This window comes from Enhydra lutris, unplaced genomic scaffold (genome assembly GCF_002288905.1).
Source record: "Enhydra lutris kenyoni isolate GAN:26980312 unplaced genomic scaffold, ASM228890v2 scaffoldscaffold18, whole genome shotgun sequence".
NCBI classification, from domain to species: Eukaryota; Metazoa; Chordata; class Mammalia; order Carnivora; family Mustelidae; genus Enhydra; species Enhydra lutris.
In genome coordinates this window covers 32,858,869-32,930,683 of record NW_019154102.1, presented here as the reverse complement: position 1 = coordinate 32,930,683, position 71,815 = coordinate 32,858,869, and the positions used below count along the sequence as shown (strand labels likewise).

At 42.6% G+C, this 71,815-nt stretch overlaps 1 protein-coding gene across 2 annotated transcripts; it reads left to right on the top strand.

Annotated features, from left to right (window-relative positions):
* Positions 1-31,535: 31,535 nt before the first annotated feature.
* Positions 31,536-64,533, top strand: LOC111148033 (succinate-CoA ligase alpha subunit). 2 transcript variants are annotated; one of them, XM_022504391.1, is made up of 10 exons: positions 31,595-31,643; positions 40,107-40,191; positions 41,734-41,837; positions 47,364-47,480; positions 51,625-51,837; positions 52,011-52,068; positions 55,259-55,342; positions 56,882-57,033; positions 62,540-62,728; positions 64,291-64,533. In XM_022504391.1, exons 2-10 carry the CDS (start codon positions 40,107-40,109, stop codon positions 64,315-64,317), a joined length of 1,029 nt encoding a protein of 342 aa, XP_022360099.1. In that variant the 5' UTR covers positions 31,595-31,643; the 3' UTR covers positions 64,318-64,533. The 2 variants fall into 2 exon arrangements, with proteins under 2 accessions (XP_022360098.1, XP_022360099.1); XM_022504390.1 differs by lacking the exon at positions 40,107-40,191 and having other exon boundaries at positions 31,536-31,643.
* Positions 64,534-71,815: the final 7,282 nt, after the last annotated feature.

Sequence of the window (71,815 nt, the reverse complement as noted above, 5' to 3'; positions counted from 1 at the left end):
TGGGGAGTGCAGAATGCAGCATAGAGGATCTGGACAAGTTGTTTTATTCATTTGAGGACCTGATTGGTGGTCCTGTCCAAGTTCAGATACAAACATCTACCCGGTATAAAGGAACATTGCTGCACACAGCAAACACAGCCTGGAGTTCACAGTGAGAAACAGCAGGCCTAGAAAGAAACAGGCTTTATTATAGGGAGGTGGAGAGAGTTTGAAAGCCAGGGGCCATGTGGCTTTCCAAGGATTCATCATTGGGTCTGTGAGCACAATTCTAATGCCACATTCTACTAGTTTCCCCAGATAGCCTTATCATCCCTAACTGATCCCTCCTTGTTTATTTGTAACCTAATATTAGACTTCTAGTTATTCAATAATGCTTTTATTGCTAAATTATAGTTATAGTAGACACTCATAAAAACATCTTACTGTCTTAATTTTCGGAGCTTATAAAAAGCCAGCTTGCCATCTTGCTTTTATTGTTCCAAATATTCCCTAATAGCCTGTGATAGAGAATCCTGGGCTTAAAATTCTGAGTTGATAATCCCATTTACAACTAAGTTTCAGAGAAGTAAAGTTACTCTCCCAAGGGCATACAGCCAATAAATTGCCAAATAAATGGGACTACAGTCTCCACATGACCCAGGCATCAATTCCCAAGTATTTCCCAAGAGAAATGAAAGACTTGTATGTGAATGTTCCTAGCAACTTTATCTGTAATAGCCAAAGCCTAGAAAACAATCCAAATGTCTACCAGCAGCTGAGTAGATAGGCAAATTTTGATATGTCCATACCTTGGAATACTACCCAGCAATAGAAAGGAACAAACTGATGCAGTCAAAACTCATTGAGTTGAAAAACATTATACTGAGCAAAATAAGCCAGACACAAAAGAGTACCTATTGTCTTACAATTACATGAATCTCCAGGAAAGATTAATTTATGGTGACAGGAAATAGATCAGTTGTTGCCTGGAGTTAGGACTGGGGTATAGGATTGGCAAGGGGGACAAAGAAATTTTTTGGAGTGATGGAAATGTTTTATATCTTGGTTATTTGGGAGGTTGCAGGGGTGTATAAGCTTGTCAAAACTCACAGAACTGTAAATCTTAGAATATGTGCATTTTATTGTATGTAAATTATAAGTCAATAAAATTGAATTACAAATTATATGCTAGTGTTACACTTCAAAAGCACAAGTAAGGCTTTCTAGATACACAGATTTCCAGGCTTCACACCAGACCTGGTTTATAAGAATCTTAGTAATCGGCATCCAAATGCTTAAAAATCCCTATAGATGAATCAAATGAATGTGTTTGGTTAAGAATCATATCTGCCAGTGAAAATGTATGAAGATTAAAAGATGTTCAATTACATTAAATTAAATAGTCAGGTCTTAAACAGTTTGCATAACATGATCATATTTCTATAAGCACAGAATGTATATCAGCAACTATCCAGAATCTAGACATAAATGTTTATGAGATTCACAGGGTATTTTCTGTTATGCCCTTTGCTTTTCTGTATATTTAAAAATAAAAAACACACTGCGTTTGTATTTTTATTTTATTTTATTTATTTTGTATTTTTAAAATTTGCACAAGAAAATATAAGCACTTGGCGGGGTGGGGGGGGCGGCGTGCGGGGGCATGAACCTACCTGGAGGCCAGGGCAAGGGGATCAGGAACACTCCTGGAGGCTTTAGCTTTCGGCAAAAAGACAAGGTACCCTATTCCATGCAGATGGAAGGAACGTGGGTGGGGGGAGTGCGTTAGGTAAATTGGCCTGTTTGGGTTCGATTTCTTCTCTTTCTCTCTGAAGCAGGAGGTAGGTCAGCTACTGAGATGGATGGAGGTGGGAGTGCTAGAGGCTCCATATAATTTATATGGGGAGATGGGATGGGAGGGAGTAACTCATCTTTAGCCTTGGCTGAAGTTTAACTTCAAGGTCTGTGAACTGCTTAAACCTGTATTCACATTGGGTGGGTGTATGTTTGTCGATAGCTGTCAGATTCTCAAAGGAGACTGTGACCAGTGGTCAGTCTGAGCTGGAAACTATATGCTTTGCAAGCCTAGGTCACGGGCAGCCCAGTTTCTTGGAGGTTTGTTGTATCATATTTTGTTACTTTATCACCATCTTGTGGTCAAATGAATGTACTGCCAAAGGAGGTTTCCAACCAGAGATTATGAATCAGCGCAGTCGTTTATCTTAGATCTAGAAGGGACTTGAGGCATTCTGTGATCTAATGTTCCACAAATTATGAGAACTAATAATTACTACACAGCCTTCCTCCAAAATGTTGAACCTGGGTTAACTATGCACGAGTAAGAAGACCTCGCTAACCCCAGATCACATTTCAATTAAAGATCTTTACGGAAGTAATCTCTGAGCCAGTGTTGAATGCTTTTGAAAGGCCAAGAGCAGTGGTCCTTAAACATAGCTGTGTATTAGGACCACTGGGAGAGCTTTGAAAACGGCTGATGCCCAGGCCACACTCATGCTAACTGAACTCTCTGAGAGACCCAGGCATCATTACCTTTTTTCCCCTTAGTGCCCCTTCCCCAGGTGATTTCAATGTACACTAAGTCTGGGAGCCTCAGCCATTGCTTGAAATTGCCTTGAATAGCTTGAAATAGCCTTGCGATTTCAAAGTGTGATCCAAAAACCCACAGCCTTGGTGGCATCACCTGGGAGCTTGTAAGATATTCAGAATCTCAGGTTCTGCCCCAGACCTCCAGAATCGGACTGCGTTTTAATAATTCGTGCAATGGTTCGTTGCATAGTAAATCTGAGTAGTGCTGTTAGAACAGAATGGGTGTCCGGTAGCCCCACTGGATACACAAGGCAGTAATGGTGTCAGAAAGGCAGGTTTGTCACTTTTTATCAGTTCCAGTTACCGGAAATGTACGACTTCTATGCCATGGTTGGAAAGTTCTAATTGTCCAAAAATTCTTTTCTAAGTAGATGACAAAATCTACCTTCTTGCCTGTTTTGCAAACTGCTCCTATGATCTCTTCAAATACTTGAAGGCAGAAATGTTCTTGCTTCAATCTTCCTTCTTTGAATCCCTCCCTCCCAATCTTCCAGTCTCCTTAGTCTATGTAGGATATGTTTACAGGACTCCTAGTAATTCTACCCAAAAAATGGCTCTCAGAACTGCAGGTGAGTTTCTAGATGTGGTGTGACACAATGAGCATAGCAGGAAAATGACATTCCTCTATCTAGAAATTCTATTAATGCCTCCTTTTTCTTCCTGGAAATCAGACATTAGTCAGGATCTTGGTTAAATGGTGAATGATAGAGAAGCTATATTCAGCAAACAAATCAATGCCGTTGGTCCCAGAGCCTCAGGTCATTCACATGTGACTGTTGACAGTGTCCTGAGCTCAGAGAGACCACCATGGGAGTCCGAGGCTGAGGGGGTTGGGGCCTGTACTCCCACTTCCCCTAGGATCACATCCTTCAGCAGAGACAGCTCTACCCTCAGTGTGGCTGTGGGGGGACTGTGGGGGGCGGGAATGTGGGGGACATACCAAACCCCTCCTGCTGCCTCTGATCTCAGTACTATAACTGTGAAAAATCAATGTCTACTGCTCAATAAGATTATGGTATTTTGTTACAGCAGCCTGGGCTCACTAATCTACCCCTTTATCCATCTTTGGGCCTGAAGCTGTTGTGTCTACCAAGGCTATCCCGTGTCAACTTCTTCTTGGACCATTTGTCTCACTTGTATAGTAGATCTTCTGGTATTTATAACGATGACATTAACTTTTTTTTAAGTTTTTTGTTGTTGTTTTTCTTTTTAACTTCTTTTAAAGTTTTTTTTAAGTTTTTTTTTTTTTTGGTGTTTTTGTTTTGTTTTGTTTTTTCAATCTCTACACCCAACATCCAACGTGAAGCTTGAACTCACATCCCGAAGTTCAAAAGTCAGCACGTTCCACAGACTGAGTCAGTCAGGGGCCCCACCCCTTAACTCTACAATGCTAACTCCAGGAATTTAAATCACCTGGGCCTGGCCAATGTTCTTATCAGAGAGTTCAAACTGGCACAATATTTCGAAGAAAATCTTTGCAGACTTTCTTGATTTTTTTAAAGTTATGCATACCCTTTGGAGATGATTTCTCTTTCAGAAATCTACCTTAAAAATATTTGATCAATGGCACACAGATTTGTATTAAAGCCACATTTAAATTTAATACTGAAACTATGGTACACATTAAATTGGCGTAGCCACTAAAACAATGAAACAAAGCTATATGTATGACATGGGGAAATGTACTCAAAATATCATATTAAGTAAAAATATGAGTTTCAGAATATTATGCACAGTGTTATCCCATTTTGTTAAAAAAGGCATATGGCATGCAGTCCATACATACAGTATAAAATCTGTATATGTATATTGTCTCTCTGTAGTTGTGATATTGTGATTTATAATAAGAATTTATATATTTATATATAAGTGTTTTATAATAAGAAATATATATATTTAATAGATAGATAGATATTTGGTCTTCATCCACTCTGTCACAGAGCTCCTCAAACCTTTACAATTTCCTAAGTGATGAGACCGCTAAAGGTGTCTTTTGTTAGGTTAATGAGTGACTTTTTTTTTTAAGATTTTATTTATTTACTTGACAGAGCGAGACATCACAACTAGGCAGAGAGGCAGGCAAAGAGAGAGAGGGGGAAAGCAGGCTCCCCGCTGAGCAGAGAACCCAATGTGGGGCTTGATCCCAGGACCCTGAGATCATGACCTGAGCCAAAGGCAGAGGTTTAACCCACTGAACCACTCAGGTGCCCCATGAGTGACATTTCAAATGTGCCCAGTTGGGGTCTGGTTGCCAGGAGAACCAGTCATGTGATTGAGGATTGGAACTTCTAAGTTTCACCTCCCCCCACCCACTTACCCTCCCCACCCTAACCAACTCCCCCTCCCCCCCAACACCTGGGGAAGGTGGGAGGGGCTGGAGGTTGAATCAGTTGCCAATGGCCAATAATTTATTCAATCACGCCTATGTAGTAAAACCTCCTATGTAGTAAAACCTTCAAAACCTGAAAGGACAGGGTTTAGAGAGCTCCCTGGTTAGCAAACACTTGGAGATTTGGAGAGGGTGGCATGCTTAGAGAGAGAACAAGGAAGCTCTGCATGCTTTCTCCCTTCCTTGCCCTGGGCATCTCTTCCATCTGGTTATTCCTGAGGTGCATCCTTTTATAATAAACTAGTAGTCTAATAAGTAAAATGTTTCTCTGAGTTATGTGAGCTGCTTTAGCAATCTAATTGAACTGCAGGAAGGGGTCATTGTGTAAGGGCCTACTTAGCCAGAGGGAGCCATTTTGTTGTTTATGCAGTAAACTTAGATTGACCTTGCCCCTCCCAGAGGAACTTACTTAAAAGCAAGTCTGGGAAACAAGTCCCAGGTAGCAAAGCCCAGATACAAGGGCGGGTCAGGCCAGGTGGAGACATCCAATCAGTGGGGTGTGCATACTGTCTCCCTAGCTACGAAGGAGAGTGGGCCCCGCCTTTTGGGTGCCAATTCTGACCAAGGTGATAGGCTAATTCAAATATCTACTAGGGTAAATTGAAATTCAATTGGGCACCTGTGTGTGACCTAGCATGACTGTGCAATTTTCTCTGTGTTGCAATCTCATTGGCCACCTGTGTGTGGCCAGGCTCAACCACATGGCCTTTGCTCTGTAAAAGTTAGTCTGTGAGGCTGGGAGGGGTCACCTCTTTGTAAGAGACGGCTCCGACCAGTCGGTTTGATTCTCGATGCTTGGCACGAAATAAAGATTTGCTAGACCTTCGCTTTGTATCAGTCTTGCTCCTTTGATCACCGACCCATTTTGGGGGGACCTATCAATTGGTACCTCCAGGGTATAGCTGTTCCATCAAGGGCACAGTGATAACGTGGGCCTGTGGCTAGAGCCCAGGTGGGGATTGAGCTGTCTTGTGGGACTGAGTCCTTAACCTGTGGGATCTGTCACATTGACAAGTAAATAGTGTCAGAATTGCAATGAATCATGGGACACCCATGGATGTCCCAGAATTCTGTGTTGGTGTGGGATTCCTCCCCACAAATCCATACACACTGGAATTGGGACCAGAATCTTGAGAGTGTAGAAGAGAGGTTAGCAAACACTGTCTGATGGGTAAAATCCAGATGGCTGCCTATTTTTAAAAATAAAGTGCTATTGGCCCATAGCCACACTCATTTATTTACATATTTTCTATGGCTGTTTTTGTGCTATAAGCATTAAGTAGGATAAGTCTTCAGGGAACTTCTCGGTGCTGTCAACTTTTGCCTCTATTGAGATTTTATAGTCTGTATCTTTTTTTTTATTATTGTGTTAAGACAGGATGGAAATCAGTAAGCTATTATCAGAAAGAGTCTGTGAGTTGTACTTTCAAATGGTAGAAGATAGTGACTGGCAGTGTGATAACAGCAGGGAGCTCTGAGACCTACATTCCCCAAGGCACTGAGATATTTGGATAAAAGGTGTTTAAAAAAATTATTTTTGTAGACTGGAAGGCAAATGTGGCATTTTGACTATACCTAATTGTTTTCATTCCCCCTTAAAGCCCTACTAAAAGGATTTTTTCAACTTATAAACTCAGAGAAATTAGGAGAATGGGAGATGGGACAATAGCTATAAAAATCTAGACTCTGGAGGGGCACCTGGGTGGCTCAGTCATTTAACATCTGTCTTCAGCTCAGGTCATGAACCTAGGGTCCTGGGTTCAAGCCCCACATCTGGCTCCCTGCTCCACGGGAACCTGCTTCTCTCTCTCTCCCACTTCCCCTGCTTGTGTTCCCTCTCTTGCTGTGTCTTTCATCTAAAGAAAACTAAAATCTTAAAAAAAAAAATTGGACTCTGGAAAGTAGGATATGAATGATAAGTGATTAAACAAACACAAAAAGGGTAGATTCTAAACAATGGTGGGGAAAGATAATATCCAACTCGACACACATTATGGAAGCCCAGAGGACTCTGGAATTGGTGGTACCAGATGTTTCTGGAAATAGGGACTTGAATAAGGAGATTGGTTGACAGTCTTTTCAGAGAGTGGTCAGTTCTTTAGGTCTGTTCTACCTTCCCCAATCCCAGAAGAAGACTGGAAATTTATTCTCTGGAGTGGGTCAAACAGAAGGTCTCTAGACTAAGGGGCACTAGGTGCCTATGGGGGTGTGGTACCATAATGAAAATAGTGGATTACCTGAATGTGTACATGCAAGATGATGAGATCACCCAACCCTCTTTCACTACTCAACTCCCAGAATAATGGCGTAGCCTGTGCAACCATCTCAATTTTCCTGGCACTGCAGATGTTCCCAGAATAGGGACTTTCAGTTTTGGGTTTTGTTTTTTTTTTTTAAGATTTTATTTATTTGACAGAGAGAGAGAGCTCACAAATAGGTAGAGAGGCAGGCAAAGAGAGAGGGGGGAAGCAGGCTCTCCACTGAGCAGAGCCCAACATGGGGCTCGATCCCAGGACCCTGAGACCATGACCCGAGCCGAAGGCAGAGGCTTAACCCACTGAGCCCACCCAGGCGCCCCAGGGACTTTCAGTTGTTGTTGTTGTTGTTTATAAACATATAATGTATTTTGGGACTTTCAGTTTTAAAACCAGGACAGTCCTGAACAAACCAGGATGAGTTAGTTACCCTAGTTTCAAAACACTGGCAGTCAGACACTTCCAGGCAGGAAACCAGGAGAATCATCTCTGAAGAATCTGACCAGCCCAAGGGGAAAGACCTGAATACATGGAGAGGGGAGCTTCTTCCACTAAGTGGTCCAATCAAGTCAACTTTGAGGTGAAGTTCACAGTGAATAAATTCCACCTGGGTGTGTGAAGGTTTCAGTCATGTTTTTAGACCCTCCCTTTAAGCAGACAACTAAGGATTACTAGACAAATCATGGAAGATCTCTCACACAACAGACAGAAAGGAAAACATTCAAATAGGAAAATCAACTTGAGAGGTAAGCATATGAGTTAAGTTGGGATGATCAGAGTCTTTCTCTTGGATTGCAAAGACTGGATCTGAGTGAGAGAATCCTCTCTTCCTCTCTAGCTGTGGTGCTGAGCCTAGAGCTCCTGGAGGCCATATTCCCTTCTGGAAAGGGAGGGCCAAAGTTGACCACATAGAGATGGAAAATGGACTCTAAGTCTGGAGTCCCAGTGGCTTTTCATGCCAAGATCCGTTATCTCTAAAATTACTTTTGTGTTTTCCAAAGTTTGGTTGTATGAGTCAATAAACTCCAACACTTTTTTAAAAAGCATAAGTTTGAATAGATTTTCGTCACTTGCAATCAACTGGTGGGCCTCATGAATGGTATTGCCTTTTCTATAGGTTTACTTTTTTAATCTGTACTCTATATCCAGAGAGTTTCCAAGTCAACTTGAGTTTCCCTGTTTAACATAAGGATTGCACAACTCATGAAGGTAAAAATACATGAAATTTCATTGAATGTGACGGACCCAGAATACGCTTACTTTTCATTATCTCTCCCAACAGGATCCTCCAGAAAATAAACTTTAGAGCAATTTGTCTGAAAGACAGATTATGTGAGCCACAAAACAAAGATGAAGGTAAAAGAAAATGCTGTGCATTGACAATGTTTGCCTTCCACATATTAGTGAAGGGAAGAGGCTATATCCGTTAGGATTGTGTTTAATAGCAGGTAACAGAAAACCACATCAACAGTTGCTTAATTAAACAGGGTGATTGGGGTGGGGTCATGGATAGTAGGTGTTTCTATGATTCTCTTGGCCTTTTCATTATGACGGCAATAGGGTTGCTGCAGTCCCAGCCATCATGTCCACTTTTAAGACAGAAATAAGGAAGTAAAGTCAAAGGATAGATAGATATAGATATAAATATAGATAGACATACCTATATTTATCTATATCTATACCTATATCTACATAGATATACATATATATATATAGGTCTCCTTATAGTAGGAAAGCAAAAGCTTTCCCAGAGGGTTCTTTATTAGATAATACCTCTCCTTACATTTCATTGGCCAGAACTAGGGCCAAAGATTACATCTCACTTAAATGGAGGCTGAGTGGGTAGGGAACAGGATTGTCATCGGTGACTTGGAACGATCATGATCCATTACCTTGGGCTAGACCTACCCTGCCTCCCCCCCCAGCCCCCAGAGAGTTCTACTGACAGCAAAGAAAAGGTAGAAAGATGCCATGTGGGAAAGTGCGCCTGACCTCCAGAACAGTCAGAGAATAAACTTGTGTTGTTTTTTGGCCACTAAGTTGGAGATAATGTGTTCCTGCCACCACAGGTAACGAGTATACCTGCCTGGTATTCCTACCTTTGGGCATCTAGACCAGTTCTTGTGTTTCTGTGCCCATCTTTATAAAGATGTCTGCATTGTTCTTCTTTTAAAGTAACACATTTGTTGATGTATAATCAGTCCCTTACAGTGAATAATTCAATGGTTCTTAGTACATTCACGGAATTGTGTGACAATTACCAGTCCATCCTAGAACCTTTACAAACACCTCAAAAAGAAACCCTATGTCCTTTACTACTCATCCCCTATTCGACCCGTTGCCTCCAGCTATAGGCATCTACCCATCTAGTTCTGTCTCTATAGATAGGCCTATTCTGGACATCTCATATAAAAGGGATCATATACAGCATGCAGTCTTTAGGGACTGGCTTATTTCACTCTGCATGGTGTTTTCAAGGCTCACCCATGATGCAGCATGTACTTCACTTCTTTTTATTGCTGAATAATATTCCATTGTATGGATATACCACATTTTATTTGTCTATTCATCAGTTGATAGACATGCGGGTTGTCTCCACTTTCTTGGCTATTATAAACATTCATGTTTTTATCTGGAAGAATAGGACATTCAGTTATTAACAAGCATTTATTGGGGTGCCTGGGTGGTTCGGTCAGTTGGGCATCTGCCTTCAGCTCAGGTCACGATCCCAGGGTCCTGGGATTGAGCCCCATGTTGGGCTCCCTGATCAGGAGGAGTCTGCTTGTCCCTCTCCCTCTGCCCCTCACCTGACTCGTGCTCCATCTCTCTCTCCCAAATAAATAAATAATATATTTTTTAAAAATACAAGCTTTTATTGACTGCTTGTTGTGTACATACCACAGAGGTAGGAGTGGGGGTTTGGGAGGAGGGGGAGATGTTAGGATTTGAAGCCGATGGCCAAGAAAGAATTCTTGAGATGCTGTTGGTGCAAAAGGGTGGTTTTGTTAAAGCACGGGGACAGCATCCAGGGGCAGCACTGGGATTAGGAGAAGTAGCCCATTATATACTTTCGAGCTGGGAGGAGGTTAGGGACAGCACAAGACTCCCAGGTATTTTGGTAACAAGGTTTCCAGGACCCTGAGGGGGCTAGCTATTGTTAGGAAACAGTCATTTATTACTGTTTAGTAAGCCCTCAGTCAGGAGACCTTTCCGATGTATATCTGTATATCGGTGGGTTATATGCTTGGAGGATAATTGCCAGCATGTAACTTGGGGGGTAAAGATGAAGGAAGTTTCCAAAGAATTTTTATACGTTAAAGTAGATTTACAAGATCCTGGGTTGGGGAGGCTAAGATGGCCTTTTGCCCTTGGCAAAGTATTAACATCCAGTCTGTAAAGGAATGTCACTCTGCCTGTTTCAAGGATTTGTCAATGGGCTGTAGGCCGTGAGGAAATTTAATAGTTTTTCTTCTGCCTTTGTTTCCCACATTACCCTGACACCCCATAGTAAATGCCTAAGGCTACCCCTTTCCAGCTATCCCCATTCCTCAGTCCGTAGACTGCCTGCCCTCGGTCACTTCCTACACCTTAAGCAGCCTGCTGCCTATTGTAACTCGCTGCCACTGAGTGCCATTGAGGGGAGGGAAGGAGGGGAAGAGCACACTGTAATTGCCCAAGACCTTAATCTGCCTCACCACTTTGAGCTGGAAAAAGTCAGGAATGGGCCTTCAAAGGGAGGTGCCTATAGTTTGATAACTAGCTAAATTATCTTGTCTGCTGGTTAATAGCTAACCGGGTTGCCTACTTTATTGCCCTGCAGACTTGGCTATCTTCCAGGTTTGCGTGGCTGTTTGCCTTTCCCATGGCAAGAAGGGAGTTTTCTTTCACTGCCAATGCAATACGAGAACAAAACATTGAGCAGACAAAGGGCAAAGATACCGAAGGAAACCTGTTCCACTAAACTATCTGGATTCAGTGTCCGAGAAGGAATTTAATGATTAGAACCAATTATCACTCGTTCGCTCAACAAATATTTATTCCGGATCGCCTCCGGGTCTGGACCAAGGCAGGGTGCTGAGTTCAACAGTGAGCAAGGAGGCTTTCTGGAAAGGCTCCAGCGGGGGGAGCCAGAGGAGCCAACACAGCCTGACCGCAGGTGGGACCTTTACCATAGCTTCCCACGGGTTTTCATTTCTCTTTTTTTTTACTCATTCACCGCGGACAGCAGTAGCAGATACGGCCTGGGGGTTAGGAGACCTGGGATTTGGGTCCTGGTACGGATGAAGACTCTTAAAGGGTTAGCTTTCTGTATACATGAAACTTCCCCATCTGTCAAATGGTAACGTGCATTTCTGCCTCGCCTATATTGTTCAGCACTATTTTGAGGATCAAATGTGGACAATAATAGAAGATGCTAAGTAAATGGATATTATCACATTAGCTAAATCTCTCCATTCAGGCACCCCAGTTGTATGTGGCCCTGCCTATGCCGTATAATGAATGAATGAGAAAACCCAGCTCATCCCTGACAGCTTGAGAAACAGCCATGTTATTCACGCCTCACAGCCACATGGAGTCTGGTTCATATTGTATCCCTGGGTGACAAAAAGCAATTCTTGCAGAGCCAATGAGCCATTGCCTCTGATCTTTGGATGGTGCAGACAGAACCCAAATTTATTTCCTGCATTAAAGCCATAGACAACGCCGGAAAGATTTGTTGCTAATTCCCAAGCACTTGCAGACACTCAACAAATGATGCTAATGATAACTGGCTATGAATTAGGGGCCTGAAGTCTGCCCTTGATGAAATCCTGCCAGACTTTCACAAATGGGATTTGGGTCCGTTGAAAGCAGCAGCCAGGGAGCAAAGAATACCCACCTTTCCCAGGTCAGCAAGGAGAGCTGAGGTCAGCCTGACACTGAGCTCTTTGGACCTGGCACCAAGTCCCTATTGATGACGAAAACTGCAGAGAGGAAAGTACGTCTCTGGGGACAAACATTCTATTCTAGGACATCATTACCCTCTGGGATATTTATATGGGTCAAACTTGTCTTTTTAAAGGGGTTCTGTTTCTTGTTTTCTTCGTTGACTGATACCCTCTAAAGACCCCAGCCCACTTTCATACTCAGTTTGGAGAAAAGACATGAAAAGAAAATTGTCCCAAGAAAATAATTCACATGATTATCATTAGTTATTTAAATATTACTTGAATTCTTAGTCTGTCTTCTCCCACTAGTAAGAGGACAGGAGCTACATTTTATATTTACATTTCTTCCAGGTATCCGCCATCTTACATCTCCCCCTCCTCCCAAACCCCCACTCCTACCTCTGTGGTATGTACACAACAAGCAGTCAATAAAAGCTTGTATTTTTAAAAAATATATTATTTATTTATTTGGGAGAGAGAGATGGAGCACGAGTCAGGTGAGGGGCAGAGGGAGAGGGACAAGCAGACTCCTCCTGATCAGGGAGCCCAACATGGGGCTCAATCCCAGGACCCTGGGATCGTGACCTGAGCTGAAGGCAGATGCCCAACTGACCGAACCACCCAGGCACCCCAATAAATGCTTGTTAATAACTGAATGTCCTATTCTTCCAGATAAAAACATGAATGTTTATAATAGCCAAGAAAGTGGAGACAACCCGCATGTCTATCAACTGATGAATAGACAAATAAAATGTGGTATATCCATACAATGGAATATTATTCAGCAATAAAAAGAAGTGAAGTACATGCTGCATCATGGGTGAGCCTTGAAAACACCATGCAGAGTGAAATAAGCCAGTCCCTAAAGACTGCATGCTGTATATGATCCCTTTTATATGAGATGTCCAGAATAGGCCTATCTATAGAGACAGAACTAGATGGGTAGATGCCTATAGCTGGAGGCAACGGGTCGAATAGGGGATGAGTAGTAAAGGACATAGGGTTTCTTTTTGAGGTGTTTGTAAAGGTTCTAGGATGGACTGGTAATTGTCACACAATTCCGTGAATGTACTAAGAACCATTGAATTATTCACTGTAAGGGACTGATTATACATCAATAAATGTGTTACTTTAAAAGAAGAACAATGCAGACATCTTTATAAAGATGGGCACAGAAACACAAGAACTGGTCTAGATGCCCAAAGGTAGGAATACCAGGCAGGTATACTTGTTACCTGTGGTGGCAGGGACACATTATCTCCAACTTAGTGGCCAAAAAACAATGCAAGTTTATTCTCTGACTGTTCTGGAGGTCAGCAGTCTAAAATCAGGGTGTTGGCAGCACTGTATCCCCCACAGAGCCTTGGAGAGAGAACCCTTTTCTTTTCTGGCTTCCACAGGTCACTTCCACAGGTCCTTGGCTTGTGACCCTTTCTCTCATCTTCCAAGTGTACCATATCCTACCTCCGCCTTCTTATCACTTCTTTTTCCAACTCTGGCCCTCCTGCCTCTCTTATAAGGACCCCTGTGATGGGCCCACCCCGATGATCCAGGATGCTTCTTCCCCTGGCAAGATCCTTAACCACATCTGTGAAGGATGCTTAGACTTGTAAAAAGTCACCAAACTGCTTCCCGAAGTGACTCCCTTTTTGGATTCCCACCAGCCATGTGAGAGCATTGCGGTTCCAGCCATGTTTTCAGTGTTTTACTCGGCTCACTCGGGTTCCTGTGGCAGGCGCACTTTCCCACGTGGCATCTTTCTACCTTTTCTTTGCTGTCAGTAGAACTCTCTGGGGTCTGGGGGGGAGGCAGGGTAGGTCTAGCCCAAGGTAATGGATCATGATCGTTCCAAGTCACCGATGACAATCCTGTTCCCTACCCACTCAGCCTCCATTTAAGCGAGATGTAATCTTTGGCCCTAGTTCTGGCCAATGAATTCTTTCAAAATAAAAGCTAATAAAAACAAAACCCCAGAGACTTTGCTGTCCTCTTTCTAGTCCTCTCATGATCATGCCAGATGACTGTATATGGGAGTCGGGGGGAGGGCAGTAGAGAGAGAGAGAGAGAGAACAACCCAACATGAGCAAATTTCTAATTGTTTCCCAATTGGTAAATACTTTGAAACACTGTTTCTCTTTGCAACATTCTGTTGTCCTCAGTACCTGCTGGCCTTCCTGATGTGTGTGGCATAAAGAGTATAAACAAGATTTTAAGTATGAACTCCTAAGAACTACTGGTCCAAAGCAGGGAGCTCCCATATGCCCCAAGCTACATGAGGATCATCGAGGGAGCTTTATAAAAATATAAATTCCTGAGATGCCTCACATGTGAGATTCTGATAGCTCCAATCTTGAAGAAGCATCCCTGAGCCAATGCCCCTGTGGTTCCTGTTGGCTGCAGCGGTTGCTCTGACTCAGAGAGGACAAGGTGAAGAGATGTGGGTGATACTCCTTGATTTGTTCCATTCTAAATCTATGACTTAGGGCATGTCACTTCTCTTCACTCTCCTTCACATATTGTTTTTGATGACAGAGGTTTTGCTTTCCCAATTCTGATTAATTTTCAGAATCAAAGGGAATGTGAGAAGAACCCAGAGTTAGATAAAACCTGTTGCCCTCACTGCTTTGTGTTCTCTGCCCCCCACCCCCTCTTCCAGTCTGACACCTGCATTCTTAACTGCTTCCTCCTGGGGGCTGAATGCTTATTTCAGGGAAACAGCGGTGGAGGGTGGTACGGAAGTCCTCCCAGGCCTCTACACGGAAGCCAGAAGCTGTGCTTTTGGAACACTGTGATTCCCTCTGACAATGAGAACAAATTGACTGCAAAACCTTGAGTGCCATTCAGCCACATCTGCCAGACCCTGAGAAGTGACACTCAGGTCTGCCCCAGGAGCTGCATCCATACACTAGCTGTTGGAAAAAAAACAGGGCTGTGACTCTGGGGTTGTTGCTTCCTGTCATGAGTGAAGACAACGGGGGGGCTGGACAGATTCCCCAGGTGGCTTCAGGCTCCAGGAAGACAACCCACGTCAGCTTCCTCAGGAGGCAACAGATTGCACTCTCTCTTATTTATTTTCTTTAAAGATTTTATTTTTAAGTAATCTCTATGCCCAACGTGGGGCTCAAAACCTACAACCCTGAGATCAAGAGTTACATCTCTCCCAACTGAGTCAGCCAGGCACCCCATCTTTTTTTAAAAATGAGTGGATCATATTCAATAGCTTGATAACATTAAGCACCTGTCCGGTTTTATGTCACTTTCAGGACGATCCAAAACTTTTGGTCATCTATTTTATCCAGAGGCATTACTTAAATATCAGCTCCAATACCACCATAAAAACAAGTAACTGGGTCAGAAGGAAGGTCAACTAACACTACCAGGGAGCTCGTATGTGTCAGGAAGGGTGCCATGTGCTTTTTGTACATACTGTTTCTTCTATTCCTTATAATAACCCTGGGAGGTAAGTGTTATCTATATTTTATATAAAAAACATATGGTTTGTGGAAGCTGTACAAGAGGGGTACTCCCCAGAGATTAAATATATGGAGGTGTGTGTGTGTGGGTGTGTGTGCGTGTGTGTATGGGGGAGGGGCAGTATTCACCTCTTCTTTATCTAGAGAAATTGCCACCTTTGTCATGTGAAAGGCAGATGCAAGAAATCACCTGGGAATTTTTGAAAACAGCTTCCCTTAGGTGGGTAGGGTGGATCTCCCTGGGATCACAGCAAGGAGGGAACAGAGGCTGGCTGAGGACAAAGCAGAAGCTGACACCCTGCAATCCTCACTCCTGGGTGGGACACCTGTGACATCTTCCAGGAATCTCTCCACGGTCTTACTGTTAATGCCTTGCTACAGGGGAAAAACCACCTTGACAATGGTAAGGCCATTATAGTTGCTCTTTAGCAAATGAAAGTTCTTTTAAAACCTCCCTTTTTCCTTACCTCCTCCAACCCCATAGTATATAATCAGCCACCCCTCACAGCCCTGGTGCCCCTCCCTCTGCCCATGGTTTCTGTCCCCGTGCTTTGCTTTAATTAAGCCACCGTTTTTGCACCAATGACATCTCAAGAACTCTTTCTTGGACTCTTAATCTCACAAAACAAACTGAGGGTTGCTGGGGGATGGAGGGAGTAGGGATAGGGCGGTTGGGTTATGGACACTGGGGAGGGTATGTGCTATGATGAGTGCTGTGAAATGTGTAAGCCTGATGATTCACAGACCTGTACCCCTGGGGCAAATAGTACATTAGATGTTAATAAAAATAATTTTAAAAAATAAAATAAAATAAAAATTCTTTCTTGGCTGTTGGCTTCAAACCATCATGTCGTCTTTCCCAGATCATTTGGCGTCTTAACGTGGGGCTTTGAGTCTTTGTATCTGAACCCAGTTTCGGTGCAAAATTGGTGAGTGCTTTCTCTCCTTTTCCTTTACTCTCATTTCAGGGGCTGTTCAAGGAGCACGGTCTTATTGGAACACTTTCATTACCAGTTGATCAGGCTGCAATCTCTAGCCCCTGGCTACTCCATGGGGAGGGGAAAGTCTGACTTTTGTTACTCCCCTGTTACTCCCCTGACCAGGATGGTAGTAAGACCCAGAAACTTGATGCCTCTCATACATAAAATCATCTTATCTTGGGCATGGGACAGCCACCTAAGTGACTAGCACGGCTGCCGATCTTAAGACTCCTGTGTGAGGTTTTCTCCTGACTGATCTAACATGATTCCCTTCATATCCCCCATCTAGCCACTTCCAGCCTCAGGACCTCCATTGGGAGCCAGCTGAAACCAGTACCCGATGGAATTAAAACCCAACCAGGAGGGGCGCCTGGGTGGCTCAGTGGGTTAAAACCTCTTCAGCTTGGTTGTGATCTCAGGGTCCTGGGATCAAGCCCCACGTCAGGCTCTCTGCTCAGCAGGGAGCCTGCTTCCCTCTCTCTCTCTGCCTGCCTCTCTGCCTACTTATGATCTGTCTGTCAAATAAAGAAATAAAATATTAAAAAAAAAACAACAACCCAACCGGGAACTGTTTCCTAGGGAAGTTGTCTATAAGGCCCACATGTATTGGGATGTCTCTTAGAACCATGATGGATTTCTACCTTTACTGTTTTCTGTCAATGTCCTATACTATTTAGATTACAAAATTGGTTAATTCCCCCTTGTAAAACTTTTCTAGTGTTCTCCATGGGCTTAAAATAGCAGGTTCTTTAAGGCAAGGTATTTCGGTCCATTCGCCAGCACCCATTGTAGTCTAGAATGCGATGGGAAAGCTGGGGGAGGGTGCCCTCCGTCTTACAGGGGCCTTCAACAGTGCCAGTGATCATAGAGATTTTGTTAAGGGATGCCTTGGATCGCTTTGACACCAGGAACCTCTGACATATCTTGCATGTGGGATGCCACTTAGGAGTTAGGAGGGGATTTTCTTTGGTAACAGACCCCCTCTAGCACCCTCATGGGAGTTTTTTCAGTCCCCAAGGATTCTCCCTTGGGATGCCTTGTAACCCACCTGAAACAATTCAGATTGCAATATTTAGGAAAGTACTGATCTCCTGTAACACCACAATACCTCAGTGGGATCTATCAGTTAGATCTCTTCTGCAGGAAACCGGGCAAATGGACCTGGGGTACCTTCATTGCTTGTACCTAGGCCATTGTTGCTCTACACCAGCACCCCAATGGCCTCTTGGAGAACATATTTGGCTAGTAAACTCTCTCCTGACATTGGATGATAATTACCTAAATAAGCCTCCAACCAAACCCAGGTTGTGGGAGGAAATATAGGCCATTCCTAGCAAAGGGGACTCTGTCTCTCTTTCTCTCTTCACTGTTCCCCCTAAGAGATGTGGAGGCTTCTCCCTTTCTCGTTTCCTGGGCTAATGGCTGTAACTGGAGCCAACTGTGGTTAGTCTACCTTGGGACAGGGACCTTAAAGAATATTCCCAAGCAGCTGCCAAAACTCCTTTGTTTGGGGGAAATGCCCTGTCTTCTCTGGCCCAATATGGATTGTCTATCCTACCTTGTTGGCAGGAAAACATGGCATCTGCTCTTCTGTTGGAGCTGATGAGCTCTAGAACTGGGAAATCTTTCTCTGCCTTCTGGCAGCACGTGGCCTCTCTGAGTCCCCTTTCCCTTCTCCCATTTCTGCACCACCTTGGGGGAGTCCTGCCTAACCGGCTTCTGTACCATCCTCGGTGCCACAGGCACCATGCTCCCCCTCTTCCCCACACCATCACCAAAACCGCCCACTCCAGATTTCCCCACCAGTGTCTCAGGTAAAACGGGGAGGATCCAGGTAGAACATCATTCAATATTTAAACGAAGTTAAGTTTGTTGGTTTAATTAAAATAGACATGTTCTTAAAGTTACCAGCACTAAATGTGGAAATTTTATTCTGTCGAGGTTTACGGAAGGTCAAATAAGCTCATGTTATCTCTGTTGCAATTTGTTAGTAAAAAGTTGACTAAAATGATTGTCTCATCAAAGTTTTTGTAGGTAATTGTTAAAATAGCTTTCAGAATCTTTGGTAACCTGAAACTTTACAGTTCTTATTGGATAAGAAATGGGATTAAATTCATTGGACATCTAGGTCTTTTCCAAATAGGGTAAAGTGCTAAAGCACTGAGTACTGAATGTAGATAAGTGCTTTTGATTTATTGCAAAGAACTAAGGATATTTGAGTCTGTTGGTTAAACATGTTTTGCTCAACTGATATGCAAGTCTGCTGTCTAAAAGTTTTGGTGTAGCAGTTCACAAAGGGTCACTACTTAGTCTTCACTGGAGACTAAGGTTTCTAAAGAATACAAAATTCTACTAAATATAATTGAAGCTGATGGAAATAAGGGAAGCAACTCTATATAGAAAAGTAGGAGGTATCTAAGAAAGATAAAAGGAATGGGAATGCATTTTTGAAAGTAAAGAAAGTAATTTTGTCCTAAATAAGATGGTTGTTTGGAAAAGAAGGTAATTTTGTCCTAAATAAGATGGTTGTTTGGCATGGGACAAAAATCTGAATGTAAAAGAAAATTGTACAACGTTTGTGAAGGGAAATATTTGGAAAATAATTTTACGTGTGATCATAATGGACTAAGATTGAAATGAATGGGTTTTAAAGGTACACTGGTGGGACGCCTGGGTGGCTCAGTTGGTTAAGCGGCTGCCTTCAGCTCAGGTCATGATCCCAGCGTCTTGGGATCGAGTCCCGCATTGGGCTCCTTGCTCAGCAGGGAACCTGCTTCTCCCTCTGCCTCTGCCTGCCTCTCGGCCTACTTGTGATCTCTCTCTCTCTCTCTCTCTGACAAATAAATAAATAAAATCTTAAAAAAAAAATAAAAAAAAAATAAAGGTACACTGGTATAAAATTGAAATTCTCTCTGTTCAAAAGACAAGTTTTCCTGAATTATTCATCTGCTCTGGATAAGAAAATGGGAAACTGGGGCACCTGGGTGGCTCAGTGGGTTAAAGCCTCTGCCTTCGGCTCAGGTCATGATCCCAGAGTCCTGGGATCGAGCCCCGCATCGGGCTCTCTGCTCTGCAGGGAGCCTGCTTCCTCCTCTCTCTCTCTCTGCCTGCCTCTCTGCCTACTTGTGATCTCTGTCTGTCAAATAAATAAATAAAATCTTTTTAAAAAAAAAGAAAGAAAATGGGAAACCAAGTTGTTTGTTTTTTTCTCTTTTGTCTGCCCAGAAAACCAGTTTCTATGTTTTGTTTTTTATCAGGTCTTCCATTACTTGATTAAAACTTCTTAATATTAAAGGAGCTAAGTTTTGCTAACAACTATAGAGCCCTACGTATTTGCCTTTCAAATCTCTTACTGTCACTTTGATTAAATAAAAATGTTTTGTAATTATCTGTAATCCTATTCAGGCATGTACTATATAACTTAAAGGTTTCAAACTTTCCCAAGATTGGAATTGTAAATGAAGTCTCTCTAACTCATTAGGCCTTTTTATTTGCTTTGCTAAGTTACTCTGTAAGTACTGTTAAACAAAGGATAAATAAGCCTTAGGAGGTTAACTTGGGGTAAGTGCTATAACTATCCTAAAAATGGCAATTCCTAAAGTTTCAGTGTAAGGTCATCACTTCATATTTTGATTATTGAAGTGTTAGGCATCACAGAAATAATCACATTTCCTTGCCAGCTATACTGTAAACTCTAATGTCATCAGATCTTTAACTAAGTCCATTCTGATCTTTCTGTCATTTATAATTGTTCGAATTCTCTTTTAAAATGAGATTCATCTTCAAGGAGTTTCATAAAAAAGGATTCAAGGAAAATACAGGTTCTTTAAATTACCTTTTTAATAAAACTGAAATGGCTTAGAATTTCCAGAACTAAAACTGCATTCAAACTAAACAAGAAACAGTAACACAGGACTAACTGAATTGGAAAAAATTGAGTTTTTTGTGACTCTCGTTTAAAACATTGCTGGTTCTCTAGTGTTTGCTCCTCTAGGCTAAGGAACCTTTAAGATCTGTGACTTACAGAAATGTGAAAATACTCATTTGTAAACAGATCAAAGCATTCAACCTTTCTGTCTACCTGAACTCTCTGAAATTCAAAAGATCTCAGTTAGTGTGCTTCCGTGGCAGTCATAGCCATTTGCATAAGTTCAATAAGAATCTATTCTCCTTATAACAGGACACCATTGGAAACATTGGTTATTTTAACAAGGCTTTGACAGGAATGTCATACTTCAGAGACATGCATAGACTCAGATATGACCAAACAGCTTTAAGGAACTAAGGTTGACTTTATGAAACTTGAAGCCATAAAGCCCCTTGGAAATGTTGGCCTGATACCTGGCCTACAGAGTTCCCAGCAGTCTCACCAGCTGAGTAAAGAATGTCACTTCCTGGCAGGTGCAGGAAACTTAAGATGCTTTGGGAATCTCAGTAAAGAGAAATCTGCCCAACTCTACAGGGATTGCAGGCAAGTACCTGCTTGGCTTCTGGCCTGGAGAGGCTACTAAAAGTTCAACCTAGAGATTCCTTATAAAAAGTTCCAGTAAAGCAGATTCTAAAAGATCTATATGATCAATCACTATTTTGCTAAGCTTATGTAAATAATTATGCCAAGTTTGTTAAAATTGTGCTTGTTTGACAAACAAATTAGTCTTGATTTGGCTATCTCTGGAAATGAAGGATTAGAGAGAAAAAAATTCTTTCAATAACACACTTTGTGGATGTTAAATTCTAGTTCTGATTGTCTTTAAATGTTTATTGTTTACCTAAAGCTAGACAACTTGAGGTAAACTTCAGAGAAATTGCCACGATAGCTCATAGACCATCTTTGTGCTTTACATTCTGTGGGGATAATAACAGCACCCCATGGGCATATGATTATTTGAATAACTCGAAATGGGATTGATTCCCCAAAAATTGTATAACTCCACTAGCACCTTGACCAATTCTATGTGGCTGGAATGACAAAAATCCTTCCCTTAAAGCCAGAGCATACCCCACTCCAAAGGGTTAAGTATGGGTTTGTGGAGATAATAGAATGGATGACCCCACTTTCCTGGTGATTGGACTGGATGGTGACTTGGGGATGCTCTTATCTCTTGACAAGTCTTCCCCCATTTGCCAGTGATTCCTCCTTAATTAAGACTAGTGGCAGTAGTTTCATGGAAAGGGGTAAGAAAAGCTGGGTATGTTATGGTCTAATAGTCTAATAGGCCAAAGCCCTGTTGGCAAATATGTCTGCCCCAAGAGTAGAGTTAATAATGCCCAGCTGTGCTTTGCAATTGGCAAGAGCCTTAAATATTTATACTGACTCCAACTATGGGACTATTATCAAGCCACAACTCCCCAATCAAATATGGGCCTAAAATTATTGCACGTTCAAAGAACAGCCCTCCAAAACTGAGTAGCCCTTGAAATCCTGACTACACTTCAAAGAGCCCCAGTATTATATGGCTGGTTCCTGGCTGGGACCTAATGGCTATGGCACTCTAACTTGAGGCCATGGCTTCCCCCAGCCTGGACAGGCCACTGTACTCTGGGTTTTGCCTGGATGCACAGGCACTTTATTAAAACCATTACCAACCCAGCTAACCTTCCAAATTTAAAAGAGTGGTGGGCACAGTTTGTGTTACATTGGTGTAATCACCTAGCATCCATCTCTGTTACCTCTTTGAAACTGGAGAATGTTGTTTGACACATAGAAACTCTTAATTACATGGTCAAAGCCCTAAATGACACTCAGAGCATCTCTCCACTAAATAATGAAGTAACACAAATGTGTGAAATGGTTCTACATAATAGAATGGCATTAAATGTTTTAATTGTTTCACAAGGTGAAACTTGGGCTAGCATAAAAACAGGATGCTGTGCATACAGTCAGGTTACTACAAAATACTTCTAGGTTTCTGACTGACATGAATACTCAAAATGGCGCTTTAAATGATATTTTCCCTTCAGGGATTGCTCTAAACTCCTGGACTGGAGGAAAATTATCAAAGATCAACTATCAGAGCTCTCTCTTATTCAGACTTCTCTTTTCTCAGTTACAATATTAACCTTACTCTGTTATTTCCATTGTCTCCCTAGTGCTAAGACTCCTTCACTGACCTAACTTCCAGCTAATGGATGATCCTTTCTGCTCAAGGAGGTTCAGACGTTGACAGCATCGGATTCAGCTGCCTCACCCTTTTGTAACCCCGGTATTGACCCATAGGTAGGGACATCTCTATGCCCTATTTCAGCAGGAAGACATTACAGAAGATGAGACCTTCCACCTTCAACAGCCTTAAAGATTTCAGGGTCAAAATTGTTCAGGGGGTTAATGAGCTAGCTAACAGAAGGCTGGCTGAAGACAAAGCAGAAGCTGACACACTGTAACCCCCACTCCTCAGTGGGACTCCTGTGACATCTTCCAGGAATCTCCCCACTGTCTTAATGTTAATGCCTTGCTACAGGGGGAAAACAACCTTGACAATGGCAAGGCCATTGTAGGTGTTCTTTAGCAAATGAAAGTGCCTCCCCCAACCCCATTGTATATATCAGCCACCCTGCACAACCCAGGTGCAGCTCTTTCTACCCATGGGTCCTGTCTCTGTGCTTTAATAAGCCATTTTGCACCAAGGATCTCAGCCGTTGACTTTGAACTCTAAGTAAGTCATCTTTCTCTACATCAACAGGATGTGACCTCTCTTAAGAGGAAGGTGTAGAGGAGGGACAACTGGGAATTGTGGGTGACCAGAAGCAGAGGATGGTGGATCTGCAAGGTGGGCTAGTTTTAAACCAGTACTCCAGCATCACTGGGACACTGCTTGATAGGAGAAGGAGGCTTAGCAGTCAGTGTTGAAAACATGGACTGCAGCAGCCTGGACAGCTGTCACCTAGTTCTGTCAGAAACAGCCAGCTGGGTCATTTCCTGCTCCCTTCAGACTGTCACAAGCATCAAGAGGAACAGAATATCAGATCTCCTTGCTGTTTTCTGCATATGGGGAGTGAAGCAGAGCATACGAGGCGCTCCTTGAACTTCATTAAAAATAAGTGAGGAATCTGAGATTCAGAGAGCAATGAGGTGGTAATTCCAGGCTGATACTGGTGTGTGTGCCACGGCAGAGATCTGAGCTCTGGACGGGGATGGTGAAGCCCGTGTATATTCTGTTCCATGTTTGTGAGCTGTTCCCCTTCACCAGAACTAGGTGGACATGAGTAATGAACTCTGAGGGTTGAGTTTTCTGCCGGATAGAAACTATATCTCTACCAGACAAAAATCTTAAAGTTAACGGAGAGCTTCGCATAGTCTGTCCTAATCACATTTCATCCATAAAAAACCAAAACTCAATTTTTTTTTCTGGTTATAAAAATGTTAACCTTGGAGAACACTTGAAAGATACTGAAAAGAATAAATCCCAAAGTAGAAATTATCTGCAAAATTTATAATGAACAAGTATATTGTTTTTGCTTTAACCGTGAAAGAAGTTAAATAAAGGTTCATCTTTCTAGAGAATGAAGTAATAATTTGGAGGGCATGTTAGACAATGTTCTAGAGTGGATTGGAAGGTGTGCGTCCTTGTGGGTCCATGTAGATCCTTTAAACTTCTGTCAGGATATCAGACTTGAAAGCCCAACACTTTTTTTTTTTTTTTTAAGATTTTATTTATTTATTTGACAGACAGAGATCAAAAGTAGGCAGAGAGGCAGGCAGAGAGAAGACGAAGCAGGCTCCCCGCTGAGCCCCAATGTGGGGCTGGATCTCAGGACCCTGGGATCATGACCTGAGCGGAAGGCAGAGGCTTTAACCCACTGAGCTACCAGGTGCCCCAAAGCCCAACACTCTTACTCACTGCACAAATCTATGAAGCCCCAGTGAAAAAGGTAACCTTCAAAGCCCCAGGTGATTTAAATGTTGACCAGAGATGAGTGTTGAAGCCTGAGCCAGAGTTGCCTAACTTGGTAGCTGTTATTTTTTTTGTGGAGTGCTTGGTCTTCTGGGAACATGGGTCACTCTCTCCCACCTTACAGTCCTTTCTCAGGCAACAAAAAGCTTCCCAAGAATCCTCTCCTCTCCTTTCCTTTCCATAGGCCTCAGTCTTCTTTCCTTTTAGTACCAATTCCTGGGATTCCTTGCCCCTTTACCAGGCTGCAGAGTGGGACACACGTCACAACATCTTCAGCTACATACCAGAGTCTCAGGGAATCTTGTTCTCTCCTGGTATCTTGGATTTTCATCTGCTACCAAAAAAAAAAAAAAAAAAAAAAAAAAATTAAACAGTACACACACAGAGAACTTCCAGAAGATGTACTTGAAGAAGGAAAGTTATTCTAGAAGGATCAGAGGGTGGTGGAAAAAGAGCTTTCCTGACTATAATTCCAGAAATTCTCAATGCGAATCACTCATTCATGTGAAGACACTGGCAGTCTCTGTTAAAATGTACAACAAACATGTAATTTTGGGAGGGACTATCAAACTCGGCCAAAGTCCTAGTGTATTTCATCCCTAGGAGACAGCATGACTCTGAGAAACAGGGCACTGTTTGCGCAAGTTCTTAGAGGTGGTGAGAGAATGGCTGGATCCAGCACTGGGATTGGGAGAGCACTGGCTTTCTAGGGAAAAGGAGAGGAGTCAGCCTTGGAAAGAAGGGGAAAAGAGGGACACTCAAACCAAGCTGTTTTCTTCATGGTTTTGCTGAGGACTGACCCTTGATTGCTTATCAGACTTTCTCCTGGGAAGGGGCATCTGGTAGACACTATGATGCACCATCCAGATGCCCCTTTAGTGAAAGACACGCTGCCCTCCCAACAGGGAGTGCTGTTGGTAGTCTTCAGCTGCCTCCAGCTCCCCACAACCCTTTCAGGAATTTCCTGAACACAGGCGAGTGCCTCAACCTACCCTATGATCATACCTTTCCCAGGGCTGTTCACACCTTGGTGACAATCCATGCAGGGGTATAGAACCCTGACCATCTTGTCCAATTCAGGGCAATTTTGAAGGTCACTGGCCAAGATGTCATTGAACCTGCACAAAGCTCAACCAATCTTGCCAACCTTGCTCTCTTCCCTTCTGCAGGAGTTGGACCCCAGGATACTCTTGCACAGGGTGTTCAGGCTCTGCAACAGGGCTCAAGTATGGGGAAAAGAAATTATATTTGGAAACCATTCCCTCTAAAGGGGAGGTCAAAGCTCTTGACACTCCTGAAACGATCCAATGCAGATGAAACCTCCCCTTTGCAGGTGCTGAGAGGAATAGTCATTCAAAAAAGTGTAAGAAGCGGGGCGTCTGGGTGGCTCAGTGGGTTAAAGCCTCTGCTTTCGGCTCAGGTCATGATCCCAGGGTCCTGGGATCGAGCCCCACATCGGGCTCTCTGCTCAGCGGGGAGCCTGCTTCCTCCTCTCTCTCTGCCTGCCTCTCTGCCTACTTGTGATCTCTGTCTGTCAAATAAATAAAAAATCTTAAAAAAAAAAAAAAGTGTAAGAAGCTTTCAGAAGGGCCCTGCAAGTGCAATTCAGAAAGTTCTTTGTCCCCAAGACAGCTGAGGTGGCAGTGCCCACCCTGTATAAGGGAAAGAGCCTTTGCTCAAATCAGCTGGTGGTGCTAGTTAGCTGGTTCGTTCTTAGAACTGTGCTGTGTGATTCTGCCTCTCTTTGAAGTTGCACTTGAGATGAAAATAATCCCGTCTTTTTCACTGATTTTTTGTAGTCCTCCAAGAGCTGAAGCTCTGTCTGAGGTCAAATGTTTCTGATTTGTGTTGTACCATCTTCCATAAGTAAGGCCAAGGATACAAGCTCCCATTCACTGCATTTGTTTTATGAAGGGATTAGTCATACCTATAGTGTTGCCTGAGAGCTCAGCCTGGCTCTTCAGCGTCTCTTGGCTACAATATGTTTCTCTGGAAGTGTGCCTGTATCACCAAGGATGAAGCAGCTTTTCTCCTTTTGGAAGGTGGCTGGAAGTTTTGTTTTTCCCCAGAAAGATGTTGGCAGAACTAGGTCAAGACCTCCATTTCTATGTTGAGACCTGCTCCCCAATGTGAAGGTATGAGGAGGTGGGGCTTTTGGGAGATAATTAGGTCATGAGGGCGGAACCCTATGACTGGGATCAGGGTCCTTATAAAAGGGGCCTCAGAGCACTGTCTTGCCCCCCTTTCTGCCTGGTGAGGCTCTGAAGAGGACAGCCCAGAAGAAGGTCCTCACCAGAACCTGACCATGCAGGCACCCTGATTGATCTTGGACGTCCAGCCTCCAGAACTGTGAGAAATAAATTCCTGTTGTTTATAAACTACCCGGTCTGTGGTACTTTATCACAGCACCCTGAGCTAAGGCCCTAGAGAAGGTTCCTTTTATTCGTTTCCACATGGCAGAGTCAGACTGCCTAGGTGAATACACACAAAGCTTTGGCATATCCACCTTATAGCAGGAAGGTAATGTGTGATATTAATGCTTTTCCTTCCAGTATCTCCTTCTATTCATTGACCCTTTTCTCCCTGGTATTTCTAATCCTTCCCCTCACCAATTTCTTTTTGGCCTTCTCAGTCCATTGCCCCAGGAAAGGAATGTGTACCTAACACCCCCCGAGAATGACAGAAACAACTTAGATTTAGGCCAAAAAGTGTGAATTAATGTTTCCAAGACCAGAAAAGGATCCCAGGCTAGGAAAGAGGCAAGGAGCAGGAGAGCTTAGGTGTTGATTCCCCCTTGCCTCCCCGCTTGAAGGTGAAGAGAGAATCCCAAAATGGTTATGTGAAGCAAGATGTATTAGTGTGTCCAAGTTGCTATAAAGAAATATTATAGACTGGGTGGTTTAAACAACAGAAATTTCTTTCTCAGGGTTCTGAGTTCTGAAAGTCCAAGATCAAGGTGCCGGCTAATTTGTTTCCTGGTAAGAGTTCTGCTGGCTTGCAGATGTCTGCTTTCTCACTATGTCCTCACATGGTGGAAAGAAAGAACTCTTTGGTATTTCTTTTTAGAAGAACACTAATAATATTGGTGTAACTTACTTGATTTAATCCTAATTACTTCCTTACTCTAAATATAGTCAAACTGGGGGTTAGGACTGCAAAATATGAATTTGGGGGGTGGGGAGATAATTTGGTCCATAACTCAGGAACTTGCTGCCCCAACAAAGAGAGAAAGAGATAGATGGAGAGGCAGAGAGAGAAAGCAAGCCGACTGGTTATAAAATTCTGCTAAATAGTGTGTCCAGGCAAGCACGGATATTTGCTGTGGTTCCACATGGAACAAGAGGGGCTGAGTGGTTCTCATGTATCTGAGAAGAGCCCATAGACGGCTGATAGAGCCAGACCAAAAGGAATGCTGCAAGTAGGGGGAAGGCATGATATAGCAGTAGCGGAGAACAAGATAGAAGGATGCACATATTAGGGGCTACCTGTGTAGATGGAGGATCAAATGCTTCTTCTACTTCATTCACCCCAGCAGAAATCCAAATTTAGGTAAAACTCTGGTGAAAGGAGATGGATTTGAAATCCTGGCAGAATGGGGGCTCAGAATAAAATGAAGGTAAAATACAGAACTATAACTCCTCTTGTACATAGATATTAAAAAAAAAACACAAACGTATTTTGTTTATCAGGTAGAGAATCTACCAGAGTCTTGGTCAGATTCTCTTTCTGGTCTGATTGGATTATAAACATCAGTGACTATAGCTGATTTATTTCCTTAAAAACAATGCAAAGGAGAGACTTTGTTCCAGTAGATAGAACCTCTTTCCTTAGCTCAGATCTGTCAAGATTCTTGGTTGCAAAGAGCGGAGACCACTTCAGGTTAAGTTAAGCAGAAAAAAACACTGCCCTGGGGTAGTAAGCATAGACACTAACTGTCCTGACTGCTGGTCTCCTCACTCCCCCACCAGCCTTGTTCTTGAGTCCCAATTGTCCTCTTTTCCTCCCACATTAGTAGCAACATAGAAGGGTGAAGTGGGGGAGTGAGAGGATGGATGTATGCGTGCATATGTGCAAAATAGATCTGGAAGTTACACAAGAAATTGGGTAATATGGATTTCACCCATGGAGAACTGGATGGTGGGGAAACAGGTAGAAGGAAGACTTTTTACTATATAAATTTTTTGTAACTTTTGATTTTTTATTCATTGGAAAATAGCCCACTTTAAAAATTAATATTTCTAAGTCCTTGCTCAGTCCAATTCAAAATCTAAATCTTATACCTATTTCAAAGCTCCTTACACGTTCTGAAGACTGGCATGGCTCCACAACCTGCAGCTGGGAAGGAGTCAAGGTCTGTTTTCTCCTTTTACTCTTCCTCATCTTCACTTCCCTTGCTCTTGGCTCCAGCAGTGGACGGGTAAGCTTTGGATAAAATCTCTTAAATGGGTGCAATCGGAGGTTCCCATTTCAGAGTCCTTACACTCTGAAATGCTGGCTCTTTGTGGGTATTTCAGTGGCTCCTCACCTCCCCACCCTGTGTAGGAAATTCCATTTGCATAGTATCCTGATGAGGTATGTGCTCTTTGGCTGATCTCTTATAAACCCTCCCCCACCATTGTCTCCCTCCTGTCCCTGAGGGATCTTTCATGGTCTTTTATGCTATAGTCCCTTGCTGCAGCAGAGGATCCTTAGAGGGAAGCTCAGCTTTCTTTCTTTGGAATCAATTTTACCCATGGGATTATTACACATCTTGCCATACCAAACAATGCCCTTCCTACAAACAAGGGTTGCTTCAGCCAGCCTCCTGCCTTGAGTTCTCCAGGCAGGAGACAGGCATTAGTCTTTACGTGTAGGTCTGAAATCCAAACTCAGGTTTTCCTGAGCGCTCTGACTATATCTGCTCTGGGACACTGAGGTAGGCTCATGGATTTCTGGGGTTCTGCGGGGATTTAGCCCAGATTTAATGCCAGTCCTTTTTGTCAGGAGCCTCTGCCACCAACTTTTCTGGGAGTGAGGGGAGAGGGGAACATTCGGGGACAACTCATGACTCAGCATTCCCTTGTTCAATGACTTCCAGTCATTTGCTTATTTGAGCTGTTAGAGTATGAGTGTGAGAATTCAAAGAGAAGTTTGACCTGCTCTTATTAAAATCTGGAGGGGGCTAGCTCCTAGGCTGCCCACCTTACAATGTAGAGTTCTAATGGCCTGTTGCCCTCAGCTTTGGGGCCTTAGCCAAAGTTTTGTTACAAATGGAAATGTCCTAGTTCACATCTGGTTACTCATATCGCTAAAAACTTCAAAATAACATCCTGCCACATAAAGAAAGTTCTTATCTTTAATAACTACCATTTTACTGAACATTTATAAGATACAAAGAATTTTACATATTAATGCATTAACTACTCACAACACTATTATGATATAGGGATTTTCATGCCCATCTCAGTGAGAAAACCTGAGACCCATAGGTCCCATAGGCCGACATCAGAATTGGAATTTGAATCCAGATCTGTTTGACTTCAAAATCAACCTGCATATAAAAATGAGTAGTACAATTAGCATCTACTGCAATTGTCTCCCACCAACGAGCTACAGAATTACGGTGGAAGTATAGTTATTGTGAGTAATCGAAATACCCTTAGGCCCATCAAACATCGTGTGTGGATTCAATAAACAGATGTATATACTATTTCTTATCTATCACTTCAACAAATAATGCTCAACAAAGGAGTTCTCTTTTTGTACCAGGTGGGGATACATCAGTGTACCAAACAAGCTAAAATTCCTGTTCTTGTGGAAATAAAAATGTGTTAAAATCATACCAGAAATTACATTTTTTGTCATCACACATTTTACCAATTAACTAAAACTGAAAATATGACTTATCATGTGAAGGCTCAGGAAGAACTTTGCTATTGAAAATGAGTCTTCATACTGGGCCCATGTGGAAGCCACTGATAGTATTTAAATAAATAAATGCAAGGACACAATACATTAGATGAAAGAGGTATTTGTGAGTAGTCAAGTCCAAGCCGGCGCTGACAATATCTGGGTCATAGAAGAAATATTGGGCAATCTCCATTGGGTAATCCCATTCATACATCAAACAGCTAAGTGTAAATTATAATTACTACTTCAGTCAATTAGAATCATTATTCCACTGATGAAAATGATGAGGAATCTCAGGAACATGGTTGGAGGCAGGGAGATGGATTACTTTACCTCGTGTTTACCCTTTGACTCTGGGACTCTGAGGCTCCTTCTAAAGCTCTTACAGCAGTGACCATTGGTTTAAACAGGGAGCAGTCATATTTGATCTGTAACTTCAGTCCTCCAAAATCCCAGGAAAAAGTCACTCATTCATTTAGTGCTACTTAAAAGCTGTATCATAGCTTGTTTAACCAAAAGATCCGTATTCCAAGAAGTTAAGTGTCAGTAAGGTTGCTTTTGGTCTTTCTCATCACTTCTTACCTTCGCCGGGATAATAGCATGAACGTACTGTTACCGTCGGTATAGTTCTTCCAGGTCCTCACAGCGGGGGCCGGTAAGCAGTATTAGCCTCTCCACATGCCAGCCGAGCTAAATGGAAGAGCAGATTGGTTTAGAAACACGGAGAGTTCTGCACTGCTCTTCCCATCTCGCCGCGACTTCCTAATTCCTCTTGCCACCCCATCCCCGCGGCATGAGTACCCGCTTGCGGCTCGCTCCGCCTCCCGCAAGCCTCCACTTAAACTACAACCAGGTGGAAGCCACCAACCTACATTTCCCATAATGCTTAAGCGCTGACGGGCCTCGCGTGGGGTTTTCCCTAAGCTGCCGTTGTAATTAATGTTAGATCATAGCCACATTTCCGGGGAACGGCCGAGTTATCGTCCACTTCGTCGTTCAGATACCTTTCCCCCCCCTCCACGTGCGATCTCTAATGTTCGGCGAAGAGGTCTCTGTGGCGGGAAATTCATTCAGGCGACTGCTATGGCCACCCACTTCCTCTTGGAGCCTCGGCCCCTGCCAGGTCCTCGGGGGCTTGGGAGTGTCATTGGTGGATGACCGCAGCTCCTGCTGCTGTCGCTGTCACCGCGACCATGGCTTCTGGCAGCAGCGGCATGGCTGCCGCCCGCCTTCTGTCGCGCTCCTTCCTCCGTGAGTCCAGCCGAGACTCTCTCTTCCAGGCCTCCGCGAGTTCCTGGCCTCGCCGGGCCCAACATCCTGGTCCAGGCCGCGGCTGGGCCCTCTGGGGCCGAACCTCGGTGGGGGCCTGGGAGGCGCGAGAGTGCGGCCCCAAGCCGGGGACCACCTGGGGTGGAAGTGGCTTTGCTGGATTTGTAGGGTGGAACATGACCTGGGCAGCTGGGTTAAGTGGCGTGGCCGAGCCAAGATTCGGGTGTGGGCGCCCTGTAGACTTGGGGGCATGCTTTGTCCCCCGCGATGATGAACGGCCGGATGGGGGCGGCGTCTAGACTGTCCCTGTTTGGGAGTGAGAGGTGAGGTGGTCCAGGATTAACTCAGCTGGGAGAGTGAGTGTCTGGATTGAGGGGTAGGAGGAGGAATGTCTTAGTAGCACATTGGGAGAAGAGGTTGAGGCTGTCCCTTAGTTTCTGTTTTTGTTTTTCCCTGCAAATTGTAGACTAAGCAGAAAGGTGGGTTCTGCACCCCAGAGTGAGCATAGCCCAGAATACTCCTAGAAGTTTAGGGTTGGCTGGGACTTTAACCAACTGTTTGCAGTGTCTCCACCAGGCGGTGTGAACCCCTCACTCCCTGAAAACTTAATATCCAAAGTTGCTAATTTTTGAATAACGCTGACTGTTAAAAATTCTTGCTATGTTCAAAGTCTCTGTGTTAGGTAAGCTGTATAGAAAGAGACTTTGGAATCAAACCAAATCACATTTGAAGTCTGGCTAACCCCTTACAGTCTGTGTAATAACCCTGGGACTTTTCTTAATCGTGACCAGCCATTAGTTGTCAGATGCTTCCAGATTTAAGAGATGTTAAAAAGTGAAAAAATGCACATCTTAGAAAGGGTGCAGTACAGGATAATCTGGGTTCACTGTACAGAATAGTTGAAACAATTTACATAAGGCACATGGAATGTAATACACACTCAACTAAAGTTAGTTTTCTTTCTTCCTTTCTTACACTTTAGTCCTAATTCTGTTTGTACTGAATATTGGACAGATTTAATTCATTTCTTGAGAAGATCACATTCCAAAAGTGTGCCAGGATAAGTATGCACTCAGTAGTTGCACTTACTTAACTCAACAACATGAGGACAGACCTCTGGCTAGATAACGTTGGCAAGTAGGAAAAATTGGGTTTATTTGGGAAAGTTTTCTCAAGATTCTTAATTGTATAATTAAAGGACTGTTGAAGGTGTCCTAGGCAGAAGGGGAAAAGGGATTAGTTACAGCCAGGTCATTCTCGCCTGGGGTCCTGCTTATCAGATTTTCTGAAGAATCCTAGCCTCAGATAGATCTGCTGTCTTAGTAGGAGGAGAGTCTAGCAAAGTGTCTAAAGAATCAGGATCTTTAATCTGCCCTTAGCGGTCCTTTTCTCACAGAGCTGGAAGTTCTTTTTTCCTAGACTGTCAGGACCACGAGACCTTAAAGGATCATCTAGTTTAGCTTTCTGTTGCTGGAGTGTATCCTAGTCATGTGATTAATCTGTTATTAAGGGTTGGAGAGGTCTGAGATCTGAACCAAGTTATCTCCTGTATTTATGCAAGACTATAGTGTTTAATGCAGAAAAACCTAAATCCTGGAAATCTTCTGTTTCTCATGCCACATGTTTAAGCCCATTTCCACTCCCACTAGAAAAACAGCCACAACAATATCACCTTATAAACTTTTTTAAAGGGTGGTCACAAATTATTTAGGCTCTAAGATTAGTAATAGACCTGAAGATGGCTAGCAAATTTTGTTTCCTCTGTTTTCTTAAGTTTCAGTTGATGGTACATTTGTGCTAAAGGTCACAAGTGTTGCAATATTGATTTGAGTTAGGGAAAACGAAAAACAAGAACAAAGCTCAAACATCTGTAGATGTCTTATAGAGCCCTGTTGGAATGTTTAGAAATTTTGGAGCCAAAATTTGGCTTGGTTTTATAGTTTACGAAACCAGTTTTATAGTTTCTGAAAACCAAACCAAACCAAACCAGTTTTATAGGTTATGAAAAAAGGGAGAGTCCAGTTGAAGTAGGGAGAGAAAATAAAATGAAAAATAAGGAAGATTTCTTCCATGAGAAAGTTTAAGGATTTTATAAGCACACTTAAAGTTGAGATAGTAAAGCTTTTCAAGAAATATAAAGCTAGGCAAGCTCATTTCAAACAAGCTGGGGACAGAGGATAAAAAACTAAAACCTAAAAAAAAAAAAATTAATAATAAACATAAGCCAGGAATTCCTATAAATTAGGTCTTGTAAGTGGGAAATAAGAGCCAGTATTTTTGAGCCTCCAAGTTATGTTTTGTTGTTTTTTTTTTTTTTTATAGATTTTATTTATTTATTTGAGGGAGAATGAGTGAGAGAGAGCATGAGAGAGGAGAAGGTCAGAGGGAGAAGCAGACTCCCCAAGGAGCTGGGAGCCCGATGCGGGACTCGATCCTGGAAGTCCGGGATCATGACCTGAGCTGAAGGCAGTTGCTGAACCAACTGAGCCACCCAGGCGCCCCAAGTTATGGTGTTTTAATGTCAGAAAGTGAACCTTACAATCCAGCTGGTCTCATCTGCAGGTCTCATATCTGTTTGGCAAATGAGGAAATAAACCCAGAAAGTTTCCTGGCCAATATCAGAATGGGTATTAGAGCTCTGGTCTTCTGACTCTGCAGTGTCCTTTCTACTAGTATGTGTTGTGTGATACTGTGAGTCTCTTTTTCTGAAGTTCTGGTCTTTCTTTTTCTTTTTAGTTCTTTTTTTCCTTTTTGGCCACCTTGTTTTGTTGAGGTGACTACCCTGCTCAAAGTTACCACCTGCCTTTTCCGTGTGTTTGTCAAGCTGTGTAGGCCACTTTTGAAATCAGGCATTTAGAAGTGTAGTTGGGCAAAAGGGCTCAACGGTGATGTTTCTGGTACTACTGTCTGTTGCTGTTGCATCTAAGGGCCAAATCTCTGTTTCAGAAATACAAAATAGTCTTGATCTGAATGTTCCAGTGGAACCATGAGAAAGCAATTTGACTTTCTCACCTCAAACTCATTCTTCTGTAGAAACATAATTGGGGGTGTTCAAAATAATTTTTGTAAGCATAGGAGAACAATTTCATTTTACCAGAGGACAGGAATGTTGCTATTGACCCATTTTTTTTTCTTTGTAACATTTTTAAAATTGGATATTTCTTTTTTTTTTTTTTTTTAAGATTTATTTGTTTATTTATTTGACAGACAGAGATTATAAGTAGGCAGAGAGGCAGACAGAGAGAGAGAGGAGGAAGCAGGCTCCTTGCTAAGCAGAGAGCCCGACGTGGGGCTTGATCCCAGGACCCTGGGATCATGACCTGAGCCGAAGGCAGAGGCTTTAACCCACTGAGCCACCCAGGCGCCCCTAAAATTGGATATTTCTTATAATTGATGGTTTCTACAGTAAATTGGCAGCATTTTTTCTTTCTTGCTAGTATTTATTATTACTTAAGTGGTATTTTAGATTTGATGAAATATGGCACTTTTGGCCAACTTAGCTTAATTTGTAAGTAAATATTAAATGAATATATAATTTTGCATTTGAACAGTGAATTGTCTGGGGTTTGGGAGTAAGTGGCTGCTGAGTTACTCTGCTATAAGGTTCTATAGGTAAGAACCGCGATGGCCTATATATATTATGTATATATAATATATGTAATTAATGAATAACCATTTATTGATGCATGCGTGCAGGGACACAAGGACACAGTTTGCGAGGTGACTTTGGAAGAGGAGTATTTTCATGAACAGAGATTCAGATTATTGGTTGGGAGCATGGTCCTGATCATACAAGGCTATGGTTTGAGTCACATCTGCGCATGTGCTCTCTGGCCCGACCTCCCGTCATGCATCCCACAGCCATCTTCTAAATGCTGTGGTTGCTCTCTTTGGGGAAGAGGACTCAGCATGTGGCTAACGGATACAGATTTATCACCCTTCTTGAAGGCACATGTCTCTCACATTACTCAGCCTGTTTCTCTCATAGCCTTTGTTACAGTTTGCAACTTCTGTAGTTTTGTGTTTCTTTGTTTACTGTTTAACTGTCTTACAGGGTAGGATGCTTCATGTGGGTAGGACCTGAGTCCATCTCATTTGCTCCTGAATTCCTAGTACCGGGCAGATAGCTTGGCACAAAGAACACCTCGAAGCAGTATGGTCTTTTCATTCTGCATTGGTAATCATAATGATAATAGAGAGCTAATAATGAAATAGCACTCCCCGTACCCTAGGCATTGTTCTATGTGCTTTTTATATTATAAACTCATTTAATTCTCCTATTGCCTATGAGGTACATAGTATTACTATCCCCATTTTTTTTTTACAGTGAAGCTGCTCCTTTAAAAATGTTTGTTATGGTAAAAATTTACAAGTATGTCTGTACACACTACATGTAGACATGGATTAATATAGTTATTGATAAACATAGGATATGCATGAGGAGATATATAGAATAAATCATTGGATTTTTTTTTTTTTTTTTAGAGGGAGAGGGTGAGAGAGAGAAGGAGGGGAGGAGCAAAGGGAAAAGGAGAAGGAATTTTAAGCAGGCTCCATGCTCAGCGCAGAGCCGGACATGGGACTCCATCTCACAACCCTGAGATTTGATTGAATGGAAATCAAGAGTTGGATGCTTAACTGACTGAACCACCCAGGTGCCCCAGCGTTGGACTTATTTTAAAATATGAATCATATGTTCTCTCTTTTTAGGAAACGGTTTACCTTTGTGTTCATGTAGAATGTGCATCCAATATTGGGAGCATACCAGCTACTTTGCTACCCAGTTTACCCAATCATCATCTCATACCAATCACAGAATAGTGGTGCTGTTATGGGCAGCTACTCCATTTATAGATGGGAAAACTGAGGTTAAGGGAGATCAAAAGATCTGTCTCAGGTCAGTGGTTGGTGAGGAGCAGAGTAAAAACTCAGGCCCAGGCCTGTCTGATTCTTCAGAGCAGTTCTCAGATGCTCCCGGATACAGTCCCAGGGTTAGGCCTTGATTTGTAAGAACTTGAAGAGAAGGTGACACCACCACATTCCCTGGAGGTGACCCAAGGTGTGGCAGCTACAGCCTTCATCACTGGGAAATTCTTCCTGGTGTCCAGCCTCAGGCCTTCCTGCTGCCCTAATATTTAATTTAAAATGCTCATTTTCTTAACAATAGTTAAGTTAGAGATCTCATTGCCTGTTGATTTATCATTTGTCTGTGTTTAGTTTTGTTTCTTGTTCATGACCTTTATTCTGTTTTTCTGTAAGGCTTTGGGCTCTACCTTGGTGGTGCTTCCTGTTGCCCAAGTTATTTCCTTGTCTGTTATATATTATGAAAAGACTCTTCCTGGTCTGTTACTGCCTTAACTCTCCTATTGTGAAATAGTCCAGTTGTGTTACATAAGTGCTTCTGGATTTTATTTGTTTTTTTAAAAAAATGTTAGTATGGAGTTTGTACTGGATTAAGCTAAGAGCTTTGAGGACTGCTAATAGCATTTAGGGCTGGACTTCTATACAATCTTCACAATAATTTCAGGGAAGCCTATGATCCAAAAATGGATGTAGGTTTTTCTCCTAAGTGGGGAAAAAAGAGATGGAACTTATGACATTCTGCTCTTATAAGTGTGTTTTTTATAGACTGTCCTGAGATTCAGTGAATCATTTCTTGTACTCTAACTCTGTAAGTCACTGTACCATATGGGAGACACCATGGTGTTCAAGACATGGGCCTTATAGTCATGCCATTTACAGTTAGAAGTTCTAGAGTATATAGATGATACTTGAAATAATCGTGAACTAAATTTAACCTTAAATAATTTTCTTAGAAGTTATGCAGTAAAGGGAGTAACAAAATGTGTGCATCCCCCCACTTACGGTGTGTGGCATAAGTGCTGTATACCACATGGAAGTGTTTGCAGGTTCCATTCTTCTTAATCTCAGATCCCTTAAACACCCCTCATTATATTCACAAGTCAGGAATGTCATGTGAAGATTTAAGGATTCCTCACTGTTCAGTTTTTTTTTTTTTTTCAGTGTTTTATTTAAATGTGAACTTATATGAATTAACGCCAGTGAGATCTCAGGGAGATGTGAGATCTCAGGGAGATGTTGAGTACATTGACTCTGTCATTGAAATATGAGAGATAATTGCAAGATGGTTTGACCACTATTGTATGCCCTATGTTCTTGATTTTAACTTTATGGAATAATTTATTGTAGATACTTGGTAGTTTGAGCATCTTTTAGCGGTAGACAGACGATTGAAGATTTGCACTGTAAATCAGTTTGCATTCTTCAGTAGAAGTGGAAGAGGCTATTTTTCATTACTTAGGGCATTTGGTTTGGGTGGGGAGGAAATCAAGTGGGGAAAGAAAATGCAAAGAGCTGGTCTGACAGATTTAATGTTTACAGCAGCTAGGAGCTTGTGCTCTACCAGCCCACTTGAAAGAAAGCTGGGCGGGGCACCTGGGTGGCTCAGTGGGTTAAAGCCTTTGCCTTCGCTAGCAGGGTTCAGCGTTCAGGGCCCGAGCCCTGCATCAGGCTTTCTGCTCAGCAGGGAGCCTGCCTCCCTCCCCCGCCCCTCTCTCTGCCTTCCTCTGCCTACTTCTGATCTCTGTTTGTCAAATAAATAAATAAAATCTTAAAAAAAAAAAAAGAGAACGGGGTGGGGGGGATTGTGGGAGGGAAGGTGAAGAGGTGCAGGGGTGGGGTTGAGGACAGGTTGCTTTCATGGGGAGCCTGCAACCTGTGATTCTGGATCTTGGATATTATAAAGTAGGGAAGAATGAGGAGAATGATGCAAGTAACTTAGAATTTGGTGGCTTCGACTTGGAATGTGAGCATATTTTGCATTATTTCTATCTCAGAGCTGTAGAGGCGCAGAAATTAAGGTGAGGAGAATTACAGTGTACTACAGCCAGTCTTTGGGGGTTAGGTCTTCCTTCCTCACAGTCGTGGTAGCTGGGAGAGTGCGCTTGGTTTAAGATTCAGGGCTGGGGCGCCTGGGTGGCTCAGTGGGTTAAGCCTCTGCCTTCGGCTCAGGTCATGATCTCAGGGTCCTGGAATCGAGTCCTGCATCAGGCTCTCTGCTCAGTGGGGAGCCTGCTTCCTCCTCTCTCTCTCTGTCTGCCTCTCTGCTTACTTATGATCTCTCTCTGTCAAATAAATAAATAAATTCTTAAAAAAAAAAAAGAACAAAACAAAACCCACAAAGTGCCATTTAAAAAAAAAAAAGATTCAGGGCTAAGGCACGTTCATCATGTGTGGGGCAAGTTTCTGGGATTAAAAGAGCATTTGTGATTATAGAGGACCATCATGGCTTGCTGGGGGCGCCTCAGGTTTTCCTTTGGGTTTCAGAGGACATTTTTTTCTTAAAGATTTTATTTATTTATTAGAAGAGAGAGAGAATGCACAGGAGTGGGGGAGGGACAAAGAAAGAGGGGGATGGAGAAGCAAACACTCCACTGGGCAGGGAGCCCGATGAGGGGCTTGATTCCAGGACCCTGAGATCATGACCTGAGCTGAAGGCAGATGCTACACTGACTGAGCCACCCAGGTGTCCCAGAGTATATATGCCCCAAATGTCCAAGGCTTATTCTTACCACAGTACTTTTCATACTGTGCGCTTATGGCCTGTTTTATATCAGTTCAGGTAGATTGTGAGTTCCTTGAGGGCTGAGACTCTCTTATTCAGCACTTTATCCTTGATACTTGGCTTTGTGGTTTGGCATAGGTGTTCCCCGATGGCTGATTGAATAAATGACTGATGACAACTCCAGAAACTGGAATATGTGCTTGACTATTCTAGCAACCTCTCATTTCAGTACCAGTGATACCTGGTCTGGCCACATATAGATCTCTTGTCAGGCCCAAATATGATCAGGAATTTCTTATGTTTGAATATAGATTTTGGGTTTGGCCCAAAGTAATGAGAGGGTATTAGATGGGAGATCACATGCACATGCGCACACACATGCACACGGCAAGTCTCCCTAGTCGGCTTCCCAAAGGTTTAGAATGTCAGGGACACTGCACAGTCTGAGCGGTACCAAAGGGCTAGGAAACTGGAAGGTGAATTGCTAGTCATCACACTTCCTGATGCAGTTTTTATGGGCACTAGACATCTTGGGTTGTGAAGCCCTGAGCTCCACGGGGTTGATCCAGTAGGTCTGGAGTAGGGGTAGGAGAAGAGAGTGATCTTAGTTCTGCTATTGAGTCATGCTTTGTGGATGTGGGCAGACCTGCTTTTTCTTAGGGTGACCAGGCCACCCCTGCCTCTGTGGAAGGAGAGGTGAACTGATTGATCCTTTCTTAAGACTGAGTATAAGAATACTTGTGGAGGCCCAACTTTACCTTCAAAAAGCAAGGGTTTCCTTTTAGCAAGTGTGGGCTCCAGATATCTTAAAATTGGATCTTATAATCAAATCTGCTATCCTGTCCAAAAACTTCTGATAGATGGACCATGTGTTGAAGATTCCAGGAATAGGAAGGACTGGTGGAACAGATTCTGCCAGGAATAGCGGCAGAAATACTTCCACAGGTATAGTGATTGTGGGTCTCTAGCTGGGAGAAGTGGGAGCCAAAGGCAAGAATGAGCCTTAAGTGACAGCACTGGCTGGGGTGGGCCCTGACACCATAAATTCCCTTTGTAGTGTCTGCTGTGCCAGGGTTCAGATGCTTAGCTGTGCCTACTGTGGCAGGACTTGACCATCAGTGCCCTCTCATGGCTCCCTGTTCAGCATAATCTAGTCTGAGAAGGCAGTTGTCTGTTACCTAGCAGATCCGTATGCACACAGAACACTCCTCTTCCCCTTGGTAAGGGCAAAATCATGGCCTGTCTCTTTCCTAGAGGTACAGGACATTCCAAAATTCAGAGTTAGAAGCTGACATTAACATGGGAGTTGAAGACAACTCAAGAGATGCCTGGAGGGCCAGATACAATCAATTATTGAACCTAAGTTCTGAGGATTTAGGAGGGCATGAGGCAGCGATTCAAGATAGAAAGCTTGAATGGACCCCGGACAAATACGTGATGAGACGTTCTTTTCTGGAGCTACCTCAGTGGTAGGAGGAAGGCCTGACACTTTGAAAGGGTCGGGGATGGGCCACACAGACAGCAAGTTGGAGCTGAAATGAAGGTTTAAAAGTAGTCAGAAAGTAGCCCACAATTTTAATTCATCTATGCCCTACTTTCTACTGACTGTTGAAATACTGTGAGCTGGTATGAATACATACATAGATTTCTCAGTTTTTGTTGAGGTAAGTTGCTGAAGATAGGTTAGATGTTTATTACATGTTTTTCCCCTCATCTATTTATTTTATTTTCCCTATCTCATCTTTATGTAAGGTCTGGTGTCTTACATCAGAAGATATCAAATTAAGTAACTTTGGATTATATATTAGACAAGCTTTATCTTTGACTTAAGGTTTAATCTTAATACTTAATGTTAACATTTAATATTGTTTTGGGGAATGAGTTGCAGAATAGTTCCTACAAGTTCTCCCAACAAAGTGTACCTCTTAGCTTACGTATTATATACAGATGTTGAGCTTAAACAGGTTGGGTAAAGGGTGCCTGGTGGGCTTAGTTAGAAGAGCATGTAGCTCTTGATCTTGGGGTAGCGAGTACACCCACATTGGGTGTAGAGATTACTAAGAAGATAAATAAACTTAAAAAAAAAAAAAAGGTTGCGTAAAATGGGCAAAGGGTGTGGCTATTTAGCAAACATAGTTACTACAAGTGATACCTAGTTTGCCATCCCTGGATTAAATTTGAGTCATTTGTCTTTGAGCCCCAATTTTCCTTCTGAGGAATGACAGTTATAAACTTAAGCTTTTCTTTATACATTTAGAACAAGCTGCAGAATTGTTCTTGGTAAAGAGGGTGTTCTGGAACATAGAAAGGTGTTTTTTGTTTGTTTGTTTGTTTCTCTCTTTCTGTAGTCTTCGTGTCTAATCTGAAGTTGCCATGACCACAAGGTAGCCTCTGTATCAGAGGGTTTTTTTTTGTCACTAAGTTCAGTTCATGGTCCAAAATTTGTTTGAAGAAATTATAATGTGTCATATTTTCTTTACTTTTCAGTGCAACAGAATGGAGTTCGGCATTGTTCCTATGTAGCTTCCCGGAAACATCTCTATATTGATAAAAATACGAAAGTTATTTGCCAGGGTTTCACTGGTAAGCAGGTATGTGTCAAGATGTTTTATAAAGATGCATATTACAGATACAGAAACATTAAACTATTTTCTGTTTTTTTTTAAGAATCACAAAAGTTATATGATTGTTGCAGAAAAGTATACAGTACAGCGATGGAGTTATATCTTAGGAGGGGGTTTGGTGTGATAGTCAGCCTGTAAGATGAAAATTGTGTTTAAACTTATCTTGAAAATCCCTTCCTACAAGCACATTATGTTGGAAACTCAGATACTCTCTTTCAGCAAGTTTAACACCACTGGTTTTCCTCCAGCTCTGGAGTTCATTACCATTTGTTTAATTAAAAACTAGGTAAAGTAAATGGCTTGTGTCCTGTTAAACACAGGATGGTATGGGGAAATGCTCCAGCCCAGACAGGCGCATGGGAACAGAGACAGACAGAAGCAGCAGCACGCTGACTTGTCTCATCTTATACCTTCTCTAGCCAAATGGTCTTTGAGGGGACTAGCAAGCAAAATTGCCTGAAGTATTTTAATTTGTTCTCATTCATTTATATTCATTGTCTCTCCCTATCCCTGCTTACATCATAGAATTTGCTAAGTTCTAAATATATTTGCAATGTGATTCCACAATAAAATGCAACATAAGAGTGTTCTTTCCCTCTTTCCTATCATTTCACTCCATAATGTATATGCTACATTTATATATAATCTATAAAATAGATTCATAAAAGAAAAATTGAATCTCAAGGTTCTGTGTATTTAGAACTTTAATAGCTATCACTAAGTTACCCTTTAAAACATTTGTACAGATTTGTAGTTCCACCAAAGTAGATGTGGATTTTTTTTTTAAAACAAAGGAATACTACCAAATCAATTAGAAGATAGCTATGAGCCATAACCCAGAGTATCCCTTTCATTATTAAAAGAAGACATGGCAAAATAAAAACAGTTCATGATTTTTTTGTGTGACTTCAAAGTTAATGATTTTTCTGTAATTAAAAGAATTTTCAGGGCGCCTGGGTGGCTCAGTGGGTTAAGCCTCTGCCTTCGGTTCAGGTCATGGTCTCAGGGTCCTGGGATCGGCCCGCATCGGGCTCTCTGCTCAGCAGGGAGCCTGCTTCCCTCTCTCTCTGCCTGCCTCTCTGCCTACTTGTGATCTGTCAAATAAATAAATACACTCTTTAAAAAAAAAAAAAAGAATTTTCATGTCCATTCTGTGGTATTTGGGTATATCCATTCTCTGCTCCTTGCAGAGCAGGAGTCTGCAAGTTTATTCTGGAAAAGGACCAGATGAAAATGTTAGGCATGGTAGGCCATGCTGTATCAACGACCCAAAAGCACTGTAGCAGCAAAAGCAGCCATAGACAGTATGTCAGTGAATGGTGATTGTGTACCAGTAAAACGGTTTCTAAAACCAGTGGCAGGCTAGACCTTTAGGCCATAGTTTTCCAAACTTTGATCTATAGGATAATACCTAAATACCCAAACTTCTGTAACTTTTGTTTTTAAATTGCTTTAAAATTCTACAAGGGTTTTTTTTTTTGTTTTTTGTTTTTTGTTTTTAATGAATTTGGTTGGAAGGTTGTTTCATATAAAATGTCCTTGCACTTTTTGACTTCTTTCTGAAGTAATTGGACATAATATGTGTTATTTTTCTGAAATAACTGGACCTTTTTCTTCTTCTGTTCCTCTACTATCTTAAAAAAAAAAAAAATCCACACCAACAAAAAAAGGAACACCCAAAACTTTGAAATTTTGTTCATAGGTAAAATTGGTTTCATTATTTTGATAGCCATGTATTTTATGAGTATCACTTCCACATCTGTATATTCTAAAGAAAATTGATGCTCATTTAAGATTTGAAGTACGTTGTATTCTTCTGCCAATTAAAATCATATTCAGTCCCTTTTTTATTATATATTAATTGTGTTAGCATATAATCAAGTGTTTTGATTAATCCAAATTCCTCACATAAGTTTATTATATATGTTGTTTTGTTTGTTTGCTAAATTTTATATGATCCTGTGACATCTTAACCTCTGACCTTTTTTTAAAAGAGCCATTGCCCGGAGGCGCCTGGGTGGCTCAGTGGGTTAAACCTCTGCCTTCAGCTCAGGTCATGATCTCAGGGTCCTGGGATGGAGCCCTGCATTGGGCTCTCTGCTCAGCGGGGAGCCTGCTTCCCCCTCTCTCTCTGCCTGCCTCTCTGCCTACTTGTGATCTCTCTTGCTCCGTCAAATAAATAAATAAATCTTAAAAAAAAAAAAAAAAAAGAGCCACTGCCCATGGTGTAAGCAATATTTGGAACTGTTTCTGCTTCCTGAATTAAGTGGTGGTTTGCCTAAATACTGAAATCCAAGATTGGTTTCAGTGTCTTTCAGTTACCTGCAAGTACATTGTTTCTCATTCACTGTTTTTAAATTTAATTAATTGGGAGTTTTACTTGTCTCAGATTTGTGAGTTAAGATTGTATTAGTATAGAGATAACAGTAAGGTCTGAAATTTAGGGTTTATCTTCATAAGAAATCTACATTTTGTCTTGTTAGTTCTTTTATTCAGTGTATACATTGTTCCCCATATGAATGAGGAATATTTGTATTTTGGAGTAGATTTCAATAATGCAGGCTTCCAGTGGGTGGAATTTCTTGTATTGGCTTTAAGATGGTTTGAGCTGCTGAAAGTATCTTTGTTGGTAACTGGTGATGATAGGAAAACAAAGGAAAATAAGCTTACTAACAGGAAATGTCCTTGTTTACCTTGTTTACCATTATATTAGGACTAAAAATTTGGTCCATTTGAATTTATCTAACAAAGTAGTGATCTAGGGCAGTGCTTCTCAAACTGTCTGGAGTGAAAGACCAGTTCAGTTGTCTGTTTGCTTTTAATTTCCAATCTAATGCAGATCAGTGTTTTTTGCAAAATATAGTAAAAGTTGCAGCAATATCATATTGCTATAAAAGTTTGCAAACATTCTCTTTTATTTTGTTTTAATTAATTTAATTTTTCTCTTCTTATTTTTTCATTTTTTATTCTTTCCCTTGTTTTTTGTAATTTTTTATTCTTTTTCTTTTTGTGTTTATCTCATTGCAGATCAGCAGGGGTCTACAGATTACACTTTGAATAGCACCACTTAAAGAGAGAGCATTGGCTTGTGGTTCTTTTCAAAACTCCATCATTAACTTTAGACAAGTTAGTTAACATGCTTGAGGCTAAGTTTCCTGTTTTGAAAAACGGAGAAGTTGAATCAGGAAATTTCTGAAGTCCCTCTTAGCCCCAACTATTAGGCCTTCAATAGAACTTGAGTAGTTGGGTTTGCATTTTGAGGTCCCTATAGAATGACCACGTAGCCATTCAGTTTCAACAATTGCTTATTGAATGTCTACTATATGTCATGTGTTGGGTTAGGTACCACCTCTCAGTGTACAAAGTAGACAGAATCACTTCCTTCGTGTAATTTACATTTTAGTGGTGGGAGGGAAAGAAACATACCAACAAAATCAACCAACAGAGCATACCACAAAATTATGTGGTATATTAGAAAGTATAAATGCTGTGGAAAAAATAAACCAGAGGTAGAGATGTGTGACTGTGTGCAGAGGTGTGATCAGGATGGGGAAGGGGGAATTTTATGTTAGGTGGTCAGGGGAACCCTGACCTTAGTCAAGATCTAAGGGAAATGTGGGAGTAAAGCAGTGGATATGAAGGGAAGTGCATTCAAGGCAAAAGAGATAGCAAGGCCTGGAGGCAAGACTGTGCCTGTTGTGTGTGGAAGTCATAAGACCAGGGTGACTGGAGTGAAATGAGCAGTGGGAGAACAGTAAATGAGGCCAAGCAGTTAAGGAGTTTTGATGTGAGGATGTAGGCTGAATATTGACTTAGGAGTCAGTATAAGGAGTTTGGCTTTTACTGTGAAAGAAGTGGAAAGTCCCTGGACAGTTATGATCAGAGGAATGATACGATCTTGCTTATGTCTTAACAGCATTACTCTGGCTGCTGTGTTGAGAATAGATGAAAGGGAGCCAGGGGCAGTATTCTGTCAAGAGTTGATGATGACTTAGACCAGCATGGTAGCAGTAGAAGGGATTGAGACATTGTCAGTTATATTTTGAAGGTAGTGCAATCGTGTGCCTGATGTGAGATAGAGAATCAAGGATAGCTTCAGTGTTTTTGTTCTGAACATCTGTTAAGAGTGGAATTGTCATTAACCAAGATGGGGTGGAGTGTGGTGAGGAATGATTAGGAATTTGGTTTTTGGCACATCAAGTTTGAGATGCCTGCTAGTTCTCCAAGTGGAGATGTGACATAGTCAGTCGACAGTGTGGGTTTAGAGCTCAAGGCAAAGGTCCAGGCTGGGTACGTGTGTGTGTGTGTGTGTGTGTGTGTGTGTGTGTGTGTGTGAAGGGTCGCCGTATGAATGGTGTTTACTGCCCTGATAGGGGATGAGATCACCAAGGGTACAAATTTGTATGAAAAAGAGAAGTCTGAGGAGAGAAAAAGAGAAGAGGAAAACCAGGGGAGGTAGAGCCCTTGAAGCCTAGTGAAAAATAATCTTTCAGTTTGTGGAGATATTTTGGGTTGTCACAACAGCTGGTAGGGGTGGAGAGGAAGGCATCGTACTGGGATCTACCGAGTAGGGGCCAGGGATGCTGCTAAACCTCATACATAGCGCAGGACAAGCTCCCATAACAATCCGTGTTACCAAATGTCTGTAGAGCCGAGGTTGAGGAGGGAGAGCGGTGGATAGCAAACTACAGGCTATCGGCCGGGCAGCATTAAAAGCTCACCTAAGGTTAGTGATCATTGATTTAAAGTGAGACCAGTTATCCTGTTCTGTTTTCTGTCCAGCTTCTGCTTGGCTGCACATGCGCAGTCTTACTTAGAGTATGTAGGGGACTGGATTTAACCAAGATTGTGGTTTTGCCAGATGTGGAAGTTGAAGTGAGAGAGAGCCAAGGTTGTTGTGGATTTATAATGGCTGCCAATGGATTTTAAGCTGCGGATGTGAGGATATCAAGACTTGACAGAGGAACAGTGAAAAGGAGGGATTTTTAAGTAAACACATGGGTGTTTCTGACCATCAGCCATATTTGAAGATGGAATGAAAAAGATCCTCTTTTATTTTTTATTTTTTTAAAGATTTTATTTATTTATTTAACAGAGTAAGAGAGAGATCACAAGGAGGCAGAGAGGCAGGCAGAGGGGAGGCAGGCCCCCTCCTGAGCAGAGAGCCCGATGCGGTGCTCGATCCTAGGACACTGAGATCATGACCTGAGCCGAAGGCAGAGGCTTAACCCACTGAGCCACCTAGGTGCCCCAAAAGATCCTCCTTTAAAAAAAAAAACAAAACCAAAAACTCCTATTTTGGCTTTGCAGAGGATTGTGTTGTTTCAAGGTTCAAAGCTGGGTTTAGCAGGTTGTTGAGAATGCTGGATATATGCATCTATCACATTCTGTGAAATAGTTAACCTATTTGTTTTTCTCTTCCAGGTTGCTGAATATTGCCTTCTGGCTTCCCAGCCTGTCTTTTCTCATGAGCCTTGTGTTTTTTCCCCATAGGGCACCTTTCATAGCCAGCAGGCATTGGATTATGGCACCCAGTTGGTCGGAGGAACCACTCCAGGGAAAGGAGGCCAGACACATCTGGGCTTACCAGTCTTTAATACTGTGAAGGAGGTAATTAATGGTACTGAGTTTGCTAAGCAAAGAAAAGCAGGAGAAGAGCAAGCATACTTTGTTGTTGTGGTTAATTTTTTTCTTTTTAAGATTTTATTTATTTATGTGACAGAGAGAGAGAGGCTGGGAGAGAGGGAACATAATCAGGGGAAGTGGAAGGGGGAGAAGCAGGCTTCCTGCTGAGCAGGCAGCCTGATTCTGTACTCATCCCAGGTCTCCAGGATCATGACCTAAGCTGAAGGCAGCCGCTTAATAACTGAGCCACCCAGGTGCCCCAGAGCAAGCATACTTTGAAGAGAGATTTTTTTTTTTTTTTTTTAAGATTACTTATTTATTTGACAGACACCACAAGAAGGCAGAGAGGCAGGCAGAGAAAGAGAGAGGAAGAAGCAGGCTCCTGGCTGAGTAGAGAGCCCTACGTGGGGCTCGATCCCAGGACCCTGGGATCATGACCTGAGCCGAAGGCAGAGGCTTTAACCCACTGAGCCACCCAGGCGCCCCTTGAATAGAGATTTTAATTGTGTCCCTTCTGGGAGAGTCACTTGCGATTTTAAAATCCAGTAACGTAAAGAAATTTGAATCCCAGTAAAAACCTCTGGGTTTACTTTAGTCACGCAGACTCAGGATGCCTTCCCCTCACCTGTGTCCTTTTGTTGGGCATAGTTCCGCTGTGAAGAGAAGTGCTGTAGCTTGGCTTCCATTTGGCTTCTTCTCCTTTCCTTACTCTTTTATTTCCAGGATGTTAGCAGTGCACATGTCAGCATCCAGCCTCTAACACTGACTGAGAACAGACTGTGTGCCAGGCCCTGTGCCAGGTGCTTCGTAGACATTGCTCATTGAGGCCTTCCCATGACCCCCTGAGGTGCAGGTGTTATCCCTCTCCCCATTTTAAAGACAAGGGTACTGTAAACTCAGAGAGGTTAAGGGTCTTGTCCATAGTTCATAGCTGCGAAGTGGCAGATATCACGGCTCAGTGTAAGTAGGATGGTGATTCTGCCTGAAAAAAACTGAGCTGTGAAGTCAGACAGACAAGTCACAGAGCCCTAGTCTCTTCCCCAAACTGCTGATCTCTTAGTACTTTTTAAAGTTGTTTTTTTTTTTTTAAATCCAAGTAGGCAGAGAGGCAGGCAGACAGAGAGGAGGAAGCAGGCTCCCTGCTGAGCAGAGAGCCCGATGTGGGACTTGATCCCAGGACCCTGGGATCATGACTTGAGCCGAAGGCAGAGGTTTTAACCCACTGAGCCACCCAGGCGCCCCACTTTTTAAAGTATTTTGAACAAAATTTAATTGTGTTACAAAATTAATAATGTGCTTATTGTAAATTCTTAGATGATATAAATATATGTAAAGTTAAATTTTATGGAGCTTTCCATGTCTCAGATTTTGCCTTTCTAGAGAGCTTGTGTAAGCTCTGTGTGTATTCCTTCATTCTCTTTCTACACTTGCATGAATATATAGAAAAATAATCATATTATAAAAGAAACTGTGGTACAAAGTCTTGCCTATGTAATAAAAAAGAATCTAGGAAATAAACTTAGTACTTGGGACTGATGTATTGATGATAAAAGAGGTATCCCGCCCCCTCTTCTTAAACATCGTTTTAAGGCATGTTTTAAAGTATCACTTTTTTTTTTAAATACAAATTTATAGACTCAATACCTTTTTTAGAATACTAACTTCGGATTGAAGTTAATTTGTATTCTTGATCCTAAAATGTGGGAAAAAACCCAAATATTCAAATGTGGAATTTTCATTTTACTTTAAACTTGAAAATAGAGTGTACTATATGTGTGTATGTATGTTCTAAGTGTACTGTATTTTAAAGAGTAAAAAAAAATTAAAATTGTATGTTCTGTAAAAGAATCATTTAAAGTCTTTTTGCTTTAACTTTTGGGTGTTTCCCCACACCCCGTAAGTTTTCCTGTGACTGCCTTCATGACCTCAAAATACAGAAAAGAGCTGTTTTCATAATTCCTCTAGGTAGATTTGACTTTTTCATGAGCCTTTTTTGCTTTCTTTTAAAGAAAGTTTTTGTTGCTGAGCAACTCATTTATTATTCATCATGACTCAAATGGATATGACATTGGCAGTATTTTGTAAGTTCTCTGACAGATACTATATTTCTCACCTGTTTAGCACTTACGAAAAGCTTTCTGAATGATTCAGAAAGCTTTTCTGAATCCAGTATCGCTTGTTAGCACAGACCCTGTTGTCGTAGTTAGCTTCTGGCAGTATTTGTAGCCTTAAGAGGTGGAAGACTGCAAGATATATTTTCCAAAAAAAATACCTACATGCCTATGATCTGACTCCTTTTGCTTCCAACCTACGTTTTATTTTATTTTTTTTTTGTACCCTCTTCTCTGTTACCACGTTGAATAGAGTTTAAATATTTTTTTTTTAAGATTTTTATTTATTTATTTGACAGAGAGAGATCACAAGTAGACGGAGAGGCAGGCAGAGAGAGAGAGAGGGAAGCAGGCTCCCCGCTGAGCAGAGAGCCCAATGCGGGACTCGATCCCAGGACCCTGAGATCATGACCTGAGCCAAAGGCAGCGGCTTAACCCACTGAGCCACCCAGGCGCCCCTAAATACTATTTTTTTTTTTTTTTAAGATTTTATTTATTTCTTTGACAGAGACAGATCAGAAGTAGGCAGAGAGGAAGGCAGAGAGAGGAGGAAGCAGGCTCCCTGCTGAGCAGAGAGCCCGACGCGGGACTCGATCCCAGGACCCTGAGATCACGACCTGAGCTGAAGGCAGAGGCTTTAACCCACTGAGCCACCCAGGCGCCCCTAAATACTATTTTTAACCTCTGGCATCGTTTCTTGATGATGTGACTCTGTTCTTCTGTCAGTGTCAAGATCCCCCTTTTTAACAGAGCTGTTAGAGAGAAAGCTCCTTGGTCTCTGGGGATGGGGAGTCGTTCAGGGATGCTTCTGAAAGTCACTTTTACTTCTGCCCCTTCTAGTTGTACCTGTATGCTCCATAGCTTAGTATTTCTTCCACTGTAAAATTCCATGACACAGCCTTCTTAAAGGTTTTGATTTCTATCTTGATTAAGTTATATTTTAACATTTATAGGGAGGCAGCCTGCTGTCACTGAAAAGAACAGACATTTTGGAATCAGAGATACTTAGATCTGAATCTTGGCTCTGCCACTCATTTCCTAGCTATGTGATCTTGTGTAAGTTATTTACCGTCTTTTGGCCACAGCATCTTGATTTGTAGATGGGGATACTAAGCATACAGGGTTGTGGTGAGGCCTTAACAAGACCTGTCTTGAGCCGTCTTTCAGGGTCTCTCAGAGAACAGGTACTGTCTCTCTTGGAGAGTCAGAGATCACTGACAGTATCTGTCTTCAAGGAGCTTCCATTACATTAGAGGAGATGAGACCACACATAGAGTTGGGGAGAAGGAGACATTGTATTGATACATGTGGAGGGTATGTGGAGACCACGGAGAGAACCATGGTCAAACCGGTGGTCTTAAGTGCTTTGCATTTGTTGGGGGGTGATGAGGGGTAGACACTAATGCTTATTTGGCCCACATTCTCATTCTGTGGCCATTTATGCATTTGTACTTTAGTTCATTTTTAATTAACATGCATTTAGAGTAAAAGTTGTGAGCATAAAAACCACATCATTTTTGACGTCTCTTGATAATATTATCAAGTATGATATGTTTTGAGGAGTTGTGTGAGAGCTGAGTTCTGAGGCTCGGCAGCTTACTCATCCCTTTGCTCCTGGGGAGGTATAGGGTCTTCGGTACTGAACAGGTGATATGGTGTCTTGTAGGGCAACAAAAATAAACAATGGCCACAGGAATGAGAGGACACAAACGCACATCAGCCCTGCTTTCAGGTTTCCTGAAATGCCATCGCCTGAGGGAACGGGGTGTCACAGAACCTTTCAATTCAGACTGGCAGTCCACAGGGTGGGGGCAGAGAGGAGGCCCTGAGGCTCTGCTTGGTTCTGCTCTTTTCTGACAGTGCAGTGAACTTGCTAATGGGAAGAATGAAGACATCCAATGTCTCCTGGTGGTGTCCTTTCCTGATGCCCAGACATTATTAAAATCATGGTATTGAATGCATTTTTACAGTGTTTACAACTTAACACATAATAAAGGGCTTCATGGTTAATGTTTCAGGCCAAAGAAAAGACAGGAGCGACAGCTTCTGTCATATATGTTCCTCCTCCTTTCGCTGCTGCTGCCATCAATGAAGCCGTCGAAGCAGAAATACCCTTGGTCGTGTGCATTACCGAAGGTATCCCACAGCAGGACATGGTGCGGGTCAAGCACAAACTATTGCGCCAGGGAAAGACGAGGTTGATCGGGCCTAACTGCCCTGGAATCATCAATGTAAGTGTCACAAACCAAAATAGGCCTGGACTTAGGATTTCAGAAGGCTAATTAGCTTTCAATCGGGCCAACTGTGTTTGTGTGTATGACCTGTTAGTTACTGGTTGTTGTGGTTTTTTTTGTTTTTTTTTTTTTTCTTCATTTTTCTGAAACACTGATTTCCTTTCCTTCAGCCTGGAGAATGCAAAATCGGCATCATGCCTGGCCATATTCACAAGAAAGGAAGAATTGGTATGTTTCTTATAGATTTAAAAAAAAAAAATTCTTTGCCCTAAGCTCAAAATTCACCAAGAGAATTTGTGACAGTGCAAATGTAATTTATTTTAATTAACCGTAGTGGAATTTACCAGGGAGGTCTGTAGTGAATCAGTTCTGTATCCTGCGTTGGATGAGATTAAGAATCCATAATAATTCTGCAGAGTCAATGAAGATATTTTTTGGAGTTTTTGAAGATTGTTTTCCTGCTCAGCATGTTATGGTTTCTTCCATGTGTTCGCATGTATTTGTAGTTTATTTCATTTTACTGCTAAGTAATACTCTGTTGTGTGATTCTGCCACAGTTTGTTCATTCTCCTGTTGATGAGCATTTGGGTTGTTTCCAGGTTTGAATCGTTATGAATAAGGCTAAGGTGACAATTGTGTAGAGGTCTTTCAGTGGACACCTGTTCATTTCCCTTGGGTAAAATTCTTAAGAATGGAATCACTAAGTCATAGGTTTGAAGCATGTGTAACTTTTTAAGAAATCGCCCAGTAGGGGCACCTGGGTGGCTCAGTGGGTTAAAACCTCTGCCTTTGGCTCAGGTCATGATCCCAGGATCCTGGGATCGAGCCCCACATCGGGCTCTCTGCTCTGCGGGGAGCCTGCTTCCTCCTCTCTCTCTGCCTGCCTCTCTGCCTACTTGTGATCTCTGTCAAATAAATAAATAAATAAATGAAAGAAAGAAAGAAATCGCCCAGTAGTTCTGTGAAGTGGCTATTCATTTTACATTTCCACCATCAGTATATGAAAGTTCCAGTCCATATCTTCGCAGACATTTAGTATTCTCAGTCTTTATTTTTAGCCATTCTGCTAGGAGTGAAATGGTGTCTCATGGTTTTCATTTGACTTTCCCTGGCAACTAGTGATGTAGAGCACTGTCTCGTGTGCTTATAGGCTATTTATATAGCTTCTTTTGTGAATTATCAGTTCAAGTTTTTTGCACATTTTTTATTGGGTTGTCTTTTTATTGTTGATTGTAGCGAGGGCTTCTGTAAATATTCTGGATGTAAGTCCTTTTAAGTATATATACATGCTTTGAATATTTTTATTGTTCGTCTTTCTATAATCTGGTCTTTCAGTGACTTTGCCCTGTAGGATATCACAAACTTTCTCAAAATGTCTAGCGAAAATTCTTGTTTAGTTCCTCAAGGAAATAACCAAATTAACATTGTGGGGGTGAAGAGGAGCTCATTATCGGCTGGCATAGATGAAAGTCCTGGTGCGCCTGGATGGCTCAGAGGGTTAAGCCTCTGCCTTCGGCTCAGGTCATGATCTCAGGGTCCTGGGGTCGAGCCCTGCATTGGGCTCTCTGCTCAGCGGGGAGTCTGCTTCCCCCTCTCTCTCTGCCTGCCTCTCTGCCTACTTGTGATCTCTCTCTGTCAGATACGTAAATAAAATATTAAAAAAAAAATAGTTTTAAAAAAAGAAAGTCCTGACTGCCTACTTGACCTTCTCTTTCACCAACCTGGCTGGCATGTTGGGGTGCCTCAGTGTAGCCTCCTAAGTCTAGAGGTCTCGGAATCCCTTTGGCCTTTGCCCATGTGAGTGAGGGTGGAGGCACAGTTATTTTCTGTAGTGTTAAGTTAGTACAGAGTGGTTATTGTCTCAAAAGTTTTCTGTTTTGGGGTGCCTGGGTGGCTCAGTTGGTTAAGCGTCTTAACCTTTAGCGTCTGCCTTCAGCTCGGGTCATGATCCCAGGGTCCTGGGATTGAGCCCCACATCAAACTCCCTGCTCAGTGGGGAATCTACTTTTCCCTCTCTGCCTGCCGCTCTACCTACTTGTGCTCTTTCTCTGTCTCCAATAAATAAATAAAATCTTTAAAAAAAAAAAAAAGTTCTCTGTTTTGCTAGGTTGTCCTTGGTTCTTTTGCTAGAGTGAGCAGGCTTTTGGGGTAAACTTTTTTCCTGTACCCTTCTGTTTGTGGGATGCTGGCTTTCGCTCTGTATCTGGGATGCATGAAGCAAAAGGAAACCCCGGGAACTCACCAGTGTTTCATTCCTCTAGTCTGGAGGTCCCTAGCCACTTTGCCTCCTTTTATCTCTTAGTGATTTCTTGTATTTATTTTACATATAATGCCCAGGGTTTTTAGTTGTACTTAACAGGAAGAATAGAGGAAAGTAATTCTACTTTTCAGAAGCAGAAGTATCCTTGTGAATAGGTATTTTTAAGTGCTAGCCTTTTTTACTATATATACTTTAAGAATGACAGGAGTAAACTACCCTAAAAACATGATTTTCGTTACCTTCAGTGTATGCAGTTTGCATTTATGTAATTTACATATCATTTATATAATCAGATGAAAGCCCCTTAGAAGAATGATAACATCCTGGTATTCACTGGTTATTACATTGATCCATCACCAGACTAGAATAAATAAAATAGTTGTTTTTCCCAATAATCTAGGATGTTGAGTGGATACCTAGACCATAATCGTACCACAAGAGTCAAGTAGGAAGAGTGGAAAGGAGACTAGACAATCATACACAAGATGTACAACTAAGAAATTACCAACTATACTTTGTTTAAACAAAGCTAAATGTATTGAATACAGAGGTAGGTAGGTATTTACCTACCCAATCTTCTCAGTTATGAAATGTCCTACAGAGGAAGGACTGTAGTAAGGAGACAGTGTGTAGATGGAGAGAAAGCTTAGACAATAAGACAGAACTGATGAATGAGACAGATGGGGGATGGTGGTAGTGATTGTCATTTGTCATGAATTAGGGTCCAGTGATTGAATGGCCTTAAAACTATTGGAATTAGGTTTTGCTTAAGAGGAAGGTTGTATTCCATTGAAGGGTTTTCAGCTTTGAGCCGTTCAGGTAAGTATTGAGCTCCTTCTGTGTAGGATCTGTGTTCAGTACTGTGAACACAGGAGTGGGGAGAAGCAGCGTTGTTCTAAGAGGGCAATCGAACAGCATTCCGTAGGGTACTAGCAGTGCCAAGATACACACATGTCTTTCAGTTTGATTAGTTGGTGCAGACAGTCTGGTTATGTACACTCGAATTCATAGTGAGAAGCTAGGTATTTATGCACTGATTTTACACTTGTTGATTTGGATGACAAATTGTGGAATGGATTCTTTTATGTACTTGTATCTGTAACATGATAGACTATGATAGGGACACAATCTGATACTTTAAAATTCTCTTCCTTTAAGGTATTGTGTCCAGATCTGGCACCCTGACTTATGAAGCGGTTCACCAAACGACACAAGTTGGATTGGGGCAGTCTTTGTGTGTTGGTAAGAGATTTTTGATAGAATCATGTTATTATAATGCAGTAACTTCATTGAATGAGTACAGTAATAATTATTGTTTTGGTTATTTGCAGGAGGTTTTGATAACCATTTTATTAAAAAAGATGTTAAGATCTTAAATTTACTTAGTCTCAGTGTGAGGCACCATCCTATATTTTTAAGATTCATGGTCTAAGGCTTGACTTGCTTGTTGTGGAACAAGCATCGTGGGACACGTGCCCTGAAGAGCCTTGGTGCCTGAAAACATCACTTCCTTAGCTTGTAATGAAGAAATATTTCTTCATGTTAGGGCTTTGATTACTATAATTATCATTGTTACTGTAAGCTATCATTCAGTGCTTCCTAGTTACTGAATTCTTTGCCATTTGTTATCTCATTCTTAAGGCAACCCTGAGGCACCTGTGAGCTGAAAAGTTGTACTATTACAGCTTTAGTCGTGAGAAAAATCTACAGTTGAGATCCCCAGAACTTCTCTTTTTGCTACATTATATTGCCTACCACTTTTAAAAGTTGCTAGAAGTGAGGCAGATTTCTCATTTTTATAAATATATCTTCAAATTTTTAGAGTAACTGTAAAAAGACTTTAAAAAATAGCTTCTCATATAGTAAATTATAAAATAGAGCCCTGGACTCTTTTTATTAGGATTCAGCCCCATAAAATCAATATTGGAAATAGTAATTGAGCTTCTCTATGTACAAAGTATAATCTTAGCCACAGAGTAACTTAGTGTGATGGAGAATAAGAAAAGGTTTGGAACAGAATTGCAAAATTCATATTCTCCAGCTTCTGTCTCTAATTTGTAAGTTGCTGATACTAATGCTTATTTCACAGAGAGGCTGGAAGAATTAGGAAGTGGCAGGTCTAAATGTGCTGGGGCATGTACTTGACATACAGTTGGCACTCAATAAATGCTGCTTCTCTTCCTCGGCTTCGTTCTTCAGAGGTGCATTGAGAAGTAGGAGATCAGTCCTGCCTTAAATGTGTGTGTTTGTGGTCTCACTCACCCTGGATCTAAGGGAAGAGGGGTCAGTGTACCCTCAACTCTGTCTCTCATTGGGACTTGTGTCTTAAAAGTTGCGTGTGGTTTCTCTGCAATGCGCCACATCTTATAGTTACTTTGTGCAAAGACATTTGTAAAATGTTTAATTAGAGAAGAGACAATCTTCCTTGCTTGCAACATAAACACACTTTTTCTTAAAATGCCCATTTTAAAAGAGTTGTTTGGGGTTAATTTCGTGGGAGGAAGGAAGCTTGATGAAAGAGCAAAAACAAAAAGAAGGTTGTCTTTGTGAATATCCGAAATCAGCTACGATTTAGCATTCATGTAATAATCAGGAACAGAAATAAACGTAGCACTTTGTGATTTTTTTAAAATATTAAATGCAAGAGTGATGATGCATCTTAAAACATTGGTGAGAGCGGTAGACAAAGTAAGAAATGAGTTGAAACAACATTTCCTGGCCTAATTTGTAAGATTCATCCTTAAATTTTCAGCTGATGTTGGTATTCTTTGACTTTTTCAGGCATTGGGGGTGATCCTTTTAATGGCACGGATTTTATTGACTGCCTTGAAATCTTCCTGAATGATCCAGCCACAGAAGGCATCATATTAATTGGTGAAATTGGTGGTAATGCAGAAGAAAATGCTGCAGAATTTTTGAAGCAACATAATTCAGTGAGTTTGGGTTTGGGTTTGGAAAAATGTAGCTCTTCACACACAGTTGGCACTTGGTGAGCTTGTCAGGGCAATGCTGCTGTTGAATCTCACTCTCCTGCCGTGGCTATCGCAGAGACTACCAGCCGCCTCCGCTCCTTCTTCCTCCTCTCTGTCCTCTTGGTCTTTCTGCTGTTTGTTCTCATCTTAATTTTTCCCTGGGTGTACTTTCCGTGGCCGGTTCCTTTAGTGTGAATGGATCTTGTATATAAACATCATACTTCATGTAGTTTCCAAGGCAGAAACCTCAGAAGCATCTTTTACTTCTCTCTCTCCTGTTTCCACCTGTTTACCAAGCTCTATCCTCAGTAGTATGTTGAGACTCAGAGCGTGTCTGTAATTCATCCCTCTGCTCTGGTTCAAACTACCGTCTTCTTCCCTGGACCATGTCAGTAGTTTCTTCCTGAAAATCTCAACTCCCGCCACCACCCCTTCCTTCTCTCTGAGGCCATCCTGCTCCGGCCACCCAGATTGTCTGCCCTTCTGAAACTCAGACATGGGCGCCTCTTACCGCCTGGTTTTAAACCGTGACAGTTTCCCACCACACATAGGATAAAGTGTGGACTTAGCATGGTATTCTAGTGCCTAGACACCTCTCTGGCTCTCTTCTTCACATCCATGTCCCACCTGACCTTCCAGTTGTTTTCATTCTCACTTGCCTTTGCTCATTCCCTCTGCGAGGTATGCTTAATATCCCATTCTAGCCTCTCTCTGGGGCGACAGGGACTGTTGTACCTTGGTGACCAACCCATTCCCTTTACACATTAGACACCAGTAAGTGGTGGATACGGAAAGAATAAAGTAGATTGTCAGGAGTTTGGGGTAAAATGTTACTAGAGTCTCTTAAATTCAGAGAAGCTATAAAGTTTGAAATTCAAGTAAAAATTGACTTCTTTTTAGGAAAGATTTGGGTTAATATGACATTATGCTATATTCAGGTAAATTTTAAAATGTATTTAGGCTCAACTCTGGATCCCTTGAGTAGCTTAGAATTTAGTGGAGAAAGCTAAGCATATATATTTTATTTCATTTGGCATATGTTTTCCTTTTCCTGGTTAGTTCCTGTGGGACAAATTTTATTTTTTTATTAACATATAATATATTATTTGCCCCAGAGGTACAGGTCTGTGAATCATCAGGCTTACATTTCACAGCACTCATTGTACCACATACCCTCCCCAGTGTCCATAACCCAGCCACTGTAACCCTCCCCCTGCCACAACCCTCAGTTTGTTGCCTAAAATTAAGAGTCTCTTATGGTTTGTCTCCCTCCCAATCCCATCTTGTTTCATTTTTTCCCTCCCTACCCCCGACGCCCCCGACCTGCCTCTTAGATTCCTCATATCAGAGTGATCATATGATAATTAACTTTTTCTGATTGACTTGTGTCACTCAGCATAATACCCTCTAGTTCCATCCACGTGGTTGCAAATGGCAAGATTTCGTTTCTTTTGATGGCTGCATAGTATTTCACTGTATATATGTACCACATCTTCTTTATCCATTCATCTGTTGATGGACATCTAGGTTCTTTCCATAGTTTGACTATTGTGGACATTGCTGCTATAAACATTCGGGTGCACGTGCCCCTTCAGATCACTATATTTATATCTTTAGGGTAAATACTCAATAGTGCGATTGCTGGGTCATAGGTTAGCTCTACTTTCAGCTTTTTGAGGAACCTCCATACTGTCTTCCAGAGTGGCTGCACCAGCTTGCATTCCCACCAACAGTGTAGGAGGGTTCCCCTTTCTCGGCATCCTCGCCAACATCTGTCGTTTCCTGACTTGTTCATTTTAGCCATTCTGACTGCTGTGAAGTAGTATTTCACTGTGGTTTTGATTTGGGGCGAATTTTTATTAAGGGCCTACGGTGTACAAGATTCTAGGTTGAACACGTGACATAAAACACTTAGCACAGTCCCTGGCACAGAGTGAATACTTAGTAGTGTTATCTGCTGCCACCACTGCTGTTTTTATTATTATCATCATTATGACAATACTTATTTGTAAAATTGGTGTTGTTTAATCTTGACCCTTTGGGTAAGGTGTTTTGTCCTTTTATGAATAAGGCAGCTGGCACAGAGAGGTTAATGACTTGCCAGTGGTAGGTATACAGCAAATGAACTAAGGGTGGGATCCATCCCAGGTCTGACTCATTCATGTAATAATTCATTCATTGCATCATGGAGGGCTCAGGAATCAGAATTCAGGATTCTGGAATCAGAATGCAGGGATTCAGGAAAAGGGTCACCAGCCCTGGGCCTCTGCTTGGACTATACTGACATCATCCTAACTGGTCTGTTTCTCATCATTTCTGTATCCTGTTTTCAGATCATACTTCTTCATAGTCTTTTTAATTTTATTTTTCTCTCCTTAAGAAATTTCAAGTGACTCTCCTTTGTTCATAGGACAGAATATAAACTTGTCTGACATTCTAGGTTCATTGAAATCTTATTTCCTTCTAGTACAGTATTCTTTTTCTGTGAGTATGGAGACAAAGGGATCAAGTAGAAATTAGTGCCATTTAAATACGGGATGTTCATAACTCTCCAGAGCCCACGAGTGAATGAATAAGTGACTTGTAGAGTCTTCTCTTTTGAATTCTGTACCACTGTTGGTGCTGGGCATATGGAAATAAGTGAGAACATAGTTCCTGTGTTCAGGGAATTCATAGTTTGGGAGGGGAACACGCGGGAAATGAGTCACAGCCGCTGTACTTAGTGTAATAGTTGGACCTTGTCGAAGGCACAGCTTTGACATCCCTGAACAGAAGATGGTTTCCACAAGGGTGTTTGTGGAGACGGTAGGAGGAAGAGTCAGAAGGGCTTATTGGGGAAGAGGAGGCTTGATCCAGGTCTCAGAGTTAAGTAGAAATTGGCCAGGTGTCCAAGGAGTGGGGAGAACATTCTCTGCAGAGGAGCAGAGGCGGAGCAGCCTGGAATTACTGGAAGACAAAGAGCAGGGAGAAATGGTGGGAGATGAGGCTGGAGTAAGCAGTGTCAGCCCACGCAGAACCTGGCATGCTGGCACCATACCACAGAGCTGGGCAGTGGAAGCAACTGTTCTAATCATTCACTGGCACATAGAGTTAGAAAAACAAAACCAAACCACTTTTCTTTAAGAATGTCCTTGATGAAGCCGTAAAAAGTGTTAATTTTATTAAATCCTAACCCATGAGTCCGTATTTTGTGATGAAGTGGGAGGTAAAGCACCTTCCCAATTGAGCTATGGACTAGCTGTTTTTTTCGTGGAACACCATTTACTCTCAGGAAAATTGGCAAGCAAACTAGTTGTTCAGACTGGGGTATTTGGCAGACCTTTTCTCAAAAACGAACAGAGTGAACCTGCCATAGCAAGGAAAACTATTTACAGTATTTATTGACTGATAAAATTTGAGCTATCAAGTGAATATTCATAAATCAGAAAATTGTTTCTGCCACTGAACTTGATCACTTCCTCCTACTAAAGACTTTGAACCTGATAATGATGACTATGATTTGTTGATATTGAATAATGAAATGTATCAGCATTTAGAAGATGTGCATAACTCAGTAATCCTGTATTATTCGTCTAATGAATATTAGAAAAAAAAGATACATTCCATGGATTTTAAAATAGCAAAGGACAGAAAGTACATTGCTATGGTTTCAGATTCCAACATTGCAACTAACCCTAAGAAATTACGACTTGAAGAGGTTTGTGTAGTATCAAAGAAGAATATCCACAGGCTATTAAAATTCTTCCCCTTTTCAAACCATGTATGTGTTTGAGTCCAGATTTTCTCTTAGTTCAGCCAAAATAACATATTGTATATAGATTGAATGCAAAAAGCAGATATCAGAGTCCATTTGCCTTTTGTTAAATTTGACATTCAAGAATTAGAAAAATGTAAAATAATGCCACACTTCTTACTAGAATGTTTTTAAAAATAGTTTTATTTTTATTTTTTATTTTTTTATTTAAAAACAAATTTTTTTTTATTTTATTTATTTAACAGAGAGACAGATCACAGAGGCAGAGAAGCAGGCAGAGAGAGAGAGAGGAGAAAGCAGGCTCCCCGCGGAGCAGAGAGCCCGACATGGGGCTCAATCCCAGGACCCTGAGACCATGACCCGAGCCGAAGTCAGAGGCTTTAACCCACTGAGGCACCCAGGTGCCCCACTTAGTTTTCATTTCTAATACAGGAAATACCAGATATGATCTACATAAAAAATAGTTCTTTGGGATTCTCAATTGTTTTTGTGAGGGTAAGGGGTTCTAAGACCAAATGATTTGAGAATTGCTGGCTGAGGGGAGGGTGATGGTACCTAATGAAGGCACTCAGGTTCTGCTTGTGTTCAGTTCTGCTTTGTACAGGCCTCTCTGGATACCTTGCTGCCTCTGGACTCCTATGATGAACATGATATTTTCCCTCACTGTGAAATTTAGACACAGATTCAAAAAAATTTTTGGTAATCTCTTAACTAATCAGTAATATATTATTTTTTAAAAAGATTTTATTTATTTATTTGACAGAGAGAGGGAGAGAGAGAGAGAGATCACAAGTAGGCAGAGAGGCAGGCAGAGAGATGGGGTTAGAAGCAGGCTCCCTGCTGAGGAGAGAGCCCAATGCAGGGCTCGATCCCAGGACCCTGAGATCATGACCCAAGCTGAAGGCAGAGGCCTAACCCACTGAGCCACCCAGGCACCCCAATATATTATTTCTTTAACTGTATTTTAAGTCTAGAGCACAGGAATCCTTATATTTCCCATGTGGCTTTTAATTTTTAGCCTCAGAATCTAGCATAGTGCTCTTTATCTACATAGAGTTTGCATATTAGAATGGATTTTTATTAAATAAAACTAGTCCTGATCTTCCTTAGACTTCATAGAACTTCAGAGGAGAAGGGAACCCTTGGCCATCATTCTGGTTTAGCTATTTCATTTCATAGATGAGGAATCAGAGGTTTACAGAGCTGATGTGTCTTGTCCAAGGTCAACCAGCTTTAGTCAACAGCAAATTGAATCTGGTGACTTCCAGTCCTGCATCTTTTCCAGTATACCTTACCACCTCATCTTCTTCCTTCTAGCAAATTTATTATGGGTAAACTAATAATGAATTAAGACATAAATTCAGGTTGAAATAAAACAACCTAATCTAGTGTCTTAAGTTATTATTATCACAAATTACATAACATGTTTTAAAGTGTGCTTTTTTTTTTTTTTTTCAAATAGAAGAATCACATATATGTTGGTAAAATAGCTTGTAGCCAGTGAAGTTGACGTTTAATATCTAGACAAAAACTTTGCTCAGGATTGTTTTCCCAAGTTCATATGAAAAGTTATCTCAAAGGTGAATGCAGTGGTTTCAATTACAGCTTCATGTGTGTATGGATTTTCTCAGTGAGGATGAGTGGTGGGCCCTGAATTTGAAGTCCAGTTTTGGGCAACTTCTTCATCAGAATGTTTAAAATATCACTTTCCAGGGTCCCAAGGCCAAGCCTGTGGTGTCCTTCATCGCTGGTTTAACTGCTCCTCCTGGCAGGAGAATGGGTCATGCAGGGGCGATTATTGCTGGAGGAAAAGGTGGAGCCAAAGAGAAGATCTCTGCACTCCAGAGCGCGGGCGTTGTGGTCAGCATGTCTCCTGCGCAGCTGGGAACCACCATCTACAAGGTGAGCTCTAACCGTGGCCTGAGCGCTCTGAAGTAACAGGCATTGTAGCACGGGCCACACTGGATGCCCAGAAACCGTGGTCCTTTCTTCTGGGCCTTACTGTCTCTTTCTTTCTGGTGTATAGCTTAACAGTCTCTAGCAGCTCCATTCATGTCCCAGGGCCCTAATTGGGCATGACCAGGAATAACGTTCTGATTTTAAAGAACTTAACTTCTTTCGATTTTGGAATTTGCTCTTTTGTGAGGGGCAAAATATGATCTACAGGACCGTATTTCAGAGGCCATAAGTGCCATGAATTCCATTTGGGGGGAGTGCGGGGCATTGCCTTGCATTTCATTTTTTTCATTGAGGGCCTTTGGGATAGTAGCTACCCTGATCTCATAGGTTTCTGTTTCTAGGGAGAGGGGCTGAGTGACAAGAAATGAAACCTGGATGATGAGGGCGTTGATGGGGGTGTTGATGGGGAGCAGGGAAGGGATATCAAAAGAGGAAGGTGGGGGTTTCCAGCCTGTAGCTTCTGGCCCTGGCTGTGTTGGGATGCCATTGTTTGCAGGATGGAGGAGCAACTTCTTAATCATAAGCTTTGCTTTTCCTTTTTTAATAGAACATAATAGTTTAAAATGTTCTGAATGACTAGGTATCTTCTGTAATCTCTTTGCAATGAGTTTTAGCCTGTCTCTAAGTGATCATTTAAGGCTCTCTTTCTTTTTATTTTTATGACTGTTATAGCTTTGACAAAAAAGCAAAGCAAAAACCAGACATTATAAGCATGTTGAGAACAGGCATAAATTGTATCCCCAGGAGGGAACCATGTTTTGGCTCCATCTTTTTTGCCCTTGCCTCGCTTCTTGTTTTATTGAATCTTTGCCTGATCCTGTCTTTTGAAATAAGACACTATGTGCCATAGTTCTGGGTGGTTAGTGAGTGTGTGGGGCGGGGTGGGGGCAGGAAAAGGGTGAAGCAAATTCTTTCCTTCACTTTGGACACATGCATTATACCATTTTGCTCCAGTAAGTGGCAGCAGGCAACTACATATCAGTTGTATTCTAATTTCAATCTAGAGCGATGTGATTTTCAGTATTGTTTCCTTTTCAGATGTTTCAGAGGTGCTTGACATTCTGTTCAAATCTTAACTGAATCAGCGTTTAGGCTCTTTCTTGGATAAACTAAGCAAAGCTGTTTCCATTGCCTTATTAAAAAGTCCAGTGTGGTTCATGTGTGGCCTTTTAGGGTTTGCATAAGTAGTCAGGTTTGTCAGTTCTTAATAATAATACTGCTGCAGAAAAACAAGTACAGTTCACAGCCTCTCGACCTTTGTGTTTGGGAGACATAAAGTAGAGGCTGTACATCTAGGTTCGTGAAATTCCAGCTGACACAGTCCAATGTGAAAGCTGTTCTGTTGTGTTCAAGCACCCTCAGCCTGGTACATTTCACTTCTGTAATTTTTGGTTGTTCAAAGGATCCTAAAGATAAGAGGTTTCAGAATCACTTTGACCGGGAATGTAATTTGAGTCTTAAATCTTTTTATCCTCTCTCTCTTCTCTGCCTTTCTCTTTCTGAAGGAGTTTGAAAAGAGGAAGATGCTATGAAAAAGGAAACAGAAGTTCCCTAACCCTGTGGAATGAATCATTATGGAAATGGGAAGCAGCAGCGGTTTGCTTCTCTTGTCCCCCATTGTCAGCCCATGTGCCTGTCGCTGGTCTGTCAGTAGCAGGAAGCCAAAATAAGGTTCGGAACGTCCTAAATTGAGATGTTTCCACGTCATTGTGTAACAGACAGCCAATAAACCTACCATTTGATTTGAATATGCCTTTGCAGCTTTTCAGTGTTCCGATGAGGCGGGGAAGAGGGAGGGTGGGAGAAATGGAGGTGTGTGGGGGGAGCTGTGTGGGGTTTAATGGGCTCTGTAGAGAACAGCGTAACAAACTTTAGAGAGAACGAAGCTGTAAAAATGTCAGTGTGGGAGTGGTCTCCTTATCTCAGACGTAGAGTGACTTTAGTTCTCTTTGGAATCCTCGTTTTCTCATGGGTCTGGCTAACGGCACTGTATTGCGGGGCAGTTTTTGTTTTTGTTTTTTTAAGATTTTATTTATTTATTTGACAGAGAGAGATCACAAGTAGGCAGAGAGGCAGGCAGAGAGAGAGAGAGGGAAGCAGGCTCCCCGACAAGCAGAGAGCCTGATGCGGGACTTGATCCCAGGACCCTGAGATCGTGACCTGAGCCGAAGGCAGAGGCTTAACCCACTGAGCCACCCAGGCGCCCCCGAAGGGCAGTTGTGAGGATTAGAGCACGTAATGAGCAGCTTCATTGTTGTCCACGCCGCCGGCAGCAGCAACCCCAGCTGGACTCCAGGCAGAAGCTCACCTGTGTTTCAGCTGAGACATGGAAGGTTTGGAGTAGTGCTGTGTTTTTCTGTGGTTCTGCAGAGGGCTGTCCCCTTCCCCCTCCAAAGCCTGCTATTCTTTGCTTGAGATTTAAGACATCTGCTGCAAAAAACTCGGGGAAAATGGTTAGGCATCCTACTTCAGTTTAGAAGGGAGCTTGTTAACAAGAAGCAATTCCAGTGGGTATTCTCAAATTGTGTAACTACCCTGAAGGAAACAAACATAGGATTAGGGAGAAGGCCCTGAAGAAAGACTGTCTGGGGGAGGCCTTCCCGGGGAGAGGCTATGAGTTGGGACCTGGAGGCTGGGAAGGTATCAGTCATGCAGCAGGCCGAGTGCCCAGGCAGGGGCAGCAAGAGGGGAAGAGCTCACTTTGAGGAGGTAAAGGATTGCTGCGTCTCCAGGGGCAGTGACCCCTGGGAGGGGCTGGAGGAGAATTTGGGGGGCAGGGGAGACAGATGCTTTTGGAACTCCCATGACCACGCACAGGCTGCTGAGGGCACAAAGGGATTCTGCCTGGACCAAGGGACACATGGTGATGCGCTTTGGGTCTGATGGTCCTCAGTTCCTGCTCATAGCTGTTCACTCATCTTGAAAGTGGGGATGATAAGCCCCATCCCACAGGGTACCTCATGGGATATGTGAGGCTGCTCTACATGTGGTGGGCTCGCCTGGGGCTTGGCATTGCTCCTAAACTGAACTTGCCTCCTGCTGTCCTGAGTGAGGGCAGCCCAGGCTGACACCCATGGCCAGGGAGGAAGGCACTTCCTGTCTTCTTGGTTGGCACCCCCACCCCAAGGTCCCTACGAGGTAAATATTGCCTTCTTTTGTCTAACTGAGGCTTTGTGATAGGAACACAATTCAGGTGAGGGGCAGGTGACCCTACTGGAAGAGATGCTTTTGAGTGTCCACTCCTGATTCCAGGCAGCTCTGGGCCTGGCTCAGCCCCGTCCTGTCCCCTGAACGTCTACCCCAAGACAACACCTCTTGCCTCACAGCTCTGTTCCTGTTGCCTACACCAGCAAGCTCAGTGCCCTCTTAACCCTTTCTTCTCTCTCCCAGCCCCATCCTCCCCATCCCACACCTCTCTCCATCCCTCCCAGGGCCTTGTGAAACCACTTCCTCCTGACCATCTTTCCCTTCCGGCCACTGCCACCACCTCTGGTCCCAGCAGCTCAAACAGCAGCAGGAGAGATACTTGGTTCTGTTTTCTCTGACTTCATTATTACCAAGCCAGGAATGAAAGTCCCACTCGTGACCCGAGTGCATTTTTTTTTTTTTTTTTTTTTTTTTTGAAAGAGCGGGGAGAGGGAGAGGGAGAATCTTAAGCAGGCTCCATGCCCAACACGGAGCCCACGCAGGGCTCAATCTCAAGACCCTGAGATTGTGACCTGAGCCAAAATCAGCAGTCAGACGCCTAACTGAGCCATCCAGGCACTCTGCCAGTCCGTTTTTAAAAACTATTGTTACAGAAACTTTGAAGCATTTATAAAACAATTATGATAAAATAAGGAGCCCCTTCTACCCATCACCCAGCTTTGGAAATTATCAGCATTCTGCTCTTATCCTGCTATTGTTCTATGAGCTGTACCTCCAGTCACACCTTCCTGCAATGCCCCCAGTGCTATTGTTACAGATGTTTTGTGGAGGCAAGATGTACTTATGCTGAAACAGATAAATCTTAACCAAAGACATCTGACAAATGGATGGAACTGTATAACCACATCCTTCTCATGACACAGAACGTTTCCAACCTCCCAGAAGGTTCCATTCTAGCCTACCCGATAGGTATATTGTATTCTTATATTATTTGTGTCTGTCCTAGACATTTATATGAAGGGAATCTTTAGTGCACCATCTTTTATGTTGGCCTCTTTCATTCAGCATAATTTCTGTGATGTTCACTAGGCCAGTGCATGGGTCCACGGTTCATTCCCACTTACTGCTGCCCTCTACTTCCTTGCCTGGATATGCCACAATATGTTCCTTTTCCCTCTATTTTCTGGAATGGACCAGGGTGAAGAAATGTGCCATCAATGAAGCTAGTTGAGAAGCTAATTGAGCTGATGAATTAAAATGAGAAGAGATCTTGAAGGCCAAGTTAATAATTTTTTTTAAAGATTTTATGTATTTACTTGACAGAGAGAGAGAGTGTACAAGCAGGGGGAATGGGAGAAGGAGAAACAGGCTTCCCCCGATGTGGGGCTTGGTCCCCGGACCCTGGGATCATGACCTGAGCTGAAGGTAGATGCTTAACTGACTGAGCCACCCAGGCACCCCCAAGTTATGACTTTTGCACTGTATTCCAAGAACAGTGAAAGCTCTTGAAGAGTTTGAAGTAGCAGCATCTGCATTTTTGAGAAAGCTTTCTGGATCCCATGTGGATGCAGGAGAGCAGTCAGCAGTTTATTGCATTAATGCCGCTGAGGGCTGGGGGTTTCTTGGGTCAGAATGGTGGCAGGAGAGAAAGAGAGAGATGAGGATGGCTGTGCTTGGGTCTGAGAGATCTGTAAGGAGTGAACTGGACAATACCCGTGAGTCATTAGACTTACGGGGGTAGGGAAGGATGAGAGATGAGACATCCAGTTGGTTTCTAGCTTGAGCAGCGAGACATCTGAGGCCCTGGCTTGATAGAAAAGGAGGAAACTTGAGATGAAGTGTTGAATTTGGCATTTCCTCCAGGTGACAAGGTCAGGTAAGCCACGGTTCATTCGAGTTCTGGGCACCCTGGCTTGTCTCTGTGCAGGAATCACATAAGCTACAAGAATGATAACAAGCATCTAGGGAAACAGAAGAGAAGGTCTGGACCACCCCATCTCTGAGCATTTCCACGCCATCCGGAGGTCAGACACAGACGGAGCTCAAACGTACCAACGGCACAAACAGTACAGTGTGCCTTCTAGAGGACATGGACATAACTGTAGGTCCTTTCTGATGCTAAAGCCTGCTGTGCAGAGTTCAGACTCCCAAGACTTGTCGGGGAGTGGGAACTCCGTGATCATCCCATGAGTGCAGTCCTTCATGTCACACGTCTTTATGAGAATTTTCAAGGGAAAATTGAACTGACGATGTGAAGGTTCCAAATGTCCTTTGGAACCCGTGGATAGCAAATGCCAACTCTGACAATAAGGGGGCACCCAGGAGGGCTTTATCATCCTGGACTGTACTTTTGAGAGGAACAGAAAACATTTTCTGTGGAGCTATGAGGGTTTACCAGGCTTTGCCTCTGTTTTCAAAGTGGCATTCGTCGTAGATGTTACATTTTTTTTTCTAAGATTTTTATTTATTATTTGACAGAGATCACAAGTAGACAGAGAGGCAGGCAGAGAGAGAGAGGGGAAGCAGGCTCCCCACTGAGCAGAGAGCCCGATGCGAGGCTCGATCCCAGGACCCTAGGATCATGACCTGAGCCAAAGGCAGAGGCTTTAACCCACTGAGCCAACCAGGCGCCCCTAGATATTGCATATTTGAATTGCAAGGCCTGGGCTGGGGAGTAGGGCAGTAGGGAGGCAGGGCCATGTGGAGAATTTGGAAAGTGATGGGAAATTAGCACTGATATAACAGAAAGCAGTTGGGACTTGTTTTCCAAGGAAAAGCTGAGCGGTAAATGGATGATAAGGTTAATTGGAAATGATGACCATTTCTGACCCTAGATCCCTTGTTGAATTCAGTGAATGCTGTGGCCTCTGCCCAGAAATACATACCCTCACATACTGTGGTCACCATATTAGAACCTTGGGCTTAAACTCTTCCCTAAGGCATTTGTGTGTGTGTGTGTGTGTGTGTGTGTGTGTGTGTGTATTTATTTTTTATTTTTTGCATTTGTATTTTAATGTTAAGCTTTTGGAGAAGGAACTTTACATGAAAATTACAGAGTTCATTGTGCCCTTCCTCCTTGAAACCAGTCTATCCTACGCAAGCAACTCTTAAACTCCTGCCTGCAAAGTTGAGCATGACGGCCATCGGCAAGCCCCTTGGTGGCCCCTTTGCTTGTTTCTGACCAGGCCGGTTCATTTGGTCCTGTCTTCTCCGGGTCCTGACCTTTTGGCCCTGCATCTTCTACCTTGATTCCTGGTTTGCTCCTGGACTGGGCATTAGAACTTGTTCTCTCATGTATTTGAACGTTGGCTCCCTTCAGTGGATTTTGGCTTGGGTATCCCTGTGCCTTTTAGCACTCTGCCCCCTGGGTGGTCCCTGGGAGGCGGCTGACAGATGGCACATTCAAAAGTAAAGTGCCCTGGGATCAGAAAGAGTGAGAAGCCATTACCACCTTTATGCCTGATTAGCAGTGAGAGGAAGCTGTTTTCCCAAGGTGAGACCAGTAGCTCTGTGAGAGTGCCTGGGCAGGTGTTATGGCCTTGAGGAGGGGACCCCAAACCGCAACCCAAGTTCAAGACTGGACATGATAGAAATGAGGGGAATGAATGCCCTGATCTCACACCCCTCCTGTCCTCTTGTCTCCTGCCAGTATGAGGACTAGATCGACCCAACTGAAAGGCAGGGGTGGGCAAGCCCTGATGATGCCATGCATAGGGCAGCCTCCTGCGGCCACAGAGCAGAGCTGAGCAGGGCAGAGAAGGGTGGAGAAGGGATATGGAGAGATCCATGGAGAATCATGATTTTATCCACCCTGGCTTCACACTTGGATAATATCCCAGCCAGGGCAGCTGCAAGTCCATTTTGGGGGAAAATTGGCATCAGGTATGGTGGCAGATCAGCATGGGCACATTTGGGACAACAACTGACACCCCCTTGGGAAACCTTTAGTGGAATTTTGCATTTTACCCTAAGTAGTATTCCCCAGGGGGAAAAAAAATAGTTGTTTGTGTGCTCTCTAGGGTGTGGAAAGATAAAGGGGCATTTTTGGTGGGTAGAGCATGGTATGGGGTTTGGTGAGTGTCCCGTGAGACACATGAAGTAAGCTTTAGGATGTTCAAGGAAGGGAGGCTGTAGGGGCAGATGAGCACCCTGGGGCCTGGGAAGGGCCTGGGACCCGGGAGGGGAGAGGACAGGAGGCTGGGCCAATGCAGTGTTTGCAGAGAGCCTAGGACTCCTGCTCTGTGGTTTCCCAGCATCGGGAGGCAATGGTGCAGCTGTGAACTCCTTGGTCCCAGGCTGCTCTCTGGTTCTCTGGAAATCACCTGGCATGGCACAGTTTGCCCAGAGTGTAGCAGGCAGGACAGGACTTGTACCTGAGGCTCCAAGGCAGGTGACCCTGGCCCAGGAAGAATTCCCTTCATGGGGGTTCCAGACAGTTTGTCATGGTCCCTTGTCTCCCAGATGACACAGAGCTGCTGTAACAGAAAAGGTCTGAAGAAAGATTGACCTAACCTCATTTTGCAGGTGGGAGAGCTGATGCATGATTTTAGGCCTAAAATCACAACCAAGTTGGTGGCAAAAAGCAAAATTTGGAATTTGGAATGGGTTGTCTTCTGGAATCCCAGGCCTGTGCCTCACTCAAGGGGTGTGAGGAGGGCATCAGAGCTGGTCATCACAAAGTGGTTGGAGGTGATCGGAGGTGCTTAGAATAGACAGCATTTTCAAGGAATCTGCACACACAGAAATAGGTATTCAAACAGTGTGAATACAATGGTGGTGGTGGCCCTCCTTCCTTGAGTTTTATATATTCTACAAGTGGGATAGGCTCAGCCTGGCAGGGGGCACGGTCCGAGAGTGGTCTATGGCCCTCAGATGGAGTAAAGCTGGAGAATCAGGCAGGAGTGAAGACCTTGTTTTTGGCTTCAGTGTCACAGAGCTAGACTTGTCTTGCTAATGAGCTGACCACAGCCAGTGGGGATGGATGATTCCAGGTGGACTTGGCAGCTTTCAGATAAGCCTCCAGAAAGGGAACTGTGATTCCTCATCAATTTCACTTTATCAAGAATTCCATCAAAGCTCTGTGGGCCTTGGTGTCTGGTGTTAGTTCTGTCAGATCTAGAATCGACATTCGAAATTGCTCAATAGCAAAAGCTTGGTAAGGTACACTGTGGTCCATGGGAAAATTGAGCTGATGATGTGAAGGTCCGTGCTGATGGCTCTTATTCCAGTAAAGGAGTTCTATCTTTTAATACCGTTTTTGCTCATTAGTATTCTGGTACGGGAAGGAGAGCATTCTCGGCTGCTGAATTAACGACATCTCGATATGCAAGAGCTTTCATTTTGACACTGGGGGAGTACCGAGATCCTCAGTGTGATCTGGTTGGTCTTTGGTGATTGCTAGCAGTGATCCAGAGAAGAGTGTGAGAGATGCTGGTGACGGGGTTTCTGGTGATGGGGTGGGCATGAGGAGGTAAGAACCTGAAGGGAGTAAGAATCATCTATAAACACCACCCATGACTGGACAGAGCAAAGCCAGTTTATGATAGTGTTGGTCAAGTTAGAACTTTCCTGCTGTCCTACTCTGCCCCTGGAAGTGTGAGAAACAGCAGCTTCCAAGTGTGGAAGATGGTGAGGGGGGAGGAAAGAAGCCAACTGTGCCCTGTCCCTGCCACCTGACTTCCTGACTGAGGCAGGCCCTGGGCTCCGCTGGCGGCTGGGCTGAGGTGGGGAGTGGGAGTGGGGATAGTGACGGTCAAAGTGGTGAGAAGCTTGACCTCTGAATGGACATTATTGATTATTACTTGGAATTGGAAATACTAAATTCTGAAGCGGTTGGCGATTTAAATTAGTATTAGGATTTTGAATCTTCTGTGTGGGAATCAG

Bases quoted from the DNA above. Each gene is read 5' to 3' on its own strand.
- LOC111148033 (XM_022504390.1), top strand. From the start codon at position 31,547: ATGACCGCAGCTCCTGCTGCTGTCGCTGTCACCGCGACCATGGCTTCT. The intron at 51,838-52,010 runs GTAAGTGTCACA...CCTTTCCTTCAG, and splicing joins ACTGCCCTGGAATCATCAAT to CCTGGAGAATGCAAAATCGG. The intron at 62,729-64,290 runs GTGAGCTCTAAC...CTCTTTCTGAAG, and splicing joins TGGGAACCACCATCTACAAG to GAGTTTGAAAAGAGGAAGAT.